General features: G+C 47.6%; 7 protein-coding genes and 1 pseudogene across 7 annotated transcripts in view; 4 read left to right on the top strand and 4 right to left on the bottom strand.

Moving 5' to 3' along the window:
- Window positions 1-5998: 5998 nt before the first annotated feature.
- Window positions 5999-6457, bottom strand: LOC123183271 (E3 ubiquitin-protein ligase EL5-like). Its single transcript, XM_044596044.1, has one exon. The coding sequence runs from the start codon at window positions 6455-6457 to the stop codon at window positions 5999-6001; it is 459 nt and encodes a 152-aa protein (XP_044451979.1).
- Window positions 6458-8406: 1949 nt separating this feature from the next.
- LOC123161249 (RING-H2 finger protein ATL8-like) lies at window positions 8407-8910 on the bottom strand. Its single transcript, XM_044579108.1, has one exon. It carries the CDS (start codon window positions 8908-8910, stop codon window positions 8407-8409), a length of 504 nt encoding a protein of 167 aa, XP_044435043.1.
- Window positions 8911-10530: 1620 nt separating this feature from the next.
- Window positions 10531-11129, bottom strand: LOC123177889 (E3 ubiquitin-protein ligase Os06g0535400-like). The gene has a single exon (XM_044591341.1). The coding sequence runs from the start codon at window positions 11071-11073 to the stop codon at window positions 10681-10683; it is 393 nt and encodes a 130-aa protein (XP_044447276.1). The 5' UTR covers window positions 11074-11129; the 3' UTR covers window positions 10531-10680.
- Window positions 11130-13936: 2807 nt separating this feature from the next.
- On the top strand, window positions 13937-19947 carry LOC123183269 (asparagine synthetase [glutamine-hydrolyzing] 2). Its single transcript, XM_044596042.1, has 15 exons — window positions 13937-14148; window positions 14226-14323; window positions 15096-15234; window positions 15527-15622; window positions 15785-15926; window positions 16824-16919; window positions 17094-17188; window positions 17751-17912; window positions 18217-18297; window positions 18375-18596; window positions 18691-18825; window positions 18930-19010; window positions 19105-19191; window positions 19316-19423; window positions 19518-19947. Exons 2-15 carry the CDS (start codon window positions 14244-14246, stop codon window positions 19761-19763), a joined length of 1770 nt encoding a protein of 589 aa, XP_044451977.1. The 5' UTR covers window positions 13937-14148; window positions 14226-14243; the 3' UTR covers window positions 19764-19947.
- Window positions 19948-21829: 1882 nt separating this feature from the next.
- On the bottom strand, window positions 21830-22416 carry LOC123183270 (mitochondrial import receptor subunit TOM7-1). The gene has a single exon (XM_044596043.1). The coding sequence runs from the start codon at window positions 22316-22318 to the stop codon at window positions 22049-22051; it is 270 nt and encodes an 89-aa protein (XP_044451978.1). The 5' UTR covers window positions 22319-22416; the 3' UTR covers window positions 21830-22048.
- A 1967-nt stretch (window positions 22417-24383) lies between these two features.
- LOC123177875 (subtilisin-like protease) lies at window positions 24384-26604 on the top strand (annotated as a pseudogene).
- Window positions 26605-35294: 8690 nt separating this feature from the next.
- Window positions 35295-38744, top strand: LOC123183268 (WRKY transcription factor 28). The gene is made up of 3 exons (XM_044596041.1): window positions 35295-35799; window positions 37413-37568; window positions 38169-38744. The coding sequence occupies exons 1-3, from the start codon at window positions 35432-35434 to the stop codon at window positions 38533-38535; spliced, it is 891 nt and encodes a 296-aa protein (XP_044451976.1). The 5' UTR covers window positions 35295-35431; the 3' UTR covers window positions 38536-38744.
- A 20941-nt stretch (window positions 38745-59685) lies between these two features.
- Window positions 59686-60948, top strand: part of LOC123183267 (WRKY transcription factor 71) — a 2692-nt gene continuing 1429 nt past the window's right edge. Inside the window, exon 1 of the mRNA XM_044596040.1 lies at window positions 59686-60247. Coding sequence (XP_044451975.1) covers window positions 59853-60247 — 395 coding nt within the window. The 5' untranslated portion in view covers window positions 59686-59852. The remainder of the gene's footprint in view (window positions 60248-60948) is intronic.

Here is a 60948-nt window from a genome sequence, read left to right as displayed (position 1 = left end):
GAAAAACCCCTACACACAACAACAACAGATACAAGGATGAAGCCAAAATTGATGGACATACTGAATCAGAGGATCAGAAATGCCGGTAGGGGAAAATAAGGGCCGGGGTGGGTGCGGGGGCCGAGACATGCTGCAGACCTCCGATGGGGAAAATGGTGGGGGAGCCGGAGGGCCGGCGCAACTGAAGCAAGAATGTCGGATGCCCCCCCCCTCTCTAAATTTTAAAAATTCAAAAAGAAAAAGAACACTACAAACACGGGCCGTAGCGAGGGGAATGTAAACGGGTCTCCCCGGAAATTGAGGGGCCCGTTAAGAAAACACACCACCTGAGCGGGCCAGATAAGCACAAATCTCGGGACAGAGGCGGCTCACAAACGGATGAAAGCCAATTGTTTTCATCCAGATGAAAATTAGCAATTCCGTATAAAAAAAGGACGAGAGATAGCAATGTATATATTAGGGATGAAAATGGAGTGGAAAGTTTCCGCTTTTCCGGAAGAAAAATGGAAACGGAGAGGAAATATGAAAACGGAAATGAAAATTTGCAAAACAAAAATTAAAATGGAATTTTTTATGCGGAAACGGAAACAAAAATGGAACAGTGTTTTCTGGTGGAACTGACGTGGAAACGGAACTTTTCGTTTCCGTAAATATGGAATTTCCATTTCTACTATAGGCCTATTGCTGCTTTTTAGCCTAACTACCAAATAACACACAACGACACAATGAGTAGAATGAGCAGAATGGATCATTTGAGGACCAACTTTTATTACCACACACGTACTCAATTAGACCCTATACGGAATTGTCATGTACTACTACAATACTATCCTATGTTACTAACACAACCATATTATTTTGTAGTCGGGTTAACAATTCCATAAATTTGTTTGTTTTTGTCTATATTTCTCTATGATTCAAAGGGGTTTTAAGTTCTGGTCAACAAACCGTTTTGTTTCTGTGTCCGCTCTGTATTCGCTTTGTGTCTGTTTCCGGTAGTATTTGTTTCCATATTCGTTTCCGGGGTTTCTGTATTCGTTTCCGCTTCTGTAAAGAAAATATGAAAACAATTATGGTAGCACCCAGTTCTGTCCGTTTCCGCGCCGTTTTCATCCTTAGTATATATACTTTCTTCTGAAGTTATTGTTGTTGCGGTGCCCAACCGCTGTTTAGCCCTAGCTCTCCTCTCTGTCGCTCTCTAGCCTGAACCAAGCAGAAGAAGGGAGGAAGGAAGGAGACAGTAGACACGGGAGCAGGCCCGTCGACAAGGGGGGCCAAAGTGGCCGACCGCACAGGGCCCCCAAAATCGAGGGGCCCCCGATCGAAGAGAAAATCAGAGTTACATCGCTTCAGTTTGTCCCGCACGTATCCGAGTATCGATGGTTCGACGCTGTTCTGCACAATATGCGCACCGAGCCCTAGGGTTGCGACCCTCCCCAGCCCAGCCCCCGTCCCCAGTCCTGCCCACGAACGCGCGCGCCGCCTCTCTCTCATCTTCTCCCATGCTCCGGTGCAACGAATCGATGACTGCTGGTCTGCTGCAGACCGCCGCCAGCGGCCGCTCTCCTTTACACCAGCCCCACCCGCTAGCTGCTGCACGCTGGCGCCACTGCACCGTTCCCGGCAGTGCTCCCCGGCCGCCCCAGCCTTCGTGCTGCTGCCTTCGGGCGTCCAGGACTTGGCAGCACCTACAAAGCCGAGAAACAACCACAATGTGCTCGCTGCCTTGGCCACTAATCTTGGGTAGTTTATTAGACCGAGACAAGATTTGAACTTGCATGCTGTATAAGTTGATTTCTACATTGATACATGTGAAATTGAATTTATATTGAATTGAAAAATTACTGTGTATATGTATGTATTAAACTCAAATTGATGAATTTATCTTACAGAAAAATAAGATGAAGATGGTGTCTACACATGCGGGGAGGCACAGATGAAGCAAGCTATTAATTTGGTATTCTTTTGTATCCATTAATATTATTTGTATCTTTTGTCATGTTTTATCTAGTTTGTTAGATAGTTCCAGTTCTACATATATTGTGCAACCAGTAAATTTTTGTATGCTTTCTTGTGAGGTATTTCTTATAAAGCTGTGATGTATTTTTTGGGATAGTTCTTAAGTTCTATAATTTTTTAAAAATTTAGGGCCTCATTTGTGATTCGTCCCGGGGCCTCAAATTCCTGGAGACGGCCCTGCACGGGAGGGTATTTTTCGGCGCTCGAACGCCACTTCCACGAGCACGAACTCGTAAGCCTCCACCCTAGACACATGAGCAGTACATCGTGACTTATAGCCACTCGGCGACGCAGCGCCCACGAAACGAACTCCAGCTAGCTCTACACGCACGTACGCGCTCTCCTGCCGAGTCTTCCGCCCTCGCGCATGGAGCCACCAACTCCACCACGCGACTAGGTCTCCACGTCTCGCTCCCGCGCTGCATTCGCCACGCTCAGCATACTCCGGCCCACGCACAGGACGCGCATGTACGCGCTCCACGCGGGCGAGCTCCAACCGAACGCCACGGCCACCCTGCTACCGCTGCACTACTAACTCACGCACATACACACTCCATACACAAGTCGGACTACACTGGACTATTCCCAGACACTCGCACGGACACCACGCCACGGACTCGATGCAGCTTAGACTGCACCCGACGCGTCCGGTGCGCGCACGCACACGCACCCGACGTGGTTGCCCCCGTGACGTCCACGGCTTATTCCTAACATTCACCCCCCTAAGCCATGGCTCAGAGGAGTCTGCCGTCTTCAACGCCGGCGTCCGCCATCAGCGCGCGCTCCGCCGCCGGCTCCCTCCGCAACCGGGGACAGCCGCGCTCGCCGCACTTGTAGCAGCGCCCGCGTCGGTTGCCGCCATTGCCCGACGCCACGCTCCGCCCGTCGTTGTCGTCGCGCGCTCCTCCCTGCTGCCGCTCCCGCGCCCGCCACTGCGCCATGGTCAGCAGCAGCTAATCACCGCCACGCATGCTGCCGTCTTGTCCACGGCGCCGAACCCGCTCGTCGAACGCGCGCAGCCGCCCGAGCGCTTCGTCGAACGCCATCGTCGTCGTGTCGTGGGACTGCTCGATGCCGCGACGACGGGGAAGAGCCGATCCGGCACTGTATCCAGCAGCTTCTTGACGAGCGCCGCGTCGCCCAGCGTCTCCCTGAGGTTGGCATACCTCGCCGCGAGCCTCCCGCCGTACACGTCGAGCTCCTCGCCGTCCGCCATCTTCATGCGGTCGAATTCGCCGCGCGGACCCGATCGGCGCCAGCCTCGCTGATCGGCGCCGACGAACCTCACCTTCAGGGAGTCCCATACCTCCCTGGCGGTGAGCTTCGTCGACACCTGCAGCAACACGTCCTCCGGCAGCGCTCCGAGCAGCAACGCGCGCGCCGTCTTGTCCTTCCGCGCGTTCACCACCGCATCGCCCGGCGCCACCGCCTCCCACACGGGCGGGACAATAAACATCTTGGTGGGTTAATCGTCAAGCTGGACACGGCCTCAAGAACATAGTACATTCTGTTTTTTCAAAATGTTTCACAAGCTCTAAAGCATAGTTTCATTTGATTTTCGCGGCAACATCAACATCTTTGTTTCCTTTCACCGTATGGTTTCTCCTAGACCATCATATCCTTGGCAGCCGAGAGTGGCGCTGACCCCGGCACGATGAGCACCCTACAAAGTGGGCACATCGCGATGCATTCCCGGCAGTACGCGTGGCCGCACGCCGGCACCTCGCTGCTCTCCTTCCGGTCCTCCAGAGCGTCCAGGCAGATCAGACACACCTCCGATGCCCCTCTCACTCCACCGCCCCCCTCAGGAAATACCCAAGCCGTGGCTTCTCCACGACGACCGGCTCTGGCGCTTGCCCGGCCGGGCTACCGTGCTGCGCATTCCTTCGAGTTGGACCTGTGGCGGTGACGACGGGTGCCACTCCAGAGACGTAATTGCCCTCGCGCAGGCGCAGGCGCCGGCGTAGAGCACGTAACATAAAAACACGAAAGCCGGCCCGAGAACGCAAGCTAGGGCGATGACCAGAAAATGGTTGATCATAGCCGTTGTTGGCACGCTCTGGTCGATCGGGACGCCGAGATTGTTTGCTTTATATGGAGTAAGGCCGGACGGCCGGTGATCTCTTTGGCACGCTCTGGTCGATCGGGACGCCGAGATTGTATAATTAGCTGCCGCCGGTGATCTCTTTCTTGCAGTATATATGGAGTAAGGCCGGACGGCCGGTGCTCTAGCTTGATTACGCGTACGCATAAGGTGAGTTAGATATGGACCGTGTGACTTTGTAACCGGAATGTGTTAAAAAAAGACTTTATGACCGGAAGGTATGGTTCAGAATCAGAAAGGCAACGCATCAAACAAGCCCGGCCGTATGCTTTATATGGACCTTATGCACATACCATCTTGTGCAATTGCTATTTCTTGGGTTCCTAGGTCGGGCCTGAGGAAACATCGAGGACTATGATAATCCACCGCAATGTCACTTAGATGTAACATTTAGGCCCTGTACAATGCATGATGCTTAGGGATGCGCTAGCTTAGTAAATAATCGACACAAAAACTCATCTTGGATGGACATGCTTCTGAGATAGTAAAATAGCTCATCTTGGATGTGCATTCAAGGCAAAAATACATAAATAATGTTGACGGCCGGTGATGATGTCAGCCACCAAATAAGTGTGATAACGACACCAACAAAGCTAAGCCATTGGATATGAGCCACTGCGGTGGTGAAGAGGCTCCATATCAAGCTCCACACTGATCTTGAGGGGATGAAAGCAACGACGCCACACCTAGGGGTGGAGTCACTTGGCCGACGAGAAAGAAGGGGTGCTCCGAGCTCCTAGTTGCCATGATTGATGACGAGGTGGCTTCGCCACGAGCTCCAGTCGCCAAGGCCGACATGGAGAACAACACGCCAATTGTAGGGTCTCACATCCTCCCACTCACGCTAACATGATGATGTTGTCAAGTAAGGGATCGATGGTGGTGTAGAGATTAGAGGAGGCAACACGGGTAGGTGAAGGGGAGATATGAGGGGAGGGGAGGGAGACCGGTGCCAATGGAGAGAAGAGAGGAGGCGACACGAGAACGAGAGGACGGGTAAGATGAGGGGGGACAGGGTGTAACCAATGTCAATGAAGAGATAAGGTGAGGAGGCATGGGACCAGAGCCAGGGGTGAGGTGAGGGGAGGCAGGGCGTGACCAATGCAGCCCGAAAATGAGAGGAGGGGAGTGGCGCCGACAAAGCTAAGAAGAAGGAGGATATATAAGAAGAAAAGTGGGACAAGAGTGGAGCTAGCGGTTTGGTGCGTTCTTTCTTTTTCCTTTTGAAGCAAAAGTTTGAAAAATGGTAATTCACACGTACCGATAGGCGTACAATGAGTTAAATGTATGGGTTGCAAGAACGTGGGTGACGGCGTCCTCGTTGACCGTGAGGTGCATGTGGTGATTTCTTCAGTCCCAAGACCGCGACTCAATCTCTACGTGTATCCGTTCATATGGATATATAAGTGTATATGCGTGTCTGCAGTGGCGGAGCTACAGTGCGAAATATGGGCGGGCCGGTACAAAGAAATGTCCATTATTTTTTTCAAATTGGCCTAGTCCAATCTGAACCCTGCACTGTTTTTGCTTTGGGCTGGGCGGGCCATGGCCCATCCAGCCTTGCTGAAGCTCCGCCGTTGGTGTATGTGAATGCGCATGTCTTTGTTTCTAAAAAATTGCTAGTTGATAAAAAAGACGCGTAAAATTCAATGCATAATAAGGATGTTAAAAAATGATACAAGAGAAAGCGATGATTTACTTTCTTCTGAAGATATAACAATAAACATCTTCGTGGGTTAATCATCAAGCCAGACACGGCCTCAACAACATAGTTTATTTTCTATTTTCAAATGTTTCACAAGCTTTGAAGCGTAGTTTCATTTGGTTTTCACCGCGGCATCTTTGTTTTCTTTCACCGTATCGTTTCTCCTAGTCCTAGACCATCTCCTCGGCTACCGAGAGGGGTTCTAACCCCAGCACGACAGGCCTCCTGCAGAGCGGGCAGGTGTTGCTGCTCCCGATCCACAGCGCGAGGCAGCCCCGGTGGAACACGTGCCGGCACGCCGGCACCTCGCTGCACTCCGCCCCGCCGACCAGCGCCTCCAGGCAGATCGCGCACACCACCACCGACGCTCCCCTCACTCCGCCATCCTCCTCCGTGGCGGCGGCCGCCGAGTACAGGAAGTACCTCAGCTGCGGCTTCTCCACGACAACTGGCTCTGGCAATGCGTCGCTTGGACTTGGACTTGTGGCGGCGACGACCGCCGGCGGCAGCGCCGGCCCGGGCAACGGGTGCGACGTGATTGCACTCGCGCAGGGGCAGGCGCAGAGCAAGCCACATAGAAACGGCCCGAAAACACAAACCAGGGCCAAGACCATAAAAGGGTCGACCATGGCCGTCGTTGGCACGCTCTCCTGGATCGGGACGTGGAGATTGCTAGCTTTTCACGGCTTTATATCAGTTGCCGGCGGTGATCTCTTTCTTGCAGTATATATGGGCTGGTAACTACGGCGCAGCCTCTCCGGCCGGTGCTATAGCTCGATTACGCATACGTATAAGATTATAAATGGAAAGTATGCTCTTTTTTCACAGCATTATTAAGTGGAAGGTATGATTCAGAAAGGCAACGCAAACACGGCCCGGCCGTTTGCTTTTGGGATCTCATACACATACCATCTTGTGCAACTGCTATTTCTTGGGTTTCTATAGGTCAGATACGAGGAAGCATCTGGGACTATGATAATCCACCGCAATGTCAGTTAAATGCAGCCTTAGTTGCGCGCGTGTGCGAACTTTGTTCATCGTGTCCATTTTTATGCAGAGAAGATTCGCTGCAAGAGGTTCAAACAGTTTCTCTTAATTACTAGGGTTCAATTGTAAGTTGATTAGTATGGTTGCTTGTATATATAAAAAAGATATGTTTTTCATTGCTTGCGGTTCTAAAGGAGAAAAATAACCCCCCCCCCCCCACCCACCCCCCCAAAAAAAATCTCTAGACTCCCTCTTCAACTTGAAGGTTGAACTAGTTCATTTAAACCACAAAGGGCCTAGCCCAACAAGGAAGATCCAAATGTTCGCAAATGCTATATACCCCCTCTGTAAGCGAATATACGACGATTTAGATCACTACTTTTGTGATGTAAAACTTCTTATAGATCATTACTTTAGTGATCCAAAACTTGTTATATTTGTTTGTAGAGGGAGTACCACTTACTATGAGTGATGTGAAATCGCCTCACATGTGGTAGTTGGGTGTATGGGCTTGTCTAGGACAGAAAATCCACTGTTTAACCAGCAACATCTTTGTTGTGACCTTATTAGCACACACTTTGGAGAACATTGTGATAATGAACATAATCCAAAGTTGTTTCTGTACAACCATTTCTCTCACAAAATGGAAGTCAATTTACATACGTTTCGTGCAAGCATGGTGACCGCCGGTTGAAGCTTTTTCGATGGGGTGAAGATTTTCCCATGCCGGTCACAACATTAGTCAAAGCCGGTTCCAGCACGTGGTGACCACGGTTCCAACATTTGTCGATGCCGGTTCCAACACGTGGTGACCACGGTCGCAGCATCTGCCCATGCCGGTTCCAGCACGTGGTGACCACGGTCCCAACATTTTCGAATGCTGGTTCCAGCACAAACTGACCGCGGTTGCAACATCACAACAGGCTTGGTCGCGACCATGGGTCCAGCTCGCCGCGGTTGCTGACATAGCTTGTCAACCCCATGGTTCAAACACCACAAATCGCCGCCGCAGGTCACCGTGGATGCAGCTTGTCGGCTGCAGGTGACTAAGGATGTGGCAGCGGGTTGTAGCAACGATGGCGGACGGCGCCATGCTCGCGGCAACCGGAAATCGAAGGAGGAGGGGCTGCCAGCTTGGAGGGGGGAGGGGGCAGTCATGGTGTTGGTAGCAAGAGCAGCACAAGGTGTGCCAGTGGGATATAGCAGAGAAATTTGGGGACGGGAAAAAGAGAACGAGATGCGAAAAAGATAAGACGAATCTGTCAGTTGATGGGCCTACATAGCAGATGTGGCTCTCCCTGCAACCAATCAGACGCGCGCGAGCGGGAGCGGCCAGCCGAGCATTTCGCGGGTCGGCCGAATGCAAACGTTTCCCCATTAAAAAAGGCTATGACGCAACAAAACAATCTAATAATCAGCGAGTCGACCGAGACTTGACGAAAACTCAGTCGAGGGAGTTTTAGCAACCCCGTTTCTATCGATAGAAATCGAAGAGGGAGTTGTCTTTATAAAAAAATTGAAACTATTCACAAGCTTTGGAACGTAGTTTTCCTTTGGTTTGCACCGCAACTCCGGATGTCTTCTCTCCTAGCTAGACCATTGCTTCGGCTGCCGAAAGCGGCTCAGACCCCGGCACGATGAGCTCCCTGCACAGCGGGCAGGTGCTCCGGCTCCTCATCCACAGCGCGATGCACTCCCGGCAGTACACGTGCCCGCACGCCGGCACCTTGCTGCACTCCATCCCGTCCACCAGCTCGTCCAGGCAGATCGCACAAGCCTTCTCTGACGCCCCCCTCACTCCGCCCTCCTCCGCCGCGGAGTACATGAAGTGCCCCAGCTGCGGCTTCCCCGCAACGACGGGCTCCGGCATAGGCGCCGCAGTCCTCTCGTGCTGCTGCTCCGGCCTCGCATCCCTTCGACTCGGACCTGCGGCGGCGACGACCGGCGGCCTGGGCGACAGCAGCGACGTGTCGCTCCTCCTTCGGCCCGCGGCCGCCTCCAGTCCACTACAGCAGCAGGCGGCGCAGCAGACAAGCACCCAGGACAGCCCGACGCTGCAAAATGCGACGATGGCAATCAGCGAGTCGTCGTCCATGGCCGTGGACCGTGGTTGACACGTTTGGTCGCCCAGGGCGCACGTGGAGATTATTTGTCTTCTACGTACGGCTTTGGCCGCCGGCCGGGGGTCTCTTATGGAGTAGCAACGACGGTACCCTCCTCCGGATCGACTCCCTATAACGCGTACGTACAGTAGAGGGCGAGCCCGACATGGATGCCAATACGTCGGTGAGTAATTGGATTGGCATGCCATGTTTGTTGCATCATTTTTTGGAAGGTGTGATTCACAAAGGCAACACATGTTGGCGCCAAGACCCTAAACCCTAGCCTGCCCTAGCTCTACCCCTCTCTCTCTCTCTGAGCTCTCTCTCGCTGTGGCACGAACCAACAAAGAAGGAGGAAGGAGAAGGAGACAGTGGACACAGGTGGTTTTTGCCGGCGCACGAACGACCTTTTCTTTCTCAAGCACGAACTCGATCCGGCGAAACACGGAGGAGGGAGCAGGCTTTATACGGGCGCGCACAGACGCGCCGCGCCGCGCTCCCACGCACCCCCCACGCCCCGCGCTCCCGGGCTCGTGCACCCGACGCGCACGCACGCAGTCGCCACGGCCCGAGTCCAGCGCCCCGACGCGGTCACTTCTCCGCGCATCTCGCCTACACACAACGGCCCACACGCTCGCACGCGTGGACACACACGCACACACCCTTGGTCACGCACGCACCCGACCAAGCCTGCCACGGGCCGAGCCCGACGCGTCCACCGCACGCACACACGCTTGGTTTGGAATAGTAGGCGAGATGCGGGTCAACTTTGGTCGGGTGATGTGACATCCACTTTATTTAACATTTTCAGTTATTTAACATCATTTTATTGTTTGATGAAAAATTATTTGTCTCATTTACTACGAAGATACTCACAAGGAGTTTGCGCGAGATGAATTGTCGATACACGTGAAAAGCTGGGGTAAACTTGCTTTTTGTTTGCAAACGAGCCGTGGTGTGTGATGTCTTTTTATTCCAACAAAGAGTGCCTTGATTGGTTTGTAGGCCTCGCTTTGCCATCTTTATAGACAGGCCACACACGAGCCTCGGCGGGAACAGGACAAGAGCCATGCCTCGTCTGATCACCATGAGAGGTTGCTCGCTCCCCAAGGGGAAGTTAGAGCTAACTCGAAGACCATAGCCACATGGAGAAGCCGCCACTCCCGCTCCGTGGGTAAGTCCCGAGACCACTCCCCGAGTTACTCCGAGTGAAGAGACAACAACTCTCAGCTATACCCTTACCAATGTGGGGGTACCGCGGAATTCTGATCTAGACAATCATCACGTACGTCATTTCTACATTTTTCGTCTTAATTTTTCTCTAACATGCTTCGTCGTCTATATGCTAACGCTGGTTAGTTCCATGGCCTACTTGGCTCCGGCATCGTAATCCTCGCGTGTGCCACACGATATCGACAACAAAGTTAGGCAATATTCACTACAGAAAAAACTACCTTTGCCGTTCTGGCTATTTGCCGAGTGCATTTTATCGCGCATTAGGTAAACAAGGCTTTTACCAAGTGACAAGAAAAAAAATACTCAACAAAAGAGTAAAACTCGATAAAGACTTTGCCAAGTGTAATTGGTCTTTGAGTACTCTGGATACTCGGCAAAGAGGCAGATCGCAGCGATCAGAGGTTGAGCTCATGCGTCTTCAAGTAACAAGAAACAATTGATCCGGGCCCAACCGCAACTGTATTAACTAATTAGCCACGAGGGAGCATGCATGCACAAGCAAAGCTAGTCCTACCTAGACTAACCAGCTAAACAATGTCGCCGGCAGCCGCCGGCGCGATGGTTTCCCTGCAGAGCGGGCAGGTGCTCTTCTTCTCCAACCACAGCGCGATGCAGCGCCGGTGGAACACGTGCCGGCACGCCGGCACCTCGCTGCACTTCTCCCCGGCCGCCAGCTCCCCCAGGCAGATCGCGCACACCTTCTCCGCCGCCCCGCTCGCGCCGCCACCCGCCGCGGCGGAGTGCCGGAAGTATCCCAGCCGCCACGGTTCCCTTCTTCGGCCCGTGGCGGTGGCGGCCACGTTCTGATCTGGTGCTGGCGCTTCCGCTGGTTTCCGGCAGAGGTAGATCGCGCAGCAGAAGAGCGCCAACACCGGCAGCCAGAAGGAGAGGCTGACGATGAACCCGATGAGGAAGGCCATCGTCGTCGCTTGGGACGCAGAGAGATTGCTTCCTTAGTTTGGCCGGGGTATGAACAACAGCATGCATGTGCCCTAATAACCGGAAGAGGAAGGGAATGCCTTTTTCTTCTCTTCGGAATTTTGGAAGATATGATCTTTTCCATAGGTTTGGCCCAAAAAAAGTACAAATACCAAACAAAATAAAAAAAATACTTCGAGGAACCTGAACCATCAAACAATCATTACGACTACCAAAATGAGCCGGCGACGCGCTACTATCGCCACTCCCTTACTGAAGTTAGCCTGACCTTGCCGATAACAACCGGAAAATCTTTCTTGCACATGGCCCTATGGACCAGCTCCCAGCAACACTTGTCACCATTGGACCCTTAAATTGGAATGAAGCTTCTGAGACCAAATCTCGTCGTTACACACACGCGCAAGAAGTCCTTACCATGCCGCCCCAAGGAGACGACAAGAATCTACGCTAGAGCTCCCTCAACTCTGTCCCAGTGGGCGAACTTGAGAAGGATCGACGCCCGAAAGACCAGCCTGAAGATGAAGCGCCGCCCCCGTGAGGAAAAAAAAAATCCTAAGCTAAACTATTAGCCGAAAGCCGAGGCAATCGGATCCCCCTCCCTACCACTGATTGCCCGAGCAACATGCAAAAGGGAGGCGGATCCACTGGCTTGATGACAAAGTCCGGAGTGGACGGGTGCCCTAGCCATTCTAGTTGCGAGAGAAAAAGAGTTATGAAGTGTTTTCATAACTTATCAAACTTAAACAAGGTTGACTTGGTACAAAAATATAACTTCAATTAATCGGAAGCGAAGGGAGTAATTGCTGTAGTATATCTATGTGGTTTCTAGGTCAGACCTTAAAACGTGATTTCAGCGGGAACCATGGTAGTTTCCTTATGTGAAAAAAACTTATGATGAGCGGTTTAGTCGTATTTTTTAGGACCCAATAGCTGGTGATCATCCCGGGGAAGGCACCACGGGCCGAACGAAATGTTTGCTGGGGGAGGTTCATTCCTTTGGAACCAGTGTCCCTCTCTCGTTCGTTGTAGTGCATTCTAGTGCGACCCAGTTGGCCTAGTAAGCGCCGGAACATATGGGCTAGGCCAAATTTAGTACTTTTTGGCAAAGAAAATGGCATCAACAAGAAAAAAATAACACAACAAAAGCAGAGAAACATAAATTTACAATTTTCATGCTACACTTTATAAAATTGTCATCCTCTAATTTAAAATTTAACAACGGTATATTAAAAAAAGGTGGCATTGTATCTACGAAAAATAAAAATTACCATGCTCTAATTTGTAAAACAATATAATTGGTCTAGTGGCAACTTCAACATGAAAAAAAATGTTTTTCTAGAGAAGTCCAATATTTTGCAATGGTCCAAAGACAATTATTGTTGTGTAAAATACATGAAAAATTGCCAAGTCCAATTAATAAAATTGCCATGGTTTTGCCGGAAAAATTGCCATGGTCAAAAATAATGAAATTGCCATGATAACTACAAAAAACGACCATGGTCTAAATTGCCATGCTACCTACAAATAACTACCATGGTCTAAATAATTAAATTCCCATGGCACGTATAGCATAACTACCATGACGTAAGTAATAAAATTGCCATGGACTAATTAAAAATTGCTATGTTTTAAATAATGAAATTGACATGCTACCTATATTAAAATTGCACATGCCAAGTTTTGAATTTTTTGTTACTCTAAAATATGGCAACCTTTGGGATTTGTAATGGGTACTTAGCAAAAAAATTACAGATGGCAAGTTTAAAAGTATGGCAACTTTTTGGGATTTGTAATGCGCACATGGCAAAAAATAGTGATTATTGTTTTTTCAAAGATGTGAAAATTACAGAATTTCTAGATTTTTTAGGCTAAAATTTAACTGCATATAGAAAGTTTAACCACACACATTGTTGCATGGCACCACCCTTGTGCCGTGATTCGTGCCAGGAGATCGAACGGCAACCAACGCGTACACTAGGAGGGTGAAAAAACTGACATCAACTGAATAACAATAATGACGATTCATCTTCATTTTTTAGGATTCTTCTCGCTTCCATTTTTTCTATTTTTTTGGTTCTACCTCTTCTTGGGTTTCTAGGTTGGACCTGAAATTGTCGAGTTCCACGGCAACAAGCACACGCATGTCGGCCTTTTTTCCCTCTCTCTCCAATACGATGTCCATTTCTACACGGAGAAGAATATCCACTACAACAAGTTCAATCATAGTTTGTTTGGGTGTTCGGTCATAGGCTAACTAGCAAGCACGTCTTGCCCAAGTAATTATTCTTTCTTTTCACAAAAAAAGTTGTCACCTAGGCGAGATCAATAAAAATTGTCACCTAGGTTTGCTGCTCCCGTATTATTTTCTTTCATACTTTCTGCCTAGTTTACTTTTCTATTTTTTTATTTTCTCACCCCATCAACGTTAATTTGTAGCTTTGCAGTATCTGTGAGAACTAGTGACACTTTGTTGTGGCCATAGCACACACATCGATCGAACTACTGTAATATTATCTCCATTTTTCTTCACTCTAGAGAAAGTGGATTTATGTGTTCTTAAAGGCGAAACATATTTCACTACCTACGTGGGCATTTTTCATCGTGCATCGATGAATGGGATAACTCGAAACCATACGGGACATTTCTTCTCCTATTGTTAGGTGGAGCTATGCGGGCATTTTTTGTTTAACTATGAGAATAACACAACTCCTCTCCTGTGTGATACTTTTTTTTTGAGTAAACTCTCCTGTGTGATACATGAGCATCTACATTTTCACTCGGTGCATACATGCATCCAAATTCAAACTTGCCAAATGTTGCAAAATAGGGGCCTCGTGGGCCGAATCTGCGCGATCGGCCTGGCCCGCTACAAGCCCCAAACGCGCATCTCTCCTACCCTCCCTGCTGCTCCACCACCACCGAGCCGCCGTAGACCGCCGTACCTTACCCTCCACCACCACCCGCGCCCGCGTCGCCCGTCCGTCCGTACTCGTCGGGGCATCGCCGTCGCCGTCCCCGCCCCGTTCGTCCGCGGCGTCTGGCCAACGAGGCGTGAGGTACGACCTTGTTCCCTGTTTCTGTCCATTCAACCCAGCGATTAGTCAAATGACCTGCAGAGCTCGTCGGCGCGCAGGTCCCGCCGGCCGCCACCATGTGCGGCATCCTCGCCGTCCTCGGCGTCGGCGACGTCTCCCTCGCCAAGCGCTCCCGCATCATCGAGCTCTCCCGCCGGTAACGCGCCCCGCCGTCTCAACCCCCTTCCCCCTCCCGCCTCCCCCCTGCGTGTTTGGTCCTGTGCCCCGTGCGGGCTAGCCCGTCTCGGAGGTATAGAATTGAAGTTGGCGGCGGATTTGTGCGGTTGGCAATAGTAGGCGAGATGCGTGTCCACTTTGGCCCTGTGATGTCGCTCTCGCTTTATTTACCATTTTTAGTTATTCGACATCATCGTCAATTCGCCATTATTGTTTACGTCCTCAGGAACCATGAGGTTTTGGGTTTAGGGAACAGAGTATGTACAGTATGTAGGCGTGTGTCCGTTGAGGTTCGGAATGTTCACACGATAATTTGGAAACTAGTGGCATTTTGTTTACTTAACAAGGTGCTTCACTTGTGTGGTCTTGCATATGCCTAAATTCTAGTGATTTCAAATTTATGAAAATGTAGTGTCTGTAGCAACGCCTCCCTAATGTGTGTGTGCACAAGTATGGAATATTTTTATGCAGAATTAGGACTGTTTTGTTTGCTATGTCTTATCACTTAGTCTGTGCAACTTCTCCCACTTTAGGAACTGCACGGTCATGGGGTAACAGTACTCAAGGTTGCACCTTAGATTAGAGTGAGTAGTTGACTTCAACACAAAGTTGCATTAGATTGAACTGGATTCAGAGATCTTCGTGAACTAAAATTTCTGTGTGCTACTTGTTATTCAAATTTCCTTAGGTGACACATGGTTCAGTATATGAAATCTTATGCACCCACTGAATTAGTCTACCATTTTTCATAGATTACGGCACAGAGGCCCTGATTGGAGTGGTATACACAGCTTTGAGGATTGCTATCTTGCGCACCAGCGGTTGGCTATTGTTGATCCTACATCTGGAGACCAGCCATTGTACAACGAGGACAAAACAGTTGTTGTGACGGTCAGTATCTGCAGTGAGAATGCCGTTTTACTGTTTTCATTTTTCTTATCTGTGCTTTTATGATTCATTTCCATGTATAACATATGATTACGTCTCACTATTCTGCTTTTGGTAACTAGCATTTCTTTGTGGATAATTTTGTGATGGGATTTTATAAATGTTGTCTCTGTTCTGTGCTTGTTGCATCTCTGAGACACGACCTTTTATCCACTATATTTCTGTACCAATTGAGAAAATATGTTTTGTTCTTTTCTTTTTTTTTAACCACATCTTGTCTGTTTGACTTTTCCAGGTGAATGGTGAGATCTATAATCATGAAGAACTGAAAGCTAAGCTGAAATCTCATCAGTTCCAAACTGGTAGTGATTGTGAAGTTATTGCTCACCTAGTAAGTTTGTACTCTTATTTCTCTATGTTCAGTTTCTTTTGGTGTCCTATTGTGTAGCTTGGCTTCTGCCAACATTTTTTATGGTCTTTACCTAAGCATCGTCCTCCAGTGCATATATTTTATTTGTTAACATTTGTATTTCGAACTATATTGTTTTCACAGTATGAGGAATATGGGGAAGAATTTGTGGATATGTTGGATGGCATGTTCTCGTTTGTGCTTCTTGACACACGTGATAAAAGCTTCATCGCTGCACGCGATGCTATTGGTATCTGTCCTTTATACATGGGCTGGGGTCTTGATGGTATGCAAAGATTCTGTTCTTATAGACACTTTGTCCCTTTGATCAAAATCATGAACATGAAGTTATTATCTTTTTCCTCCCAAATTTATCTTGGTCTGGACTTTTGGTATTGGTTTGCTTGGTCATGCAACTGTTTCAGTGGTCAATCCATGTATCACGAGGAGGAGAAAAACAGGTTGCATGTAGGCCCATTTAAATTCAGTTTGAGATTAGAAGTAGATATATCACAGCCTACCTATTTCCTTAGAATAGGATTGGACAAGGCCAATTAATTTGCAAAAATAACAATAAAAGATAATAACCCTAAATCTATCATGGGCTCACATCCCACAAAATCTGGAGTGGTGTCTCTCACCACCTGTAGTTTGATAACTAGAATATAAAGGTGCTAGTGCTACTCTCTATCTGGATATATAAGACATATTGACCATATTTTTTCCATAATATTTGTTACTAGTTACAGAACCACAATCATAGGAAAAAGCTTTTGAATTCGACTCAAACAGTATCAATTTTGTGTCACATAACTCACATAACGTAGGATTGTTTTTTGGGTCAAATATTTGGCCAATCAAAATATGTTGTATACCCAGACTAAGGGAGTGCCTAGGTTGTGATGCCTATGATAGTGTGCAATTTGAATGTCTGATGGGAAAGATGTGGATAGACACAATATTTCCCAAGCTGACTGTTAAATTCGTTATATGGAGTTAGCTATACCAAAGATTCTGAGTTCTGTGAACTGTTGAAAACTATAGTTGGCTGTTTGTATTTGCAAGTACATTGTTCTGGAATAAGCAGGTGCTGTAGTGTTTGTATCTGTTACAACTTGGCTCAATTCTATGCATTTATGTAGTGGCTACTATGCATTAATTTGTATGTTCGTTGTTATTCCAGGGTCAGTATGGTTTTCTTCAGAGATGAAGGCGTTGAGTGATGATTGCGAGCGCTTCATATCGTTCCCCCCTGGACACTTGTACTCAAGCAAAGCAGGTTCAAAACTTCAAATGTCTTAATGAATTTGTGACAAATTGACGATCTTATCAGGCATTATACCATACATGTAGATTTGCAAACTCTGAAGGCAAAAATAGTATAAGCTACTATTAGTTGTTTCAGATATCCATTTGTCTTGCCTGGTAATCTGTTTTCTAACATTTATGCTAGGTGGCCTAAGGAGGTGGTACAACCCCCCATGGTTTTCAGAAAGCATTCCCTCAACCCCTTACGATCCTGTCCTCATCCGAGAGAGTTTCGAGAAGGTCACGCCTTTCCTTATGCTCTCTGTTACATTTTTGCACCTTTTGATGCATAAAGTATACATTTATAATTATTTCATGTTAATCTCTTCTTGATTTGCTTCATGTTGATATGATGTATCGATGCCTCTGATTAGGCGATGCTTGTTTGGAATACCCTGGTTGATAATTCATGAGTAATACTCCCTCTGTTTCTAAATATAAACCCTTTCAGAAATTTCAACACGGACTACATACGGATGTATATAGACATATTTTAGAATGTAGATTCACTCATTTTGCTCTGAATGTAGTCCGTATTGGAAACTCTAAAAGGGCTTATATTTAGGAACGGAGGGAGTAATAGGTTATTGCAGCTCTCTTGCAATCACAATTATGTTTTAGTGCAATAATCTCTGTATTAAGATCTTAGATAGATGGCATGTTATTCAAAACCATGCTAATTGGTTATTAAGTATGTACAGAGTATAAATAAGTTATTGTGTCTGACGGTATATTTCATAAGCTAAGTTTCTTCACATATATCATCTACTATATTTTCTTAGATGAATTGCAAATTTCGCAGGCTGTTATCAAGAGGCTCATGACTGATGTGCCATTTGGCGTTCTCTTGTCTGGTGGACTTGACTCTTCTTTGGTGGCTTCTGTTGTTTCACGGCACTTGGCAGAAGCAAAAGTTGCCAGGCAGTGGGGAAACCAACTGCACACCTTTTGCATCGGTTTGAAGGTACATTTCTCAATATTGTTTACCGGTCTATCCTCATTGCTGAGAATCACTTTAGGCCATCTTTCAAAATTTAAGTTGTTTTCTTGCTCTTATGAGTACCTTTTGCATCGGTTTGAAGGTACATTTCTCAATATTGTCTACTGGTCTATCCTCATTGCTGAGAATCACTTTAGGCCATCTTTCAAAATTTAAGTTGTTTTCTTGCTCTTATGAGTATCTTTTATAAGTAAAGGATGGGTGTTTAGTTGAGTGATACAAGCAGAGCATACAATAGGACAGAAACTTAACGCGTTTTTTTTGGTAGGGTTCTCCTGATCTTAAAGCTGCTAAGGAAGTTGCTGACTACCTTGGCACTGTCCATCATGAATTACACTTCACAGTGCAGGTTCATTATTATTTTTCCGTCCTTTGCATAGTGGAAGGGTCATTTTGTAGTTATTAATTCATCTGACAAAATCCTAGGAGGGCATTGATGCATTGGAAGAAGTTATTTACCACATCGAGACATATGACGTAACGACCATTAGAGCAAGTACCCCAATGTTTCTAATGTCTCGGAAAATCAAATCATTGGGTGTGAAGATGGTTCTTTCAGGAGAAGGTTCCGATGAGATATTTGGTGGTTATCTTTATTTTCATAAGGCACCAAACAAGAAGGAACTCCATGAGGAGACTTGTAGGAAGGTAAACAAAGACAGAATTGCTCTTTCGTTCTTTCAGGGTGTATATGCACAACATGGTCAGTTGATGAACTTATTAGAGTTGCTTTGACATTTAGATAAAAGCTCTTCATTTATATGATTGTTTGAGAGCGAACAAAGCAACCTCTGCCTGGGGTCTTGAGGCTCGCGTTCCATTTCTCGACAAAAGCTTTATCAATGTAGCAATGGACCTGGATCCTGAATGTAAGATGGTATGTATTTTCTTGCGATAATACAGTAATCTCATTCTAGCTCTATTCATTTATTATAACTAGCATTATCATCTTCTTATCTTTATCATCTTGAAAAAAAATAGATAAGACGTGATCTTGGCCGGATCGAGAAATGGGTACTGCGTAATGCATTTGATGACGAGGAGAAGCCCTATTTACCCAAGGTTGGAGAAGTTCATCTTTTTATTGTGCTATATTTGCTGTGATTCTTGTGCAAGCTTTGCTTGCATGCTCATAAGATTTATTTTCTGTGAACAGCACATTCTTTACAGGCAAAAGGAACAATTCAGCGATGGTGTTGGGTACAGTTGGATTGATGGATTGAAGGACCATGCTAATGCACATGTATACCATCTTTTCTTTGTCAAACAATTCATAAGCTGACATCTGTTTATTTATTTGTCTTACAATGCTTTTGTTTCACTTTTTACCCCCATCAGAATTGACAGTATCTCCTATTCATGTTCAGGTGTCGGATTCCATGATGACGAACGCTAGCTTTGTTTACCCTGACAACACACCCACAACAAAAGAGGCCTACTATTACAGGACCGTATTCGAGAAGTTCTATCCCAAGGTCCAGAAGCCACAACGAGCCTTTAATCTCGTAGTTATATTCCGACGTATTTCATCTGCACCGTAGAACTTAAATCAACGTTTCAATTGTGCAGAATGCTGCTAGGCTAACGGTGCCAGGAGGTCCCAGCGTCGCATGCAGCACCGCGAAAGCTGTCGAATGGGACACCGCCTGGTCCAAGCTCCTCGACCCGTCTGGCCGCGCCGCGCTTGGCGTGCACGATGCGGCGTACAAAGAAAAGGCTCCTGCGTCGGTCGATCCTGCCGTGGATGACGTCTCATGTTCACCTGCACATGACGTCAAAAGACTCAAAACCGCCGTTTCAGCAGCTGCTGTATAACCTTCCATTCCATGGTTCCATAAATTCTAGTTTTCCTTGCAACCTGTCTGTAGTTCATTCAGTCATGCAGTGCAGAAATTGCTTTGCTCTACTTTTTCGTTCATGTTTTGCTTTCGCATGTATGTACCAAGTTTGTTTATGCAGCGAGCGTTTGCGTCGTAAATAAATATTTCACCGTGGTTGATATCCTTGTGTTGCTCAGTGTTTGGTTTGCAAGCTGCAAATTTGCACTAATAAATTCCAATGATCCTTTCAGATTAGATGATCTTTCTATGTTGCTCATGCTAGCGCACCATCAATTCCTGGGCACAATTCCGGTACTCCTAGTCTGGAACCTCACCGAAAATGTCATGAAATTTTTTACGAAAAAAGAGAAGTGGCATACACAGCAATATCATTCAGCGATTAGCATTCAACGTGTTCGTTTTCAATCTTATCTTGGATTAATTGGAATATACTGTCATGTTTTAACTTGCAGTCTGTACGTGCTGACTATAGTTCCCGTTTTTCTGCTGGGCCAATCTTACATTTTGGAGACCTGGAAGGTTGCACACAATTATATGTGGTACTATAGCACTGTGGAATGTATACGTAACTAGGGTAATTGCTCATTCTTATCCTTAAAGCACACATTTTTTAAAAAATCTTTGCAGAAAATGGATTCGAACTCCTTTTGTCCTTGAAAACAGCATTACCATGTCAATCACGTTCTTTTATTCAGGAAAACAAAAGCTGATCAACACCAGTTCAGAAAAAAAAGGTGGTCAGCGAATATCCTTCATCGAAGCAAATGAGATCCAACCTATCCGGCACACACAAATTACAAATTGGTGGAAATTCTTCAATATATCAAAAGTTGTTCCGTAAACATCAACCAAAGGGTGTTACAAAAATTGACATTCCAACCATAACCAGGTTCTGCACCGTGGACAAATGTTGAGAGTCGAGAGAAGAGCACCATTAGTAGAACTGACAATAAAAACCATGAAGCTTAGCAGTTAAAAGTCAGCTGATATAACCAAAAGCTTGGGAAATACTCATAACACCAACATTGGATGAACAAGATATGTATGCTAACAATCTAAAACACTCTAATTCTTGAACGAATGAAACCAATGAAGAGCGCCATGCTAAAGGAAAATACTCTCCAATTCAATAACACACGTGGCAGAACACGTTGAAATCGAACGGAACACTGAAGCGCACGACAAACTGCAAGAGGCAGAACGATCCCATTATGGAACAAGCATCAAAGGTGCAGCTTCCAAAACGCTGAAAACAGGCATTTTTTTCATACGAAGTTGAAAAGATCACATGTTGCACAAGGGGCAGGCAGCACGCCAGATCGACATTTCACATGTCCGCCATCGAAAATACAGATATGAGATACCAGCAGCTATTGATTCCCAGTAAAAACAGCATTGCAAAAATAGCAGCAGCAATTGTACGAATCTTGAAAGAGGGCTGGCAATAACAAAGACCACATAAAAGCGAGCTCAGGGCATACAGGTAACAACTTGGATGAACAACACAGAAATGCGATACCACAGATTATTGATTTCCCAGTAGAACAGCATCGCGGAAATACCAGTGGTAGTAGTAGGAACCTCAAAAGGTCAGCGACAACAAAGATAACATAAAAGTGAAGACACATAAGCACACATAAGCACAAGCTCAAGGATATACAGATAGCGAATTGGATGAACAATGCCAGATACGCATGCACATAACCTAAAATATGAAACACCAAAAGTGATTCTACCGGAAAATTTTACCCACTGTGAGCCCATCGTTGAACAGATGCAAGAACAACAGAAGCATGCCCGGTGAAACTTTGAAATCATTGATGACAAGACGAGATATTCCCCAATTATAGCGATTACCAACAGGCATCCAGATCATATCACCACCTCTGATGATTTTGCGTGAAGAACACGAACAGAGAACACAAATCCCTGCGGCATGTTATGCCCACAGCATCTCACGAGGACGCAAAAAGGATCGCCTTTTCACAAGCGATGCAGCTATCCACACCCCCACATCACAGTCCAGAATCCACACGGACATCAACAATCACATCACCAAATCATCACCGAAATTTTATAATTTATACTACTACTATGTAACAGCGATTCAGGTTCAATTTGATCCAGAGCAGAATGGCAGGTGCAGCACAGATAATTCTAGCAAGTTTTACCGATGACATAACTAACTACCACGGACACCACTGGCTGTTTCACCTCTCGAACGAACCCTAGCGAAGCGCGATCACGCGGACGGACCGATCAGAACGGGGCGAGGAGCTGGAACAGGGAGGGCTTGGGGTCGGACTTGATGACGCCGACGGCGATGACGAGCGGGATGAAGCCGTAGTGCGCCACCACCTTGGCCGCGCCCATCGCCCACTCGCCCCACACGCGCCACTCCCGCGCCGCCGCCGACCGCCTCGCCGCCGCGTCCGCCGCCGCCGCCGCCTCCGCGCGCGACATGCCCCTCCGCCCCAGGGCCCTCCCCGGCTTCGGCTGCTTCGCGGACGCGCGGGCCGGTGGCGCCATGGGCTGGGTTGGCTCGCTCGCCTGGTGCTGCTGTTGGTGGTGGAGTCGCCGCCGGTGCTGGTCGCCGCGCGATGGAAGAAGGTGGGGTGGGGTGGGGACTGGGGTAAAACCCTACCTGATATGGCCGTGCGAATGGGCCGTTGTTGGGCTGCTCAGAGGGACGGGCTGCCTTCCAGGCACGTACGTGGGCTGCTGTACGTTTTGCCCTCCTGCAAAAAGTGATTGAACAATTTGAGTAATACCCTTGCCTCAAAAAACAAAAATTGAGTAATAACCATTTCTCAAAAAGAAAAATTTGAGTAATACCCAGTGTTCGAGTTTACAACATCAAGTGAGGTGATTAATTTCACTCGAAAAACGTGAGGTGATTAATTTTGGGGAGCCAGTCATAGAATGCTTGAGAAAATGCTGGAGAGAGAGAGGATGAGGTTTTCATATATACAAAAACAACGGCCATCGTATTCGTCGCCCAGGTGTTGTATAATGGCATCGTTGACCAACCTTGTCGGGGGATGGACCCCCCGCACGCAACGGAACCCGGATCTTTTTTAAAAACAACAGGGCTGGCACCGCCCCTCAATACCGGCGCGCGCTTGGCCAGGTCGCTCGACCCGGCCAAGCCCCGCAAGCCGGCCAGATTAGCCGACCCGGCAAGACACGTCGACTCGGCCCCAACAACTGGCGCAAGACAGCCGAATCTGGCACGGCCAAAGCCTCCTCACCAGGCCAGCGCCAACCATGGCGTGCTACGCAATCCAGCCGCGGGTCAACTCCCGTCCCATCCAGGCCGTATGACGGGGACGAGACTTCAATCAACGATGACCGAGGCAACAGTGCCCCGCCCATGCCTCTAGTCAGCAGGAACGCGGCAACAGTGCCCCTCACCTACCCGCTGACCAGGGCCGGCGTGGCAACAGTGCCCCCACCCTCACCGCTGACGACAGCAAGCGGCAACTGAGGGAGAGCAATGTACGCGACTCAACTCGGCTACACCCTGACGATCGACAAGACGGCGCACAGTCCCCCTAGGCTTGCGGGGCCCACGCCTAGGGGAACCCGGCGAACCACAAGCCCTCAGCGGGGCCCAGCCCGGGACCCCGGATACCGACAACACGGACCTACCGACTTATAACATTACCATTGTACCCCGGGGGGTTGGACTATAAAACCCCCGGGGAGCCCACGATCATTGGGGGGCGAAGAAAGAGGACTAGCCACAAATAGCAACACCGAAGAGAAGGAGCAGCCCAAGCCTTGGCCAGTTTCCTTCCTCCTCCATATAGCTCCAGGAGCAACATTGTACTATCGATCATCCAACTACACTCGGCAGGACTAGGGGTATTATCTCTCCGGAGAGCCCCGAACCTGGGTATGTCCGGCGTCCCGCGCCCGCTCATGCCAACCTCGCCTCCGAAGCCCACCAGCGCCCTCGAGCCTCCTCCTCTCTTTAGCCATCCCTTGGCATCTGCCGTGCGCCCACCACGACAAACCTCTTAGTATCGCTTCTCTTGATTGCAAAGGCAACCATTGGGATATTTTTGCATCTGAAATTATTGACACACTTTTAAAAACAATCTGGAATTAATGGCAAAATAGGCTGAAAGTTATTTAGGAAGATTACACGAACTGAGTGTATGGATCCAACCAATTTGCAAATAATCATGCATACTAGTAGCGGGATATGCACATTAATTGCTTCTAGAATTCATCTCACCATGTACATTAATAGTACACAACACACATATATTTTGCAAATAATATGCACATTAATTGCTTCTAGAATTCATCTCAGCATGCACATTAATAGTACACAGCACACATATATTTTGCAAATGTGCCACATTAATATCTTGACATTTCTTCTCACTATGAGCATCAAAGACACCAAAATGCATATATTGCTTCATGCAATTAATCTTAAAACAAGATATGGCAAGATCACATATCTCATTTATTTGTTAGGAAAAATATCATGACATACCATTGGTGGGATGTGTATAAATTGCGAGCACCGAGTGTCGGAAAAGAATCACCATCATCTTCTTCCTCGACTAGGTATTGTACAATGGCATCATTAGCCAACCTCTTAGCATCGCTTCTCTTGATTGCAATCTTCTCTCCTACACCCATACTATGCTATCTTAATCAAGCTTCTGTAAGGGTACAACAGGGTGCTACCAACACCTCTGCCTACCACACTTACATCGTGCTCGTTGAGCCACCACCCTTTAATGCCGATGAAGACATGTACCATCATTGGTATGAGTCTTTTTTGCCCAGTTCGCGTGATGGCGACTTGGGCAAGGCACGTCTTGTGCACTCTTACACCAAGGTGTTTAGCGGCTTCGCCACAATGCTCACTGATGGGGAGCTTGATGTAGTTGCCAAGAAACCGGGGTTCGTGTGGGCATTCAAGGAGAAAACACGGTACCTCATGACCACGCGCACACCAAAGTTCCTTGGGTTGAGGAACGGCACCGGGTTCTGGAGGGACGCTAGCTACGGGAAGGGGGTCATTGTTGGCTTGCTCGATACCGGCATCTAAGCGAAGCACAGTTCATTCGATGATCGCGACATCCCGTCGCCCCCGGCAAGGTGGAAAGGCTCGTGCAAGGCGACCCGGTGCAACAACAAGCTCATCGGTGCCAAGTCGTTCGTTAAACACGAAGACACTGACGATGAAGACGGGCATGTCACACACTTCATCCACAGCGGCTGGTAACTTCATCATCAACGCGTCATATCATGGCATGGCAGCGGGCACCGCATCTGGGGTTGCTCCCGGTGCCCATATCGCCATGTAAAAGGTGTGCAATAGTGTGGGTTGTTATGATTCTGACATATTAGCTGGCCTCGACGCAGCAATCAAGGATGGGGTGGACGTGCTCTCAATCTCCATTGGCCTCGATGACAAGTTCGATAAGGACCCCATCGCCATCGGCTTATTCAGTGCCATGTCAAAGGGTATTGTTGTGGTTTGCAGTGGTGGTAATGAAGGACCCGAGCCACATTCAATTAAAAACGATGCACCATGGTTGATCACAGTCGTTGCCGGCTCGGTGGATCGAAGTTTTGATGTTGGCGTCAATCTCGGCAACGGCATGAGCCTTCACGGTGAAGCGCTTAACCAGGTGGCAAAGCCGATGTCAAAGATGTATCCACTCCTCTACTCCGAGGCACAGCGGGACTGTAACTACATGGTTAACCATGCTGTCGCCCAGAAGATCGTGGTTTGTGACTCAGAGGCTCCTTGGTTCGTCGATTCCATACTGCAAGCCGGCGCGGCCGGGGTAGTGCTAGACAACAAGGCATCCGATGGCTACACGGTTTCTCTTGATGACGACAACTCCGGTGTGGTGCAAATGAGCGCGCGCGACGGCGCCGTCCTCAGAGCTTACGCGGCATCATCAAGCAGATCGGCACGCGCTAGCTTCTCATACCACAAGACATTCCTTGGTTATCGTCCGGCCCCTGTAGTGGCATCGTTCTCTTCTCGAGGTCCAAGCAAGCATTTCCCCGGCGTGCTCAAACCAGACATATTGGCGCCGGGGCTGAACATCCTCGCTGCATGTCCGTGGACGGAGTCCAAAATAGGCCCTTTCAACATATTATCCGGCACATCGATGGCAGCGCCACACAGCAGTGGTGTTGCAGCGCTTATCAAGAGCTTGCATCCTGATTGGTCCCCAGCAGCCGTCAAGTCGGCCATGATGACGACTGCGTACGTTGTTAATAGCACTGGTGGCTCGGTCTTGGACGAGAAGCACGGGAAAGCGGACGCGTATGCGATGGGCGCGGGCCATGTGAATCCAACAAGAGCCGCTGACCCTGGCTTGGTGTACGACCTGGGTGTCACCGACTATGCTGGCTACATCTGCTGGCTCCTCGGTGATAGAGGTAACAAGAGCTTGACCTGCGCAAAGCTACCAAAGGTCAGAGATGTTGAGCTCAACTACCCAACTATAACTGTGCCATTGAAGCCGACCGCCTTCATGGTGAATCGGACGGTGACGAACGTCGGGCCACCATCATTAACATACGTTGCGAAGTTGGACATGCCCAAGTCACTTACAGTACGCGTCACCCCGAACAAGCTGGTGTTCTCGAAGGCTAGGGAGAAGAAGAGCAGTTCAGGGCAGTTCAGGGCAGTACAACCGGACCACACACCGGGTTCTCAACTGTCTGATGATTATTATGATATACTCCTATATATCCCGCTAATTGATAGTCCTACTACTATTTTAGTTTTGCTTTATGACTGTACAGGTCCAGGGACCTTGCGCTGATCAAAGCAAGTCACATACAATGGAACTGCGAGCTGCTGGACTTGCCCTAGGCCAACCAAAGACTACTTGTAGGGTAGTACTCCTTGGATGTGGGGAAGGCAAATAAAAACATCTAGGATGTGTTTGGTAGATTGCATTAGGTCCAGTCAGGTCTGCGCATGAAGAATTTGGCCCATTTGGTTGCTTGAGCTGCATCTGATTTTTGGCCAGTACGAATCTGAAAACAGGTCTGGGCCTGGCTCTAGAGGAAAAGCCGAATCAGCCGTTTTTCGCGAGCCACGCGTGACGAGCGCTTTCACGCTTGGGGAAGTGCGGGAGACGACGCGACGTCTCATAACTCCCCATGCTCCTTCCCATCCACCTCCCTCACCAGTTCACGCTCTCTCTCTCCCTCTCTCTCTCTGTTCGATTTCTCTGATGGCAGAGCCGCCGTCTCACCAAGCCCCACCCACTCCCCTCATCGCCAGCAACAAATCCCATCCAAAAGAGGTGGATTGCCGCCCCCCCGCCTCCGCACGGGATCTCTCGACGGCAATCCGTGCCCCGTCCTCTTTCTGCAACATGCTGCTGCCCCCGGCCAATGCAGCGTCGCCGCCGCTATCTCCGACTCCGCCACCTGTTGCGGGAGCTTGTCGTCTTGGGCTCAACAACAACGGAGATTCAATCCCCGCCGCCTCTGTTCTTCGCCGACCCCACTCATTCGAGGGTTTTCTCCTCTGCGTTCGGTGCAAGGGGAGGGGAGCTCGAGGACGCCAGCCTCATCTTCTAGCCGGCGTGCGACGAGGAACACGACTGCGACCCTCGTAATGGCCGGTTCTTCTTCTTCGGCAGCAGCACCACCCCTCTTCCCGTCGGGGTTTTCTCCATGGCCGGCATACGCTCCACCGGCAACCCACACGGTAAGCTCCTTATCTCCCCCTTGCTGATGAGTTTGTACTATCCTTAAATATCTTTTAAAAAATAGTGATCGAGAGTTTACGGATCTAGCAAAATAACTTGGCATTGTTTCTAGAGTAAAATCCTATCAAGTTTAGGGTAACAAACATAGATGGTACTTCTTGGTTGTTCGTAGTGTCAACGTCCTCAACTCCCTGGTTCGCTCTCACTTTTGGTGGTTCCTTACACATTGAATGAAGGTGCGTAATTCAACATTGTTCTCAAGGTTTTACATCGATTATCTCCTAACTAGTTCTCTTCAGCTTAAAAAACAAGCTACCTCTCTTCAGCTTAAAAAATAAGCCGCTCTCAAAATTTGTTGAGGCTTCTAAATTAGTAATCCCATAACTAGTTTAGAACTTTAATAAATGAGAGATGCGGCTTATGAAAAAAGCTGGGTAAGCCGCCAAAAGAACTGATCCTTTCTTTCATATGTTACGACTCTACTAAATGCGCTTCTATTCTAAAAAGAAGAATGGATTGGAAGGTCTTATATTTAGAATAGTATGGCGCACGGCCATCACCAACGTTGCAGCCCGCTACGACCAAAGCAGACGTGAAAGCACCATCGCCCATCACGTTGCAGGAAGGAATCCGTGCAGAACACGACTGGAAGACGTACGTAGATATATATGATCGATCGGATCACGGGACACCGATCGAGTGGAGCATATAGCGCCGCCCACGGCCCACCACCACGTAGGAGTACCACTCCGGCTCCATCCATCGACCCCGGACGCACGTTGTCGCCTCCGCATGCCCCCGTGCACGTCGCGCTCGTCCTATCGCGGCGCCGCACGCCCCAGTTCATACGCACCGACGGTCCTACCTTATTACGACCACGTGCCACCAACGCGGCACCAATGCCACCGACGACTCCACTGGTGGCTCCACCTCCACGCACACACATGTACTCCACTTACCTACTTGACGGCGAGCGGTGTGGTCGTGTGCGCACTTGTCATGGGCGTGCGTGCGTGCGTCCGTCCGGAGACTTGGACCGGCGAGCTTGCGACGCATGTTCATTTTGAGGAGTATCCGGGAGCTAAGTTTTTGCACCAGTTTCTCCTTTTGATATTCTACAACTAAGAACAACCTCTAACTGGTCCACTAAAACTTAAAACTTTGAGTAGTATACGGGCCGAGTATCCTTTGAAGGAAGTACTTTTGCTTCTCTAAAGAGATAGCTGTTTCTAACCGATCTGGCTTATACATCTCATCAAACACCTACAATACAGCGAGCAGCGACCACACCGGTAACAACGGAGAGCACGTCGGACATGCCTGCCGCCGTGGGTCACGTGCGCTGTCACCGCTGTCGGTGTTGTCGATCACCGTCGGGGCGACCACCCACACAAACGCCACGCCTGTTCTGATGACCCACACATTGCCCGTCCAGGCAACAAATTATATGCCCGCCCACTATTACCACTCGCTTTCCCCTCCACGCTTAGCTTGCCTCCCCTACATCATCATTGTCATGCCGCCGACTGTCCTCCTCCATGCCGCTCCACGCGGCAAAATTCACTGTTATGACCCTTTTGTCCTCTTTTAGCCGCATCTGACCCCTCTCTGGAATTATTTTCGGATCTGACCCTTTTCCTACCGCAACCCGAGCTGGCGGTAGGCTCAAACGTCCTACCGCCACAAGGAGTGGCGGTAGGGACCGGATCAACGTCGACGGCGCCGTCTGCTTGCTGACGTGGATAAGTGCATACCGCTAGCGCCTGTGGCGGTAGTGTTCTGTCACCTACCGCCAGAGCTGGTGGCGGTAGGGTATGGCATGCTCAAAACCAGTGGCTGTTGGCTTGGGTGGGCCCCACAAGCCACCCATTCGCACCCAAATCCCTTCTCCCTCCGAGCTCAGCCCTTCTCCCCCTCTCTCCCCCATCCTAGGCTCCATCAAATTCATCTCCATTGCTTGAGTTTTCTCCGGTGGATTGAGGCCATTTGCATCACTCAAGGTACCTCACTCACTCTCTTCTTTTTGGTTGGTCGGAATCAACTTATTTGATGGCATTGATTGCTTTTATGCAAACCCTAGTTGGGCTCCTTTTTGTGTGAAATCAATGGATTTGATGGTTGGTAGATCTAGATCTAGGGTTGTATATGTGTGATTGACCATGTGTAGTGTGCTAACTTTCTAACCGATTTGGCTTATACATTTCGTCAAACACTTACTATGCAGCGAGCAGCGACCACACCGGTAACAATGGAGAGCACGTCGGACACGCCTGTCGCAGTGGGTCACGTGCGCTGTCATCGCTGTTGATCACCGTCGGGGCGACCACCCACACAAATGTCGCGCCCGTTCTGATGACCCACACGTTGCCCGTCCCGGCAACAAATTACACGCCCGCCCACTGTTACCACTCGCTTTCCCCTTCACGCTTAGCTTGCCTCCCCTACATCATCATTGTCACGCCGCCTGCTGCCCTCCGCTCCATGCCGCTCCACGCGATATGTGATTCCTTGGATGCCCCAAAGCAAGAAGCACGATGGCGACGATTGGCGTCGGCGGATAATGCCTACACAACCACAACAGCAAGGGCCGTAGCTGCGGCCAAGAAGCAGCAAGAGGCCGCCCTGCATTGCTACTACTACAAGCCCGCCTTGGCCGCCAGCCACTAGGTGCGCGAGCCGCCCTACTCCGGAGAAGATGGCGAGGAAAAAGAAGCCGATGACCGCCACTGCATTCGGCTGGCATCCCCGACATGCGGTTCTCCAACTTGCTCAACTCCATCTTCGCTAGAAAGCGGCCTTTGGCTCAGCGGACGACCCCGACGGATCAAGAGCCCATGCGCTCCACAGTGTCGACTGTCCAATATGTGGCACCATTTGGGTCACGGCGCGAGCTAGAGCCGGAGTACTCGGACCACGAATTCTGGTGGGGGAGGTGAAAGATGAACTGCTCCGCCGTGGACTGCCCACGCGTCGCTGATTAGTTGTCCCGAGCGCACAGGCCTGCGCGCCGTCGGATCCGCAATCACGATCGCCAGGTGTGCCACGGTCCGAGTTAATTAAACTCTCTTTCTAGGATCTGGAGTTTGGGTCAGCTGACCGTCGTGGCTCCATCGGGGACGGCCGCCACGGAGCCCACGCTGGAGGGCGATCTGGTGCTCAGGTCAGCCCGCAGCGGCTCGTCCGTGTTGTCCGCCGGCACCAAGGGCCGATCCGTCGCCTCCTCTCGCAACGGCCGCCCTGAAGCTGTGGTCTCGGGTTCGGGTATGGCGCGAAGGTAACCCTGCGGGAAGCTGGACTGGTTCGGGAAGTTCGCGCAGACCGCGTCAATCAGCTGCACCTGCGACGGCTTATCCGAGTGCCGCATCATGGGCTGTGTTCCTCGCTCGCTCGACGGCTGTGTGCTTTGCTCTTCTTGTGTTTTCGCTCACACTGAAACTGAAACACCCAAACTTCTACTGCTTCTCAGGTAAGCTAGATCATGTACGTGCCATTTTGGATTTCGCCCATTACTACTGCTTCTGACTCAATCCTTTGCGTGAATGTGCAATTCTCCATAGCTCGAAGTCCACAAGGTGCTCACCACCGGCGGAGCTGCGTTCTGCTTTTGGAACACCAAATTTTCCCTTTCAGGTGTGATTTAACTGCTTAATAGCTCTGTGATTAATTATGCAACAAGATCCTAGTTAATCAGTAGCATCATGGTTCAACATATAGCTTCTGATGTAGTATCTTCACTATATGTGTTGCATACGAAATTTATCTTATCCAAACATAATTTTTATTTTCTTAGTTCCAAGAAATTTTAACAATTTCTTCAAGATTGTTGACTTGGAATCAACAGTTTCTCAATCGGTTCATAAATAGATAGTCTTTTGCTGTAAAACTTTGAGAGGTTAAGACAGTACGGTTGTGCTCATAGCTACTTCTGTAAGGCCTCTCAACTTATGTGAAATATAAACCATACTCATACGTGCTGTTTGCTCCGATACGTCAACTCGCAAGGAACAAGTGATGACTCAAGGATACCAGGATATCATTTGTTGCATATTGTGTTATTATTGACCAAAACTTGCCCAACATTTACTAGGTAGACGGTAGTTGCCCGAAAATCTACGTGATGGCCCATTGAATTATGAATTCTTTACATATGCAGTGAAGTTAGGCAATCTGTAAATAAATTTGTGCACTTTATACCAGTAGCATTATTTAAGCAGCAAATTGTTGTGATTTGCACACAAGTTGCAATTGCCAATGGAGTAAGTTGCCTCAATATAAATAGTACTTGCCTAAATCACTCAGTAAAAGTTTCCTATACAACCAGGGGATCTCCAGAGTCATTGTTGAACATTAGGAGGTAATTCATGGACGTAGCTTGGTCCCTTGTCTGTTTTGTAACTGGACGCGGGAAGGGAGAGATCACTTGTGTGAATCTGGTTCGTACTTATGAACGCATCTACCTATCCACGGGATAAGCACAACACTTTAATTGATTGGGCAGTATAAAATCTAATAGCATCCGATGTACTTCCTCCGTTCCACAATGAGGTTCCATAGGGAGGTTAAATAGGAGTCTCTGGAGGGAAGTGCCCAAAACATGCCCAACACGCGATAGTTAGTTGCGGATAGTGACATGACTTGTCTAGAGATCCGCTCCCATGAGTAATGTGGTTTCACCAAAAACTTGCCCAACGTGTGATAAGTAGTTGCTAGAGATGCTGGCGCAAGTTGCCCAGAGATCCATCCCCGAGAGTGTTGTGTTTTTTTTGCACAAAAACTAGCGCAACACATGATAGGTAGTTGCTCGAGATGCTTGCGCAAGTTTCCTAGAGATCCACTCCCGAGACCCAACAAGAGAGTGAGGGGGAGGGGGGGGGGTCAGGTCGAGTCGTCTATGGATTGGAGGGGGCGAATCGATGATTTGGATGACGGTGGGATTTCGTGGTCGGGGATAGTGGTGATGTCGGGGGCAGGGGCACGCATGAGAGAAGCACAAAAAAAACCACGAAAATATGGTCAAGGGCCACTTGCCAGAGACGCATGCATGAGTTGCTAGAGACATGGACAAGTGGTAAGTTGCTTGGGCGGTTGACAACTTCACACCACTTTTATTGTCCAGGGGAAAGAGGCCAAGTTATGTGGGGTGGTAAATTTTACACCACTTTCAAAGCAACTTTTCTGGTTATGGAAAGATAACTTTAGTGGCGCACAGAAGCACCTTCATTGTATAATGTGTACTAGTTAATTCGTCAAAAGTGATGGTATGAAGTTTGGTAGGCAACTTATAGGTGATGGTAGGTAACTTGGTAGTCATCGTAGTCAACTCAAAAGAACATTGGTATGATAGGTCACCATGATATACGACCTAACCGAAAATTGCTTACTGTAATACAAAAGTTGCCTCCATGGCACGAAAGTTGCTTGAGATTTTTTTTCATCAAAGGCAATTTCATAGGTGATGCTAAGCAAATTGATGGTCACGATAGCCAACTTTATAAGAGCATTGAGTTGATAAGTAGTCATGATAGGCAACCTGGCAACAAGGTGCATCATTTAGTACCAAAGTTCATAGGTAGTCACGGGTAGGCAACTTTCAAGTGATGCTAGGCAATTTGGTAGTCATTGTAGGCAATTCAAAAGAACATTAGGATGATAGATGACCATGATACACAACCTAACCGAAAGTTGCCTACTGTAGTATACTAGTAAGTGGCACGTGCTTCGCACGGCGATGACATGCATGCTGACAAATCATGCTAGCATTTCATAAAGTATAAAATATGCATGATAAATCTGTAACAACTAATTAAAAATATCAATTATGCTTTTATACATACACTTCCATGTGTCGTTTTCTTTTATATGTGTATAGTATGAAAATAATTATGTCATGTTTCCAATTATTTGATGTTTTTTAGAAACAAGTTTCTTTTTTAAATTAGAAACAAGTTTCCTGAGACTACCACCGCCTACCATGAGTTTTCTTTTCATTCTTAAGCGTATAATTTTTCGTTTTAGAGGTCCGTGAGCACTCATTTAGCCACTCATTCAGGCGTACTACGTCATGATTTGGATGAAGGAATTCCTATCTGTCCCATTTACCCATCTGAGCGCGCCCATGAACGTCTTGCTTTCTGGATCTGCAGGGCCATGAATACCATACGTCTTGCCCATGAACGCCTTGCTTTCTGGGACTTTCTGGAACTACCATGGGTCTACGGAGTACATTTATGTCCGCACCTCTTTGAGGAAGTCCACGCATCTCTCGAACTCTCCAATCTCGTCTGTCATTGATAAAGCGCGCATGATGGGACAGCGACATAAGTATGCCTTTCAGCCGTTGGATGCCGAAATCGACGGCTCATGTTGTAGGGATTTGCCACATTCTGGTGATTGGATGTGCCGATCCGATGGTCTACATTCAAAGTCATTCTCACACTATATAGTGGTATAGAAAAGTTGTCTCTCTCTGGCACCAAAGTTGCTTGAGAGAAAAAGTTCATCAAAAACAACTTCATAATTGACGCTAGGCAACTTATAGGTGATGCTAGGCAATTTGGTAGTCGCCATAGCGAACTCAAAAGAATATTGGGATGATAGATGACCATAATACACAACCTAACAGAAAGTTGCCTTATCCGCGTCACAAAAGTTGCTTGAGAAAAAAAAGTTCGCCAAAAGCAACTTCATAGTTGACGCTAGGCAACTTATAGGTGATGTTAGGCAATTTGATAGTCATCGTAGACAACTCAAAAAAAATTAGGATGATAGGTGATCATGATACACAACCTAACCGAAAGTTGTCTACTGTAGTTCAAAAGTTGCCTCTCTGTGGCAGCAAAGTTGCTTGAGAAAAAAAGTTCGTCAAAAGCATCTTCCTAGGTGACACTAGGCAACTTGACGGTCATGATAGCCAACTTTATAAGAGCATTGAGTGGATAGGTAGTCATGACAGGCAACCGACCAACAAGGTGCTTCATATAACACCAAAGTTGATAGGTAGTCGTGGTAGGCAACTTACAGATGATGATAGGCAATTTGGTAGTCATCGTAGCCAACTCAAAAGAACATCTGAATGATGTGATAAACAACCTAACCGAAAGTTGCTTGTTGTAGTACAAAAGTTGCCTCTTCGTGGCATCAAAATTGCCCGAGGAAAAAAAGTTTGTCGAAACATATCGATATGGGATCTAGTTTTGAAGAGCTCGTCGCCAAGAATCTAGCGGTGAAAACGGATCGTAATTTTGATGCTCCGATCAAAAGTTATGACTTTTAAAAAATTTTAAACACACATAATAATTGCATATGGGACAAGATCTTTTCCTATTTTGGAGTGAATTTTGCATCATAGCATTAGAACAAAATTTACCTTTTTTGGGTGTGTGCTCGGGAACGCTAAGGAGCACACGTGTGCTCCCTGGTCGTGTCCTATAAATATAAATATACATGTAAGATCCTCAAGGAAAAAACAAAGCGCGTACCAACCCCAACGCCTACCAACCCCATCAACGTGCGTACGCACAGGGAGTGTATTCGTGTACGTGTACCGCCCGAAAACACGCACATTTCGCATGGAAAATGAATAAAACGCGCAGCTGGAGACGCGTGTACACATGATAATATCTCGAGGCAGGATGGGGATCGATCATCCTCCCTCCATATCCCGTACGAAAATACTGTGCTCACCAATGTTTAGGCTAATTCAAGCACGTACTACTACAAGAAGTATACTTTAATACCACGCGCGTGCGAGCACACAAGTTTCCTCCCAAAGGTTAAGGTCGTAGTCGTATCTTGCTTTGCAGCTCCCCAAAGGGGCAAAGACGCATTTTGTGCACCTCAGTTGAACGCCTGCCGGCCTTTCCCCTCGTCTCCCATTCAACGCTCGGCCTCCATCTCACCAGCTCCCAAACCTCGCGTGCACCACTCCATGTCCGGATCAGCAGCAGCAAGCGGAGGAGACCTCGGCGGCGGCCAGATCTACGGCGACCACGTCTTCTTCCAGAGTCAATCAGCATGCGGCGGTGGCGACGGTGGTGGTGTCATCCCGTCGACCTACTCCAGCATCACCGACTACCTGCACGGGCTCCTCGACCCCGCGGAGCTCGCCAAGCACCTGGACGTACCTCCGTGCTACCCGACGATGAGAGACGCGATCGGCGCGGTAGCGACTCCGGTCACGCCCAACTCGTCGACGTCCGGCGAGGCGGCGGGGGCCGAGTCCCACGGGTGCAAGAGAGGCAGTCCATCGCCGGAGGAGGGAGACGAGGATAGATCGGCCGATCATGGCAGCTGCAGGTACGTGCGCCATTTTATTAGGATGGATATTCGATCTCGATGCATCCGTGTGCTAATTAAATCCAGCTCGATGTTGCTGGATTTCTTGTCCGTCGATCATCAATCACATGCGTGCATATGCTTGGTCGAATACAGGGAACAAGTGTAGATCCATCCACTGGTATGTGTTCTTGCCAGATCGATATCGGTCTCCATCTCTCCATTGATACTCTCGGCCGCTCTGAACCAAGGTTTTGAATACCGAGGTACACTTTTTTCTCGTAGGTCATCGAGAAACTCGGATACCACGGTTACCACGAAATCCCGCGCAGATTTCGGACGATTTATGAATCTGAACAAATTTCATCCAAAATTGATTCAAATTCAAAATTTCAGAATTTTTTTGCATGGGAAGTTGATTTCTCGTGGGGTACTGGGAAATGCGGATACCAGGCGGTATCCGAATTGTCCGGGCGGTACCCAAAACTCTGCTCTGAACGCAAAGATCATGCCGCACGTGGCATTATCGCGTGAGGTGAGATGTAAACAATGGGATTTAGGGTTCGCCATCTGTCAACTTCCCACCTACCTATCATTCCAAACAAACAAATCTTATCCTATCTGTTCCCTAGGTAGCAAAGGAAGAATATGCCGCTCAATGTAGATCAACTTGCAATGATTGAACAGCGCGGCACTAGATAGCTATCCGGGCAACCCTCTTGTTTAGTTCCATGTTGTTCCTTTTTTGGCGAAAGTTCTTAGCTCTTCTTAATTGAGAATATGAATAATGGTGAATGATTGATGGGTGTTGCTGTGGCTGATTGTTATCACCTAGCTTATGGTTTTCCTCGCACTATCTTTTATCATCATAACAGAGAAGGAAATTTTGAAGTGCATGAGCTAGCTCAGATGGAGGGCTCCTACTTGTGCTTCGATGGCGGATGAGCATCCAGTTCTTGTCCCTTTTTTTTCAACCAGGCATCCCGTTTCCATTAATTGGTTAACGGAAATGCAAAGTTCGGCAGAGACATACAAGCAAGACCAGGAAGAGCGAAATAGAGGGAAGCGAGTTGGTGCATTACAAGGAGACCCTCCACGGGTGCTCGATATCGAAACACTCATTACGGGGACAAAAACCAGGCAGCAGAAAGTCTTCACATGAGGATCAACACTAACCAAGGGATCACATAACCCACACCCAAAAGAGTGCGAGAGGGAGAAATGAAAGATCAACCGCCAGCTATGTGTCCCACACCCAGCAGCTGCCAGGTTCAACTGTCGAGCGAGCATCCCAGCCTCGTTCAGCAGCACTCGAACCCCTCCTTGGAACACATCCTTATCCGCGCCTTTGAGTATAGACCTGCCCAATACATCATGAAAGAACAAACTATGAAGATAGCCTCCACAGGAGATTGCACAACTCCACTTCTTGTCCCCCGCTTGCTTAACGATGCAACAATTATTACTGACCAATAAAAAGAGAGGATCTTATGTCAGAAAAGAAGTCCTAGTACTTTGTTCTTAGTCAGTTATATCCTAGTGATTGGTTACCAAACAAAATCATCTACTCATGTACACATGATTAAGAATCGCCAAGGACGTTCCTCATTGTGCTGATCCACTGACTGACGCAGGAGCGAGAAGAAGAAGACGAAGGAGGGGAAGAGGGAGAAGAAGCCGCGTGGCTCCCGTGTGGCATTCGCAACCAAGAGTGAGGTCGACCACCTCGACGACGGCTACCGCTGGCGCAAGTACGGCCAGAAGGCAGTCAAGAACAGCTCCTTCCCAAGGTACATCTATGGACATGCACATCTTTTCTTATTTCCCGCACACATTCCTCGTTTGGTATATATTGCAGTAACCGTCATAATCATATACTTGTATTTTTCGTTGCGCAAGCATATTTTTAAGTTTGAGCAACACGGTCTTGCTCGGAATATTTACCTTCGTGAATTCTACAGGGAAGATTGTACAGCGCGCAAAATCGACCACAGCATGTGTAACATCTGCCCGGCGCGTTCATCAAGTATCATGTTCACTGATCTAAAAAAATAAAATAAAAATCGTGTTCACTCATTGGGGCATGCATATATACGTACTACTCCATCCGTTCCTAAATATAAATATAAGTCTTTTTAGAGATTGTAATATAGACTAAATATGGAGTAAAATAAGTAAATCTACAATCTAAGCTACGTCTATATACATCCGTACGTAGTTCATATTGAAATCTCTAAATCTCTAAAAAGACTTATATTTAGAAACGGATGGAGTAGCAGTTAAGCAATCTAGCTAGCATCAGACTGAACAAATATGTATGCATCCTGCACAGTCAGACAGCTATATACCGGACAAGACAATTTACTGATAGTAGCAATGCACGTGCGCAGGAGCTACTACCGGTGCACGGCGGCGCAGTGCGGGGTGAAGAAGCTGGTGGAGCGGTCACAGCAGGACCCGTCCACGGTCGTCACCACCTACGAGGGTCGCCACGCGCATCCGAGCCCCGTCGCCGCCCACTGTGGCTCGCGCATGCTGATGGGCACTGGTGTCGACACCGTCTACTCGCTCGACGTGCTCCAGCATCAACATCGTGGCTTTTTCCCGGCCGGTACCGACGTCTATGGGCGCATGTGCGCACCGCCCAGTACCGCCGCCTCGGTGGTGGCACACCGGTCGTCGGAGTACGGTGGCATGCAGGCGCAGGCCGGTCTTCTTCCCGATGCCGTGATGAGCTATGAGCATGTGCATCCTTAACTCGGTCACTCTGTTTATGTACATAGTATGTCTGTAGCTTCGGTTTGGCCTTAATTAGCGAGGCATGCATGGAGCTAGCCAATGGGCACATACGTTCTTTTTTGTTGTTCAAACTGACAGATATACCAATCTTTGTTGTTCTGAATTTGTTTTGGATGTTGGAAACAAATTATTTATTGTTTTCCTTCAAATTCTTTATAGCTATCTTTTCCAGGTACAATATCAAAGCCCATTTCTATACGGCAAGGATTATACGGTGTGCAATTCAGATATGTCGCAGGAATTTGTAACACTAGTCGATACTCTGCGCGTGATATTTTTTCTTAGAAATCTTTTGAAGGTGTATGTATAACAATAGTTCGGCCATAAGCTGGAGGCTATGTTAGGAACCTCTAACCCAACAGACACGTGGGACTCATTTCGGTGGCTGGTCGCCTGTCCAACCGCAGCATTGACCTCAAGGTGGCCATCCGTGCATTGTCCCCTTCCTGCACCAGTCCGTGTCCTTCGGCCAATGCGGTGTTGGAAATATGCCCTAGAGGCAATAATAAATTAGTTATTATTATATTTCCTTGTTCACGATAATCGTTTATTATCCATACTAGAATTGTATTGATAGGAAACTCAGATACATGTGTGGATATATAGACAACACCATTTCCCTAGTAAGCCTCTAGCTGACTAGCTCGTTGATCAATAGATGGTTACGGTTTCCTGACCATGGACATTGGATGTCGTTGATAACGGGATCACATCATTAGGAGAATGATGTGATGGACAAGACCCAATCCTAAGCCTAGCACAAGATCGTGTAGTTCGTTTGCTCAGAGCTTTTGTAATGTCAAGTATCATTTCCTTAGACCATGAGATTGTGCAACTCCCGGATACCGTAGGAATGCTTTGGGTGTACCAAACGTCACAACGTAACTGGGTGACTATAAAGGTGCACTACAGGTATCTCCGAGAGTGTCTGTTGGGTTGGCATGAATCGAGACTGGGATTTGTCACTCCGTGTAAACGGAGAGGTATCTCTGGGCCCACTCGGTAGGACATCATCATAATGTGCACAATGTGGCCAAGGAGTTGATCACGGGATGATGTGAGTTACGGAATGAGACTTGCCGGTGACGAGATTGAACAAGGTATCGGGATACCGACGATCGAATCTCGGGCAAGTAACATACCGGTAGACAAAGGGAATTGTATACGGGATTGATTGAATCCTCAATATCGTGGTTCATCCGATGAGATCATCGAGGAGCATGTGGGAGCCAACATGGGTATCCAGATCCCGCTGTTGGTTATTGACCGGAGAGTCTCGGTCATGTCTGCTTGTCTCCCGAACCCGTAGGGTCTACACACTTAAGGTTCGGTGACGCTAGGGTTGTAGAGATATTAGTATGCGGTAACCCGAAAGTTGTTCGGAGTCCCGGATGAGATCCCGGACGTCACGAGGAGTTCCGGAATGGTCCGGAGGTAAAGATTTATATATGGGAAGTCTTATTTTGGTTGCCGGAAAAGTTTCGCACTTTATCGGTATTGTACCGGGAGGGCCGAAAGGGGTTCGGGGGTCCACCAAGGGGGTCCACCAGCCCCGGGGGGCCACATGGGCTGTAGGGGATGCACCTTGGCCTATATGGGCCAAGGGCACCAGCCCCAAGAGGCCCATGCGCCAAGAGATAAGAAAAAGGGAGAGTCCTAAAGGGGGAAGGCACCTCCGAGGTGCCTTGGGGAGGAAGGACTCCTCCCTGGCCGCACCCTTCCTTGGAGGAAGGGCCAAGGCTGCGCCCCCCCTCTCCCTTGGCCCTATATATAGTGGGGAGGAGGGAGGGCAGCAATACCCTAAGCCCTGGCGCCTCCCTCTCCCTCCCGTGACACCTCTTCCTCCCCGCTTGCGCTTGGCGAAGCCCTGCCGGGATCCCGCTACTTCCACCACCACGCCATCGTGCTGCTGGATCTCCATCAACCTCTCCTTCCCCCTTGCTGGATCAAGAAGGAGGAGACGTCTCTGCTCCGTACGTGTGTTGAACGCGGAGGTGCCGTCCGTTCGGCGCTAGGATCATCGGTGATTTGGATCACGACGAGTACGACTCCATCAACCCCGTTCTCTTGAACACTTCCGCTCGCGATCTACAAGGGTATGTAGATTCACTCCTCCCCTCTCGTTGCTAGATTACTCCATAGATTGATCTTGGTGATGCGTAGAAAATTTTGAATTTCTACTACGTTCCCCAACAGTGGCATCATGAGCTAGGTCTATGCGTAGTTTCTATGCACGAGTAGAACACAAAGTAGTTGTGGGCGTAGATGTTGCCAATTCTTCTTGCCGCTACTAGTCTTATCTTGTTTCGGCGGCATTGTGGGATGAAGCGGCCCGGACCGACCTTACATGTACGCTTACGTGAGACAGGTTCCACCGACTGACATGCACTAGTTGCATAAGGTGGCTAGCGGGTGTCTGTCTCTCCCACTTTAGTCGGAACGGATTCGATGAAAAGGGTCCTTATGAAGGGTAAATAGAAATTGGCATATCACGTTGTGGTTTTACGTAGGTAAGAAACGTTCTTGCTAGAAACCTATACAAGCCACATAAAAACTTGCAACAACAATTAGAGGATGTCTAACTTGTTTTTGCAGCATGTGCTATGTGATGTGATATGGCCAGAAGATGTGATGAATGATATATGTGATGTATGAGATTGATCATATTCTTGTAATAGGAATCACGACTTGCATGTCGATGAGTATGACAACCGGCAGGAGCCATAGGAGTTGTCTTTATTTTTTGTATGACCTGCGTGTCATTGAATAACGCCATGTAAATTACTTTACTTTATTGCTAAGCGCGTTAGCCATAGAAGTAGAAGTAATCGTTGGCGTGACAACTTCGTGAAGACACAATGATGGGGATCATGATGATGGAGATCATGGTGTCATGCCGGTGACAAAGATGATCATGGTGGCCCGAAGATGGAGATCAAAGGAGCAAAATGATATTGGCCATATCATGTCACTATTTGATTGCATGTGATGTTTATCATGTTTTGCATCTTATTTGCTTAGAACGACGGTAGTAAGTAAGATGATCCCTCACTAAAATTTCAAGAGACGTGTTCCCCCTAACTGTGCACCGTTGCGAAGGTTCGTTGTTTCGAAGCACCACGTGATGATCGGGTGTGATAGATTCTAACATTCGAATACAACGGGTGTTGACGAGCCTAGGATGTACAGACATGGCCTCGAAACACATGCGAAACACTTAGGTTGACTTGACGAGCCTAGCATGTACAGACATGGCCTCGGAACACAAGAGATCGAAAGGTCGAACATGAGTCGTATAGTAGATACGATCAACATGGAGATGTTCACCGATGATGACTAGTCCGTCTCACGTGATGATCGGACACGGCCTAGTTTGACTCGGATCATGTATCACTTAGATGACTAGAGGGATGTCTATCTGAGTGGGAGTTCATTAATCAGATGAACTTCATTGTCATAAACATAGTCAAAAGGTCTTTGCAAATTATGTCATACGCTTTAGTTCTACTGTTTAAGATATGTTCCTAGAGAAAATTTAGTTGAAAGTTGATAGTAGCAATTATGCGGACTGGGTCCGTAAACTGAGGATTGTCCTCATTGTTGCACAGAAGGCTTATGTCCTTAATGCACCGCTCGGTGTGCTGAACCTCAGCGTCGTCTGTAGATGTTACGAAACATCTGACATACACGTTTTGATGACTACGTGATAGTTCAATGCGTAATGCTAACGGTTTAGAATTGTGGCACCAAAGACGGTTTTTGAAACGTCGCAGAACATATGAGATGTTCCGAAGACTGAAATTGGGATTTCGGACTAGTGCCCACGTCAAGAGGTATGAGACCTCTGACAAGTTTATTAAGCCTGCAAACTAAGGGAGAAAAGCTCAATCGTTGAGCATGTGCTCAGATTGTCTGAGTGCCACAATCGCTTGAATCGAGTGGGAGTTAATCTCCCAGATGAGATAGTGATGGTTCTCCATAGTCACTGCCACCAAGCTAGTAGAGCTTCGTGATGAACTATAAATATCAAGGATAGATGATGATCCTTGAGCAACTCGCAATGTTTGACACCGCGAGAGTAGAAATCAAGAAGGAGCATCAATTGTTGATGGTTAGTAAAACCACTAGTTTAAGAAGGGCAAGGGCAAAAGGGATACTTCATGAAACAGCAAGTCGTTTGCTGCTCTAGTGAAGAATCCCAAGGTTGAACCCAAACCCGAGACTAAGTGCTTCTGTAATGAGAGGAACGGTCACTGAAGCAGTACTACCCTAGATATTTGGTAGATGAGAAGGCAGGCAAGGTCGACAGAAGTATATTAGATATACATTATATGAATGTGTGCTTTACTAGTACTCCTAGCAGCACCAGGGTATTAGATACCGGTTCGGTTGCTAAGTGTTAGTAACTCGAAATAAAAGCTGCAGAATAAACGGAGACTAGCTAAAGGTGAGATGACGATATGTGTTGGAAGTGTTTCCAAGGTTGATGTGATCAAGCATCGCATGCTCCCTCTACCATCGAGATTTGGTGTTTGCGTTGAGCATGATTGGATTATGTTTATCGCAATACGGTTATTCATTTAAGGAGAATAATGGTTACTCTGTTTATTTGAATAATACCTTCAATGGTCTTGCACCTAAAATGAATCTCGATCGTAGTGATACACATGTTCATGCCAAAAGTAATGATAGTACCACATACTTGTGGCACTGCTATTTGAGTCATATTGGGATAAAACGCATGAAGAACCTCCATGTAGATGGATCTTTGGACTCACTCGTTTTTGAGAAGATTGAGACATGCGAACCGTGTCTATTGGTATATATGCATGAAGAAACTCCATGCAGATGGATCGTTTGGACTCACTTGATTTTGAATCACTTGAGACATGCAAATCATACCACATGGGCAAGATGACTGAAAGTCCTCGTTTTCAGTAAGATGGAACAAGAGAGCAACTTATTGGAAGTAATACATTTTGATGTATGCAGTCCAATGAGTGCTGAGGCATGCAGTGGATATCGTTATGTTCTTACTTCATAGATGATTTGAGTAGATGCTGAGTATATTTACTTGATGAAACACAAGTCTGAATTATTGAAAGGTTCAAGTAATTTCAGAGTGAAGTTGAAGATCGTCATGACAAGAGGATAAAATATCTGTGATATGATCATAGAGATGAGTATCTGAGATACGAGTTTGGCACACAATTAAGACATTGTGAATAGTGTTTCACAATTAATACCGCCTGGAACACCACAGTGTGATGGTGTGTCCGAACATCATAACTGCACCCTATTGGATATGGTGCATACCATGATGTCTCTTATCTAATTACCACTATCATTTATGGGTTAAGCATTAGAGATAACCGCATTCACTTTAAAAGGGGCACCACGCAATTCCGTTGAGACGACACTGTTTAGAGAAACCTAAGTTGTCGTTTCTTAAAAGTTTGGGGCTGCGATGCTTATGTGAAAAAGTTTCAGGCTGATAAGCTCGAACCCAAAGCGGATAAATGCATCTTCATAGAAAACCCAAAACAGTTGGGTATACCTCCTATTTCAGATCTGGAAGCAAAAGTAATTGCTTCTAGAAACGGGTCCTTTCTCGAGGAAAAGTTTCTCTCGAAAGAATTGAGTGGGAGGATGGTGGAGACTTGATAAGGTTATTGAACCGTCACTTCAACTAGTGTATAGCAGGGTACATGAAGTTGTTCCTGTGGCACCTACACCAATTGAAGTGGAAGCTTATGATAGTGATCATGAAACTTCGGATCAAGTCACTACCAAACCTCGTAGGACGACGAGGATGCGTACTACTTCAGAGTAATGCGTGATCCTGTCTTGGAAGTCATGTTGCTAGACAACAATGAACCTACGAGCTATGGAGAAGCGATGGTGGGCCCATATTCTGACAAATGGTTAGAAGCCATGAAATCCGAGATAGGATCCATGTATCAGAACAAAGCATGGACTTTGGTGAACTTGCCCGATGATCGGCAAGCCATTGAGATAAATGGATCTTTAAGAAGAAGACGGGATCACATCATTAGGAGAATGATGTGATGGACAAGACCCAATCCTAAGCCTAGCACAAGATCGTGTAGTTCGTTTGCTCAGAGCTTTTGTAATGTCAAGTATCATTTCCTTAGACCATGAGATTGTGCAACTCCCGGATACCGTAGGAATGCTTTGGGTGTACCAAACGTCACAACGTAACTGGGTGACTATAAAGGTGCACTACAGGTATCTCCGAAAGTGTCTGTTGGGTTGGCACGAATCGAGACTGGGATTTGTCACTCCGTGTAAACGGAGAGGTATCTCTGGGCCCACTCGGTAGGACATCATCATAATGTGCACAATGTGGCCAAGGAGTTGATCATGGGATGATGTGAGTTACGGAACGAGACTTGCCGGTAACGAGATTGAACAAGGTATCGGGATACCGACGATCGAATCTCGGGCAAGTAACATACCGGTAGACAAAGGGAATTGTATACGGGATTGATTGAATCCTCAACATCGTGGTTGATCCGATGAGATCATCAAGGAGCATGTGGGAGCCAACATGGGTATCCAGATCCCGCTGTTGGTTATTGACCGGAGAGTCGTCTCGGTCATGTCTGCTTGTCTCCCGAACCCGTAGGGTCTACACACTTAAGGTTCGGTGACGCTTGGGTTGTAGAGATATTAGTATGAGGTAACCCGAAAGTTTTTCGGAGTCCCGGATGAGATCCCGGACGTCACGAGGAGTTCCGGAATGGTCCGGAGGTAAAGATTTATATATGGGAAGTCTTATTTTGGTCGCCGGAAAAGTTTCGCACTTTATCGGTATTGTACCGGGAGTGCCGAAAGGGTTCCGGGGGTCCACCAGCCCCGGGGGGCCACATGGGCTGTAGGGGGTGCGCCTTGGCCTATATGGGCCAAGGGCACCAGCCCCAAGAGGCCCATGCGCCAAGAGATAAGAAAAAGGGAGAGTCCTAAAGGGGGAAGGCACCTCCGAGGTGCCTTGGGGAGGAAGGACTCCTCCCTGGCCGCACCCTTCCTTGGAGGAAGGGCCAAGGCTGCGCCCCCCCTCTCCCTTGGCCCTATATATAGTGGGGAGGAGGGAGGGCAGCAATACCCTAAGCCCTGGCGCCTCCCTCTCCCTCCCGTGACACCTCTTCCTCCCCGCTTGCGCTTGGCGAAGCCCTGCCGGGATCCCGCTACTTCCACCACCACGCCGTCGTGCTGCTGGATCTCCATCAACCTCTCCTTCCCCCTTGCTGGATCAAGAAGGAGGAGACGTCGCTGCTCCGTACGTGTGTTGAACGCGGAGGTGCCGTCCGTTCAGCGCTAGGATCATCGGTGATTTGGATCACGACGAGTACGACTCCATCAACCCCGTTCTCTTGAACGCTTCCGCTCGCGATCTACAAGGGTATGTAGATGCACTCCTCCCCTCTCGTTGCTAGATTACTCCACAGATTGATCTTGGTGATGCGTAGAAAATTTTGAATTTCTACTACGTTCCCCAACATGCGGTGCCGGCCACTCCGGCTCCGCCTCCGTATTCGAACCTACTAGTCTTGGGTTCGACTGTGCCGCTGGAGGGGACCCCATCGGGTGTGCCGCTGTTCCCTAGTGGCCGGAGGGGGGTCTGCGGGGAGCGTTGCAGGGCCATGGATGACGACACCCTCTTCCTCTACCTCATGCGTCAGTAAAAGCATCGACGTATCGACGCTGGCTTTGGGCATGGTCGGGTCATCCTCTTCGGTTTGTTCCTCGGCCGGCCTACGCTCCAACGGCAACCGCTCCGGTAAGTTTCATTGTTTTCCCTTTCCTCATAGATGTACTTTAGGGTTTGTTCTTAGTGAGTACTAGGATTGGATTGGATTCGATCCGATTGTAATTGAATTGACTCGAATCCATTCGATTGTTGTTGACTGATAGTGTAGATGGCACCTGCCTCGGGTGTGGATGCAAAATTGTTGCATGATCATGTATTCATGTTAGATTGTTACATTAGTGCTCCTCAGGTGTTGATGCTAGATTGGTGCTGGTAATGTGTTGATGCTAAATTGGTAGTCATACTTTGTTGTTGCTAGATTTGTGCTTGCTATTCGCTGATGATGCCCAAGTGCTACTGCCACTAATTCGTGATGTTCGTAGTTAGGGTTTATGCATGATCGTAGTACATGCATGCTAATTACTGTTGGTAGGACGAATGTGCATGCTCATATATGTTGTAGGACCATATAGGTAGTAGGAACATTGTGAATGCTGCCAAATATGATCCAATTTTGGGCGCTTCTGAATATAGCACTTGTGCATGCCACCAAATTTGTGACTGCCACTGAGCAATGGCAGTTGCCAACCATATAGTGCTATGTTTAGATCATAGCACTGATGATTGGCAACTGCCATTGATGAGTGGCAGTTGCACTCGGGGCAATTAAGGCAGTGCTATGTACAGATCATAGTAGTGATCATTTGCAACTGCCACTCATCGCACGTAGTTGCCAATGATCAGTGCAATGATATCATCATGATCTGTTACTAACACACGCCGTCTTACCTGACAAGATCGTGAAGATGGAGTGGGACGCAGCTGGTGAAGGAGCACAAGTGGTGGCTGGTGTCGAGGACTTGATCCCTCCGATCCGGTGGCTGAAGAGGGTGAACCTCCCTGGCAGGGTCGCTGTCATGAGTCAGCCGCTACGAATTGGACGTAGTCCGAGGATTAGCCACAAGGAGGGGGCACGAGAGACGCTACGCTTCTACGTCTAGATCAAGGCCGAGGAGGATATCGCCAAGCTCATCACCTAAGTGTTGACACCACATTTTGGCATGGTCAAAAACACAATTAAGATAGCCTCAAATGAGAAAGTGCTCCAAGGAAGAAAGTTCTATATCGTCAAAAGGAGAAACTTTGATATTTGGGCCATAGCCATCCGATCTAATCTCTAAGGCCAAAGTTGTGTTTGAAGTACTCAGATTTTCTATTCAGAACACTATTTGGCTGATTACGCCCCCAAGACGGCCTCGTATGGAAAAATAATCTACACGGTTTGTCTTCGTCTCGTCCAAACGATCAATTTTGATATAAAAATCGTTCCAATCCATGTTCATATGCAAAATTTAGAGCCATCGTAATGTAGCTCTGTTACGAGGCAAAAAATGGTGCGCCCCACTAGACACCCTGTCTGATGGGTAGCGCGAATAATAACCTGTTTTGCGCGAGCGATTTGACCCTCAAGATGACTTCTGATAAAAAAACTTTCAACATGGAAGTTGTTCGTCTCGTCGAAACGGTCGAGATTGCTTTTGGACTGGTTTCCATTCGAGATCGGTTACCACCACAAAAAAGACCCGCAAGGTGCAGCCAGTTTAAACCGAACAGTTTTGGAAAGTTCGGACAAAACCAATCCAAATTTGACTAGGGTTTTGGACGTGAATCCAAGCCTTTTCCTTGCACGGGAAGTCCAGCCGCCTCTTATATACCTAAGGGGTGACGGCCGATTGAACAACACACAATCGATCAAATCATCTATCACTTTTACCTTTACTTTATCTCTCCCATGTCCTTCTTCTTCCTCGTTCTTCATCGGTTCTTCTTGTTGCAGGGCGGCGAACCTCGAGGGCCTAGGGGCGATCAGGTCGACCTAGGGCAGCCCATAGCCGCCGTGTGCCCAGACGGGGTCCCTCCCGGGCGTGTGGGGCTTCGGGTCAACAAAAGCGCCCGCCGAATTGCTTGTGTACCGCGCTTCTGGACGGGTCTCCTTCGACGTGAGCTGCGGTGCATCACCTTCGGCGTTGGTGGTACACGGTGACGTGTTCATGTGCGAACACACTTTTTGACGACTCCGTTGGGTACAAAGCTTTGAACGATGTCCAGCCTGTTCTTGCTACGAAGAGATCGTCATCAAGTTGCTGCAATCTACAAAGGTAATATGAATACCCAATTCCCCTTTCACTAGTAGAAAACAGGGCTTTGGTTCGGCCAGAAAAGAGCATTAATCCCGGTTGCATTACGAACCGGGACTAATGTGAGCATTAGTCCCTGTTCGAGCGGTTAGGGCACCGTACAGGCATTAGTCCCGGTTCAAATGGGACCTTTAGTCCCGGTTGGTGCCACGAACCGGGACTAAAGGGTGCGATGCCCATTAGTACCGGTTCGTGGCACCAACCGGTACTAAAGGTTAGACCTTTAGTCCCGGTTCGAGCCACCAACCGGTACTAATGGGGTTTGAGACATTAGTACCGGTTCGTGGCACGAACCACGAACCGGTACTAAAGGTCCCATTTTCAAACTCTACCCCCCCCCCCTCGCCTTTTCAGTTTTGTAAAAAGCAAAAGAAAATGATAAAAACTTCAAAAATTAAAATCCGTCCAGATGTAGATATGTTACTACATGTACTAGTTAGGAAAATTTAAAAACTTAAATTTGGACATGTTTTGCAAAAAGTGTAGGGAAAATGTAAAACGGCTATAACTTTTGCATACGATGTTAGAAAAAAAGTATAATATATCAAAATGTTCAGCACGAAAATCCGCAACCGATTTTGACCGCCTACGGCCTGTTTGCAAATTTTTAGAATCCTCAAATTCTAAAAGGAAAAAAAATTATGCTCAAATTTCAGTTTTTTTTGAATTTTTGTTAAATCTGGTCAAACTATGGTCAAACTACTTATTCAAGAAGTATTAGTGTTACTAAATAATTATTCAAGAATATTAGAGCATCTCCAGCCGTTCGGCCCCCAGGGCGCCGAAAAACTGCGCCCTGGGGGCGAGCCGGCGCTATTTCGACCCCTGGGGGCGGCCTAGCTCCCAGCCACGGCCCCAGGCGCCCCCAGCCTTGGCAAATTCAAACGTAGTTCATTCCCGCGTCCAAAAATAAACGCCACAATCCAGCGATCAAGCGGTGATCGGCGATCGATGAAAAGTTCAGCGTACAAAAATCAGAACAGAAACGCGCATCAGACGGCTTGGTCGGCCTCCGGCGTCGGCGGAGTCGGCATGCGCGGGCTTGACGGGGTCTCTGTGCTTGGCGGCGTCGGCGTGTTTCCCCTTCTTGGCACCTTTGTTGCCGTCCGGCCACCCTTCTAACGCGCCCGGAGCTGGCGCGTCCGGCTTGTATGTCTCCTTGGCCTTCTCGAGGGTGCGCCGGACTTCCGCCCACTTGTCGCACTTGTCAATGCGCTTGTAAACGTGGAGGTACTTGAACTCGGCGTCGTTGTTGCTCTGCCTATACAGGCCGAACATGCGCAACAACTGCGCGGGGACGAACAAACAGTTGGCGGGCGCACACGGCGAAGAGAGACGGGAGACCGGCGTGGCATACCTGATCCTCAATGCTGGCGCTGCTCTCCGGGCGAGCGGCCACCTCCTCGACCACACCATGCCATTTGTTGCACGCCCTGGATGCGCCCCCAATGGTTCGCCATCGCCTTCGACCCGCGCTGCATGTAGACGCCTTTGAAGTAGGGGTCGACGAGCTTGCGCTCGTCGAACTCGGCCTTGATGCGCGCCCAGTACGTGTCGATGCTCTGGTTCGCGCTGGTGGTCGGGTCGAGGCAGACGACTTTCCATGCCTCGGCGAGGCATTCCTCCTCCTTGGACGCCCACTTGATGCGCGGCTCGGCTGACCTGGCCGTCCGCTTCTTCTTCTTGGCCTCCTCGCCGGCTCCTCCTCGTGCTCGTGCTCTTCTTCCTGCTCCTCCTGCTCCTCGTCGCCGTTGACGTAGCCGAGCTCGCCGTCCATGCCGCCGCTGAGATCCACCGCCTCATCCGCGGTGAACCCGGGAGACGCGGCGGCCGCGGCCGATCCTTCCGCGATGATGTCGTCCATGTCGGTCTCGGTCTCGTTGGCGTCGCGGGGGAGAGAATGGCGGGAGGAAAGGAGAAAATGGGAGGCGAGCGGGGAGAAACGGCGGGAAGAGGCGCTCGACTCGCCGACAGGGTGGACCCACGCGCGCCTTTTCGCTTGTGCCGGTGCCCCAGGCGCCCCCAGGGCGCCGGGTTCTGCCTGCGTCCGCCGGCACCAGATTCGGCCCGAGCCGGCGAAAAAGGGCTTCTGGGGGGCGACTGGGCCGTTTTTTCGGCGCCGGCGTGGCAAAAACGCCTGGGGAGGGCCTGTTGGGGGCGCGGCTGGAGATGCTCTTAGTGTTACTAAATAATTATTTCAGTTTTTTTGAATTTTGGTCAAATCTGGTCAAACTGTGGTCAAACAATGGTCAAACTAATTATTAAAGAAATATTAGTGTTACTAAATAATTATTGTTTTTTAGAACAATAGTTTCAAACTCAAACAGTGAAATGTGTGACTTCATGCTCAAGCTAAATTCCTGAGGGTTAATAGGATTGACATCTTACTATTGTCAGGAAAACAACAAGTGCAGACTTGGAAACGAGGGATAATAGAACTGGGGAAGTTAAGCGTGCTCAGACTGGAGTAGTGAGAGGATGGGTGACCGTCCGGGAAGTTAGATGATTTGGAATGATGAGGGGTGATTAGAGATTAGAGGTTAAATTGAGCAGTGATGAGGGGTGATTAGAGGTTAAAATAATTCAGAAATTTGAAAATAAAAAAAATTCAAAAAAATTAAAAAAAATTAAAAAAAATCATAAAATTTCCTTTAGTACCGGTTGGTGTTACCAACCGGGACTAAGGGTGGACCTCCAGGCAGCGGCCACGTAGAGGGCCTTTAGTCCCGGTTCATGTAAGAACCGGGACTAAAGGGGGAGGCTTTAGTAACAACCCTTTAGTCCCGGTTCCAGATCCGGGAATGAAGGCCCTTTTTCTACTAGTGTTTGTAGATGCAAATAATCCATATGTTGTTGCTGGATCACCTAATGAGCATAATGTATCGGCTAGCCCTAGTTTTATCAATCATGCATCTAATTATGCGCAAGGGCCGATGCAAAACAATCTTCATGCTTCAAATTCTTATGATTTTAGCAACGTACAACATATGTATCCAAACTCTCATGCATCGGCAACCCGACAAATTCATATGCCGATGAACAACATGATGGGTTTGATTAATCAATTTGAAACACCTCATGTTAAAATTTCCAATAGCATACAAGAACGTGTTTCACCCTTTTATTCGTCGGCAACTAATTTGCATATGTGAATCCAACCTTGCCGATGGATGGGGGAATTGGCCATGCTACTACTAGCTATTAGACCAGTTACTCTCAACCATCATATGCTACACTTCATGTTAATAATTTTTCAGCACCATATGCAACTGTAGATGTTCATAATTCGGCCCCGCACCTTCATTGTCATAGCCGAATAAGTGAAAATTTTACAGGAACACACGTGCCGTCATTTAAAACTGTAGCATATAATGCATATTCTACGCGATTCAAGAATTTCGGCAACACTCACGAATCATTGCCGAAAGAATCTAAAAGTATTATGGAGCAATCCCTTCCAGAAGCGGTTGTGGCTGTGTTAAAAAAGATCTTGGCACAAAACAAGAGGATTAGTGCTCTTTGCCTTGAACAATATGAAAAGGGGTTGTTTTCTGATTATGCTGCAATAAAGGCTAGAATTTTGCAAGAAGATAAAACTTCATCAATTGATAGAATTGGCGAGAGAGCATATTGTTATACAGCAGTGCATACACCTCCACCTAGTACCGCAGCATATTATACACCCCCTACACAATTGCAAAATTTTGGCAACACTAACACTTCATTGCCGAAAGATCCTAAAAGCATTGGGGGGCAAACTAATCTAGAGCGGGCTGAAATTGAGAGGGGAGTTAAAAGCTTTGCGCAATAGGGTGCAAGTACTTCGCCAAGAGAGAATTGATAGGGAATTAGCTCAAAGAAAAGAAGCCTTGCCAATTGATATAACCGGTGAAAAGAATGATGATTCGGAAACTAAAAGTGCTTCGGTTGAAAAAGCCGAATCAAGTAGTATATATTCCGAATCCATCAAATCCAAAGAGGCAAACATTGTTGAGAAAGGGCATGGAAAGTATAGCAAGACATCCATACTTGATTTTTCTGAAGTTAATGGAACCTAGTTCCATCCCTATGAGTTTCGTGCCATAGAAATTGACGAGCTTCAAGAACAAGAACAAGTAGCCGAAGAAAGTTTGGTGGAGAAATATCTTCAAACTAATGATGCATGAAATCAAGAAAAAGATGATGACAAGGCGTTGGGGAGCTATCCGAAGGCGGAGCAAGATATTCTTCAAGTCACACCACCATCATGCTCTCCCAACATATTTGAAGAGGTATGTCTAGCAATTAATTTACCTGTTTTCAGATTTGGTCATGACTTAGTTGTTGATGCATATATCAGAAAAATCTTCATAAGAAATATTGAGAGACCAATGAAGAAGGGTAATTTATTTGTTAGCAATCAGATTGTCACAAAGCATATCGGTCAACACATTGCATCATTCAGAAAGACCAATAGCAAAAAATTATTGCAGCCAAGGCTTTCCCCATTGCTTTATCTAAAGCTCATATCTAATTGGGTAGCTTTGCTTATTTCTTACTTGGCTTACACTTGGTCTCAATTGAGACATGTATGTTCTAACTATTTTTGTTTCAGAAATTTAAAGCCAAGGTTAAAATCTTCTGAGCAAACCGGTGACAGTATAGTTTCTTATCCAAAGACATCGGAGATAGAGTGCAAAACACAATGCGACGCCGAATGGGGTGATGCAAAATCTGAACCATTCGTTTGCTTAACTCCCAAGCCGTTCTCACAACAAGATCGGCTAGAGAATAAAAAGTTTACCTTCAATGCAAACATGTGTGATCAAATATTTGATTTGTTATTGAGAAATAATTATATTAGAATTCTTGATCACAACGTTGAGCCATCTGTCTAGGGACGAATGTATTGTAAGTTGCATGATTCGTCCAAGCATAATTTTGAGGATTGCAACATGTTTCGTCAAATAGTTAAATCGGCCATTGATAAAGGACGATTGAAATTTGTTGAGACACCAAGAGATGACCAGTCTATTCCGATTGGTCCCGATGGCAGAAAGTTTTTGCATCGGCTGCTTCAAGACGATCCATTTAAAGAGAAGGTAAAAACTACAAGTGATGGGATCAAGCTTTCAAGTAAAGAAGTTGTTGAAGAGCATAATGAACATAATCTTGAGGGCGAAAATTCCATCGAAGCTACAATGGGGACGCCAAGGACTGGGGGGCAGCAAGCAAATCCAGTGATCGATGAAACCAAACCAAAAGAAAACAAAGACCGAAATAAGCACAAGTGTAAGAGATCAAAAATCACCTTCGCTGAACTATTGGATAAATATCAAAGGAAGAGTGAAGAGAAGAATGCTTATCGGCCAAATCATGCAAAGAAACCAAGATCACCCCCAAGGCGCAAATATGAGGATCGGTATTGGCAAAGTGAGAAATTTAATGCAACATATCCATATCCTAATTTTGGGTCGCCAATGCCAATGCCGTGGATGCCTCCCTATGCTCATATAGATCCATATTCATCATGGGACAGGTATGATACGAGGGCACATTCTCTATCTTATTTTAGACCATCTCACCAATATCATGCAGCTCCAAGAAGATCAACATTTGAACAATCACGCACCAAAGACCGTTTCAATCATAATGAATTGGTCCAGAGCTCAAGGAAGAAGAAAGAGGTGGTAAAGCAAGTTTACCGCGTGAAAAGAGATGGTCATAAGTGTGCTACTTCAGATTTGATCTCAAATAATAAAGAGCCAATTAAGATGTTGACATTGGCTACAAAAGGCAAAGAAGTGAAGCAATGAATTGATAAAAATCAGAGTGCCAAATCTGAAGAAAAATAAGTTGTGGGTGCACAAGGCTCAAAAAGAGTTGCCATTGGTTGAAACAAAATCACTGTCGAGGTGCTCACTCGGCTTATCGTATTGGCAAAAGAAGGAGTTACAAAAGCTTAGTGCACAAGAACTTGAAGAAAGGAACATGGCATGGGTTCCCAAAGAAAGTACTCAAAATAATAATTATGTGCAAGCTTCCATTACAAGAAGTGCGGCGAAGGTGAAGAAGGAAAAGAGTGAGAACTATGAAAGACCAAGCCGAAGGTTTCAACATCTTTAGTCTACACATTATCCATATTCTTCAACTATGCCATTAACGCCTATGCCATGGAATTCGTCATCAGGTATGATTGGTAACCCTCAATGGGCTTATTTTAATCCATGGATGCAATATAATTTCTTATATCATGAAAGGGTATTGCCAAATCACTATACATTTGATTAGCTACAAGTTTGTTGCTGATCCAAAGGGCTGAAATACTTGATTTGTCATTTCATTTGTTTATTTCGGCTATATGTGCTTGGAATGAAGTTTACATGGTAATGGCCGATATTTATCTATCGTCCTAAGATTATGTCAATGCATGGCCGGTGTAGTACTCTAACATCGTCCTTAGTTCGATTGGAGAGCGAGATAAGGTACGTGCTCATGGAAATTTATATGTATGCCTATATTATGATTGAATGGAGTTGAGACATCATGACCGATGTTATTGAATATATGCTGCATAGGCCAATTCATAGTTGCAGAATTGACTAGTGGGCTTACACTTTGTTTGAATATGATTTGCCTTATGCATCTTTGAGATCTATAAGAGGCCAAATCATAGATGATTTTATTACTGAACATCGGATTAATGACATGCATAATGTTGATATTAGCCTTGTCTTTCTAATACTATGGAGATTATGTTTTGATGGTTCAATTCGTGCCAATGGCCAAAGTTGTGGTGTTGTTTATATATTTCTTTATGGTACTATTTTTTTAAGCCTCATGCCGCTTAGAATATTCGGTGATTCGTTATGAGTAGTGCAACAAATATCCAGGGTTTATCAATGTTTTGACGAATCACTTATAGTTTATCTTGGGGTATGTGTAGAAGCAAAATTTACCTTGGGTTGCTTTAATATTCTTCATATTTTTAGACATGACAATTGGAGAGAGTTGGCATAGCAAACATCCGGCTACCATGTCCTTCATGGTGTATTGCACATCTATCAATAGCCGATGCTTATTCTTGCCAACATAGGTAAGACCGAATTGGAGCTCACCACCTCGGTCACTAATGAAACTTTTATGCAGGCAAAGCAAGGACTCGAGGAAGTTCATTCTTGATTATCTGCAAAATCCTAGTGAAAGGGTGAATGATATGGTTCGGAGGATGGCTTTGAGATACATATCTATGGAATCTTATCATCGGATTGTTATATAAGTTGAGAAGTTTTCACCCAAGTTGCATCCAGTGGTTCAAACAAGCAACGACCGATATATGAATATCGTCCTAAGCAAAGACATGGCCGATAAATAACTATCGCCCTTAGCATAAACATGGCCGATACATAATTATAGCCCTAAAAAATATAGATGGCGGATGGAGTGTTGACATCGTCCTTATAACAAATACATTGCAAATTATTTTTCGGCACGCAAGTTTTGCCGAAAAACAGGGGGGGAGGCATGTGTTGACACCAGATTTTGACATGGTCAAAAACACAATTAAGATAGCCTCAAATGAAAAGTGCTCAAAGCCAGAAAGTTCTGTATCGTCAAAAGGAGAAACTTTGATATTTGGGCCATAGCCATCCGATCTCATCTCTAAGGCCAAAGTTGTGTTTGAAGTACTCAGATTTTGTATTCAGAACACTATTTGACTGATTATGCCCTCAAGACGGCCTCGTATGGAAAAATGATTTACACGGTTTGTTTTCGTCTCGTCGAAAAGATCGATTTTGATATAAAAATCGTTCCAATCCGAGTTCGTATGCAAAATTTAGAGCCATCGGAATGCAGCTCTGTCAGGAGGCAAAAAATGGCACGCCCCACCACACACCCTGTCTGATGGGTAGCGCGAATAATAACCTGTTTTGCGCGAGCGATTTGACCCTCAAGATGACTTCTGATAAAAACTTTCAACATGGAAGTTGTTCGTCTCGTCGAAGCGGTCGAGATTGCTTTTGGACTCGTTTCCATTCGAGATCGTTTACCACCACAAAAAAGACCCGCACGGTGCAGCCAGTTTAAACCGAACAGTTTTGGAAAGTTCGGACAAAACCAATCCAAATTTGACTAAGGTTTTGGACGTGAATCCAAGCCTTTTCCTTGCACGGGAAGTCCAGCCGCCTTTTATATACCTAAGGGGTGACGGCCGATTGAACAACACACAATCGATCAAATCATCTATCACTTTTACCTTTACTTTATCTCTCCCCCTGTCCTTCTTCTTCCTCGTTCTTCGTCTGTTCTTCTTGTTGCAGGGCGGCGAACCTCGAGGCCCTAGGGGCGATCAGGTCGACCTAGGGCAGCTCGTAGCCGCCGTGCGCCCAGACGGGGTCCCTCCCGGGCATGTGGGGCTTCGGGTCAACAATAGCGCCCGCCGGATTGCTTGCGTACCGCGCTTCCGGACGGATCTCCTTCGACGTGAGCTGCGGTGCATCACCCTCGGCGTTGGAGGTACACGGTGACGTGTTCGTGTGCGAACACTAAGTTCAGGGCGGTGATGAAGTAGTGGCTGGTGCTGAAGCCTCCTCGCGTCGGCAGGCTCTTGGCGAACAAGTGGTGTGAGTTCTGGGTTCAGGTTGAGACTTTTTAGGGCCAACTGGTGCTCGGAAGGGGCTGGTAGTACTTTTGCCGCCGCCACAGAATCGTCCCGACAACCTCCTCGTCCTGCGGATTTCCAGCCTTGGCCTGAAGATGCAGATCTACAATCAGAACAGGAGTACATTATCGCCTCCATCGTCCATCGGTCCTGGCTAGGTCCCGTCGCGCGCCACCGCCGTGTACGTTGCCGTCGTTCTATGGCGCGGCGCCCGCACGCACGCTCCAGTTTACAGCACGCGCCGTATATATTCAGTTCAGACGCCGCACCGACACGCCTCTATAGCTATGTCACGGGCACGTACCCAGCCGGCAATGCCACCGACGACTCGACCGGTGGCTCCGATCCACCTCCACGCACACATACACATGTATAGCGCCGACGTCGACGGACTTGTTCTCTACTAGGATGGCGAGCGCGGTGTCCGGCGTGGTCGTATGCACATTAACGATGACGGGCGCGCGCGCGTGCGGCGACTGACAGCGACCGAAAGCGAGGGAGCAGCGGGACGGGACGGAGCACTCGCCGTTCAATCCACGCGTGCCGGCCGGTCTCGAGGAAATTAAAGCAAGAAATGTTCGCACTGATCGATCTCAACTGTAGATTTGGCCTTGGCGATACGGATATGCAAGATCCTCACAAAAAAAACAAATCGCGTACCAACCCCCAACGTGTACCAACTACCAAATGTATCCACGTCCACGTGTAAGCAAAGCAAGTGTATGTATACGTACATGTCAAAAAAGTGTACGTATATGTATGTGCTGTGATCGGCGACTTTCTTTTTCCGCGGGAGAAAGGAATGAGCGTACTCGTACCGTGGAGCAAGGCTGCAAACGAGTCGAGTTCGAGCGAGTTTGCCTAGGCTCAACTCAACTCATACTAAAATTCGAGCGAGCTCTCAAAATGTGCAAAGCTCAAGGCCGAGCTGCAGAAAACGGCTCATGCTCAGCTTGTAACAATCTCGAGTCGATCTCGAGCTAGTTTCGAACTAAATAAGATGATTTTTAAAATCGTTTTAAGGCCAATTTTAAAGTAAGATAGGCCACACCAGAAGAAAAAAAATCATTATAAATTTGACTTATTCTTTCTCAAGTGAAGACTAGTATATTTAATAACAAGAGATTTTTTTGAAAAGTAATAATAATAATAACAAGAGATCGTGAGTAGAAGACGACGAAGGTGTGCCTGCTCTCAAACTTTGACCAAAATAACAAGATATTGAATACACGGTAATACATTTTCTTCATGCTTAATTTCCATGTTTGCTAGTAGGTAAAGTGAAGAAAAAAATCATACCGAACATATATGGAAATGAATGATTGTAATTCTCGGAAATAGATATAAAGGTTATTTAATATACTTATATGATATCGAGCTATGGAGCTAAAATTACGGATATACTCCCAACGGGTACCAACCCCCAACGCGTACCAACTACCAAGAGACCAAAGCCTATGCACGTGTAAGCAAAGCAACTGTACGTATAAAACAAGCCAAGAGCTACGTATGTGCTGCGATCTGCGATTTTTTTTGCCGCGGGGGAAGGAATAAGTGTACTCATGTAGCGCCCAGAATAATTCACGTCTCGCGAACCAACCTGGTTAGAGGGGCAGTGTTATCCCTAGCCCATCAGGGTTCAAGTTCTGGTGCTCGCATTATTCCTGAATTTATTTCAGAATTTTCGGCGACACGTTTTCAGTGGGAGGAGACGTTGCGCCTACGGTGACTTCGTAAATCTCAAGATAATATATCGGCTTAGTCTTTCATATGTGCTCCCACCGTGCTCATCAATGCTTAGAGCATATCTAGTAGACCCCGTATAAGTGGTCAAACACGTAAAATAATCATTTTTTACAGTTTCAGTCGAAAAAAAGGAATCGAATAGACCCCTTAAAATCGTCCGACCCTTCATTTTTTTACAGGGCCTGTGAACACATGCCTGAGACCCGTGTATCTTTAGTTTCAGAGGCAATTTTGTCAGGGCCCCGAATACCAGTCAACGCTAGCAGTTGGGGCATTTCAGCTCCCGCCAACGCCTTGAAGCTCGCCGCCTGCAGCGACCGCACCACTGCCGCCCGTCGATGCGAGTTAGCTAGCTACGGCCGCGCTAGCTAGCTAGCTGAGTCCGGCCGCGGGCGCCCGACCGCCGCCCGCGCATTGTGGACGTCCGGCGTGTCCGTCGTTCGTCCGTCCGCCGGCCTCCGCTCTGGCCGTGTCTTTCTCGTCCGCAGGTCGGTCGGCGGTCGATTTCAAATTGGCGTGAGGAAAATGAAGAGGAAGATGTATATTCAGAGAATATTCTTTTTTATGGGTTGATTATACGGGGTCGAGTCTGTTCGGCCGCCGCCCGCGCCAGCCCGTAAAACCGGTTTTCTGTGAACTATAAAAGCGATATAAAGGTCCGCGATATAAGAGGTATGCTAGAGATGCTTTTAGTAGGCTAATTCAAGCACCTACCCTACTAGTAGTAGTACTTTAATACCACGACCGTGCGAGCACACAAGTCTGGTGCCAAAGGTGAAGGTCATAGTCGTATCTTGCTTGCACCTCCCAAAGGGGCAAAGACGACTACTGCGCCTCAGTTCAACGCCCGCCGGCCTTTCCCCTCATCTCCCATTCAACGCTCGACCTCCATCTCACCAGCTCCCAAACCAAACCACGCATGCACTACTCCATGTCCGGATCAGCAGCGGCAGGCGGAGGAGACCTCGGCGGCGGCCAGTTCTACGGCGACCATCCGCCTGCCGACGACGTCTTCTTCCAGAGTCGTTCGGCGTGCGGCGGTGAAGACGATGGTGGTGTCACGCCGTCGGCCTACTCCAGCATCACCGACTACCTGCAGGGGCTCCTCGACCCCGCGGAGCTCGCCAGGCACCTGGACGCGCCTCCGTGCTACCCGACGATGAGAGACGTGATCGGCGAGGCAGCGGCCCCGGTCACGCCCAACTCGTCCACGTCCGGCGAGGCGGCGGGGGTCGAGTCCCACGGGTGCAAGAGAGGCAGTCCGGTGCCGGAGGAGGGAGACGAGGATGGATCGGCTGATCATCACAACCACAGGTACGTGTGCAATTCAATCTTGCTGTACAACCGTTTGCTAATTGAATCTAGCTCGAAGTTGTTGGATTTCTTGCCCATCGACCGATCGTAGATTAGAGGGAAGAAGTGTAGATCCACTGGTACTTGTTCCTGGCAGATCGATCCCGGTCTCCATTGATCTTCTCAGCCGGCCGGTCTGAACGCGAAGATCCTGCCGCACGTGGAATACCGTGTGAGATGTGAACACTGGGATTTAGGGCTCGCCATCCGTCAACTTGCCACCTACCTACCTACCATTCCAAACAAACAAACAAAGCTTATCCTATCATTCTTGGATGAGGCATGAGTCTGTTAGATGTCTATATCTTTTGAATTGTTGTTTTCCCTACCCCGCCCTTAAGTTCATCTTGTTATTTACTCCTTCTGTAAACTAATATAAGAGCGTTTAGATAACTAAAATAGTGATCTAAATGCTCTTATATTAGTTTACGGAGGGAGTAGATTGTAGCGGTGGTACTTTGTACCGACCGAGAGACAGACGCTGTTGTTGTTGGCGCTGTGGCTTCATTTGCATGAAATGGAACCGGGGTTTCACCCCTGTTTTTCTTTTTCTTTTTTGCGGGGAGAAGGAGGAGAAGAAGAAGAAGCGGCCGCTCGATGCAGATCAACTTGCAGTGATCCAAAGGCACATACATAGCTAGTTCTCTGGGCAACTTCTTGTT

The sequence above is a fragment of the Triticum aestivum genome, chromosome 1D, assembly GCF_018294505.1.
Source record: "Triticum aestivum cultivar Chinese Spring chromosome 1D, IWGSC CS RefSeq v2.1, whole genome shotgun sequence".
NCBI lineage: Eukaryota > Viridiplantae > Streptophyta > Magnoliopsida > Poales > Poaceae > Triticum > Triticum aestivum.
This window is presented reverse-complemented; position numbering and strand designations above follow the sequence as displayed.

Coding starts and splice junctions, on each gene's coding strand:
- LOC123183268 (XM_044596041.1), top strand. CDS start 35,432: ATGTCCGGATCAGCAGCAGCAAGCGGAGGAGACCTCGGCGGCGGCCAG. Junction 35,800..37,412: donor GCCGATCATGGCAGCTGCAG/GTACGTGCGCCA, acceptor TGACTGACGCAG/GAGCGAGAAGAAGAAGACGA. Junction 37,569..38,168: donor AAGAACAGCTCCTTCCCAAG/GTACATCTATGG, acceptor GCACGTGCGCAG/GAGCTACTACCGGTGCACGG.
- LOC123183269 (XM_044596042.1), top strand. CDS start 14,244: ATGTGCGGCATCCTCGCCGTCCTCGGCGTCGGCGACGTCTCCCTCGCC. Junction 17,189..17,750: donor TCCGAGAGAGTTTCGAGAAG/GTCACGCCTTTC, acceptor CAAATTTCGCAG/GCTGTTATCAAGAGGCTCAT. Junction 18,298..18,374: donor AATTACACTTCACAGTGCAG/GTTCATTATTAT, acceptor ACAAAATCCTAG/GAGGGCATTGATGCATTGGA.
- LOC123177889 (XM_044591341.1), bottom strand. CDS start 11,073: ATGGCCTTCCTCATCGGGTTCATCGTCAGCCTCTCCTTCTGGCTGCCG.
- LOC123183271 (XM_044596044.1), bottom strand. CDS start 6,457: ATGGTCGACCCTTTTATGGTCTTGGCCCTGGTTTGTGTTTTCGGGCCG.
- LOC123161249 (XM_044579108.1), bottom strand. CDS start 8,910: ATGGACGACGACTCGCTGATTGCCATCGTCGCATTTTGCAGCGTCGGG.
- LOC123183270 (XM_044596043.1), bottom strand. CDS start 22,318: ATGGCGCCACCGGCCCGCGCGTCCGCGAAGCAGCCGAAGCCGGGGAGG.